Source organism: Artibeus jamaicensis, unplaced genomic scaffold (assembly GCF_021234435.1).
Source record: "Artibeus jamaicensis isolate MK-2021 breed Jamaican fruit bat unplaced genomic scaffold, CSHL_Jam_final contig_456, whole genome shotgun sequence".
In the NCBI taxonomy this organism is placed as follows: domain Eukaryota; kingdom Metazoa; phylum Chordata; class Mammalia; order Chiroptera; family Phyllostomidae; genus Artibeus; species Artibeus jamaicensis.
Genome location: NW_026521839.1, coordinates 2,278,667 through 2,350,755, shown reverse-complemented (window position 1 = coordinate 2,350,755; position 72,089 = coordinate 2,278,667). Strand labels below are relative to the sequence as shown.

General features: G+C 39.4%; 1 protein-coding gene and 1 long non-coding RNA gene across 3 annotated transcripts; both read right to left on the bottom strand.

Moving 5' to 3' along the window:
- Positions 1 to 3,450: 3,450 nt before the first annotated feature.
- LOC119055815 (uncharacterized) lies at positions 3,451 to 30,949 on the bottom strand. Its single transcript, XR_005083747.2, has 4 exons — positions 30,900 to 30,949; positions 25,307 to 25,385; positions 6,760 to 6,850; positions 3,451 to 3,550 (listed from the first exon to the last, which is right to left on the bottom strand). It is a non-coding gene; the product is annotated as an uncharacterized LOC119055815 (long non-coding RNA).
- A 19,864-nt stretch (positions 30,950 to 50,813) lies between these two features.
- On the bottom strand, positions 50,814 to 64,086 carry YIPF5 (Yip1 domain family member 5). 2 transcript variants are annotated; one of them, XM_037154085.2, is made up of 6 exons: positions 63,977 to 64,086; positions 63,325 to 63,444; positions 56,647 to 56,819; positions 55,459 to 55,604; positions 53,086 to 53,267; positions 50,814 to 51,766 (listed from the first exon to the last, which is right to left on the bottom strand). In XM_037154085.2, the coding sequence occupies exons 2-6, from the start codon at positions 63,432 to 63,434 to the stop codon at positions 51,604 to 51,606; spliced, it is 774 nt and encodes a 257-aa protein (XP_037009980.1). In that variant the 5' UTR covers positions 63,435 to 63,444; positions 63,977 to 64,086; the 3' UTR covers positions 50,814 to 51,603. The 2 variants fall into 2 exon arrangements, with proteins under 2 accessions (XP_037009980.1, XP_037009982.1); XM_037154087.2 differs by lacking the exon at positions 63,977 to 64,086 and adding an exon at positions 63,772 to 63,969.
- Between the last annotated feature and the right edge of the window lie 8,003 nt (positions 64,087 to 72,089).

Sequence of the window (72,089 nt, the reverse complement as noted above, 5' to 3'; positions counted from 1 at the left end):
TACATGTTCACATATGTGTGGGTCTTTTGGTGGGGCAGGGATTCTATTCTATTCTATTGTACTCTTCTATTGTGGTATCAATACCACATTGTATATAATAATTACATAATGGTAATAAACCTTGATTTCTGGTAAAGCAAGTTCCCTTACCTATCTTCTTCTTTAAAAGTATCTTAGTTATTCTTGGTCCCTTGAATTTCTACAAATTTCAAAATATGCTTGTCAAGTTTTCACAAAAAGCTGCTGGTATTTTGATTTGTTGTTATACTAAGTTACTAGAACAATTGGGGAATATTTTCATCTTTATAATATTTAGTCATATAATTCATGAATACATGAATACTGTATAGAGGACTCTGGTCTTCTTTTTAAAATCATTTTGTTATTTGATATATATCAAATATAGATTAAATATATTATTAAATATATATTTGATATATATATATATCATAGCTATTTTAAAGTTCTAGTTTGATCATTTCAACATAGTATCTATTTCTGGGTCTGATTCTACTGTCTTTTTCCCCTTTTGACCATGGATTGCATTTGATTGCTCCCTTATGTGTCTCAAGTTTTTATGTTAAAAGATAGTAGAAACTGAAGTAAATATTAATTTATAGCCAGGCCATGTCACTTCTGAGAAGCTGCCAGTAATAGGGATTGAGGTATCCAACCCATATTTAAACTGGGTCTAGCTTTGTTGTACTTTAATAGATTTAGCTCACCATGGATTCAAATGTTCGAAGAGAGAGATTAGGACTTTCCATCCCATAAAGCCCAGGATCTGGCCCATAGCAGATGCCAAGGTTCTTTATGCTTTACAGCTCAGACACCACGTTTCTGAACCATGGGACACCTTACTTTCCTTTACAGACTGCTTGCCAGTTTGGGGGGGTCACTGGGGAGTTCCCCGCACTCTTAAGTCACAACTTCAGCTTTCTGCACAACTCAAAATTTCTCTCACTGTGTCTGTTCCACTCCTGGTTTTGGAGAACAGCTGTGATGATCTCAGTGAAGCTCAATGCATCTCAACAGGATTTTTGTTAGCTCTCTGTCCCACCCCCAGACTTTAGAAGACACCTTTAGTACACTTGATGATAGCATTTCTTCAACTTTTATCTTTGATTGGCTTTTTTATGCTGTATAGAAATACAATTAATTATACATATTGAGCTTGTATCCAGTAATATTTAATTTTTTATTCTAAAGTTAATTTTTAATTCTAGTAGTTTTATTTTAAATAGATTCTCCTGAGAATCATATACAAGGAAGCTCTCATGGGCCTCAACAGTCAAACCTCAGCATGTCCTGGTGGTTAAGAATGGGACTTCTTGAGCCAGATTCCTGGGTTTAAATTCAAGTTCTGCTTCTTTCTAGCTATGTGACATTGGGCAATTTTTTCCTCCATTTTCTTACCTATACAGTAAGGATAATAGCAGCACCTATCTTATAGGTTTGTTGTATGGATGAAAAGAGTTAACATAGGCACACTACTTACAACTATGCCTGGCACAGAATAAGTGCTCTAGAGATACCAGCTCCCTCTGCCTTGGTCCCTTCCCAGCATCTCCCCAGGGAGTTCCCCACATCGCTCCCTGTGCTTCAGCCTTAACAAAAGGTCACTCCACTGCCCAGAACACACTTCTACCTTTCTTTACCTACCTAACTTCTTCTTCCTTAACTTTCAAGTCATATGCTGCCTTGGAAAATGGAACTTTTACTACCATCACCACCCCAGCACCACAGCAAATGATACAGTCCTCCTGTTGCCGATGAAGAGCAAGCAACAGAAAATACCGCCCTTGGTTACATGCGCACAAAGTGCAGAATTCTTTCTTCATAACATTTAAAGGACCAATTCAATGTACTCCAACATTTGTACTGAATTAAGCTATTAGACTCTATTAGACTGTACATTTGGTTAATTCTAAATACTGTAAGAGAAGGATATTTTTCCATATAAAAAGGATTTTAAATTATTTTATAAAAATTGTATGTGCTGTCATAAAATGCAGCTGGAGTTTGTTTGCATAATATCAGGTTTCTCAAAATTTAGTGCAATAATTAGATACTGCTGTCATGATGAGAGTCTGGAGCTGTGCCAGGCATGTTTTTGCTATACTGTTGCCGTCTCAAACTCTCTCAAACCCTCTCTTTTGGAAGCTCCCCATATTTTCCTTTGGTGCCAGTATAAAAAAACCTATGGAAAAAATAAAATCATCACCCAGACTCAGAGGAAAGAGATCTGCATTGAGATATGTTGAAACAGCCCAGATATTCATCTGTTTGGGAGCCTGAGAAGATGTTTTTCTTGGAGGAAGTGGCTGGTTGACGCCTTCCTCCTCTCCTTAGGTCTCTGGATGTCAGGCTGCAATGCCCTGAGACCCATTTCCTCTCCCTTGTCACCACCAATTTATTTAGGGATGCTAAGAAAATTCCTCAATTTTCTGAACTTTAAATCGGTATCTTTCAGAGATGATCTTATAGATGACAGGTCAGCAAAATTCTGCCATTTTCCTTAACTCAGAAGGGCTAGATACTACATATTTTTGGCTTTACTGGCCAAACAGGCTCCATTGCAATTACCCAACTTTGCTGTTTTAATGTAGAAGTCACCATAACAATTCATCGATGAATGAGCATGGCTACGTTCCTATAAAACTTTGCTTAATGTTTTGGCATTGGTTATTGCCAATAACTGCATATTGGTTATTGGCATTCCCTTTTCCCAGTGAAGCAGCATGTAGAAAGATCAAAATGATTTACTCAAAATTCCACATGTGCAAAGGGACTGAGTATGTGCCACATTGCATCTTTGTTATAAATTTCATCCTGAGACCAAGCCTGCCCCTGCCCCCCCAAAAAAAACAGGTAGCAGGCTGGATTTGGTCTGTGGCTGTAGTTTCTGACCCCTACTATAGATGGCCACCTAATAAATAGGACTACCACTTATTCATTCATTTGTTTCTCATTTGCTCATTTAGAGACTATTTATAGAAGGCTACTATGTGTATCAAGTACCATTCAAAGCATTGGAGACTGAGAAGCAAACCAGACAGGTAAGGAACCTGATCTCTGAAACTTACTTTGTTGATGAAAGACAAACAGTAAATAAGTCAACAAATAACTTTGGATAATCATAGGTGCTTCGAATATATTAAAGCTGAATTGCAATGGGAAATATCTTGAGTCTAAAGGAAAGTATGCACAGTATTTGAGATATGAATCTAAGATGACTTAGCACAGAGGCTGTGTGTCTTACATAACATTATTATTAATCCTCATTACCATCCCTCAAGTTGTATTATTATACCTTTCTTACAGAAGAGGAAAAAGACCTCAGAGGCTCAGAGAAGAAAAATAACTTGCCTATAATTCACAGCTGCTAAAGACAGAGCTGGGATTCAAATCCACATCCACTTGTCTCCAAGGGCCAAGGACTTACAGTTTCTCCCAGGAATTATAATCTGTAGAGTCCCAGGTATTGCTTCTCGGCCTTTTGGCTATGATCGGGTGTGGAGAGTCCCATGTAATGCTCCTTCTTGCATTACTAGAAATTGAGAGAAATCTTCATTCACTTAACATTTCGTTCAAGCATCATTAATTCCCCCCCAAAAACATTAACTGAGCACCTACTATATACCAGGAACAATTAAAGATACAATGCTGAGCCACACAAATAAGATCTCTCACCAGAAAAAGGCTGGTCAGTGTTGACAACAGGCTCTGTGGAGGTGGAGGGACCCCTAATTAGTACCATTTGCCAATTTCTGAGGTGTAAATACTTCCCCCATGGCTGATTTCAAATTGCTAACCTGTTGTGAAATGGCTTGCAAAATTTCTGAAAATCTGACAGTTGATTTTTGTGACCAGCTGTGAGTCTGCTCTGCATACCACTGTGTTGCAGGGTCTCGGTGGGGACAGATCCAAGTAAACAGGACATTTTAATACAGGGCAAGAAGTACTGTTACAGTGGAAATAGAATGCTTTTGCTGCTAGGGTAATGCAAACAACGGGCTTACCCCAGACATGAAAATAGAAAAAGAAAAAAGCAACTGCTGTGATATACTTGACATTAAAGATGTAAATATTTGGAAACAACATTTATATTGTTTTTCTCTCTTTTTTAAGATATATATTTTGATAGATTAAAATCTTCCCCTTTTGTATAAATATATGACATCCTGTTGATGCTCCAAATGGTCCTTGGACCAAACAATTCAGACCGTTATTATAATTCTCAGCTTTACTTGGTTGAAGGAGGCCTGCTGTAACTAATGGTTCAGGGTTCTAGTCTCATTCTTGCTGCTGTTCCTGTGCCCACAGGTAACTAACTTGATTTTCAGTGCAACCTCTCCAGTTACAAGTCGAATTTAGATGAAGTCTCTTTTCTATCTCCCACCCAGTGAGGACTCTCAGACAATAGGCACATTCTGTCAGGCATATTGCAGGCTACTCCCACTTTTAAAGCCTTACGACCATTTACATAATGCCCAGTTTAGAACTGAGAAGTAGCTGGGCCCAAATAAGTCTAAAATACTTATAAAATCCACAGCACTTTAAATCCAGGATGGGACAGAAACACCAATGCTGTGAGGAGGGCCTTTTGAAAATGTCATCAGCTCTGAAACAGCCAGCAAACTAAGACAAATTCTGGCACTCATAGGACCTGAACCCTTTTCCAGTTACATCTGCAGGCACCTGTTCAGCTCTAACGCCCATCCTCTTTGTAAATGAGCCAGCGACTGGGACCTGTTCACACATTAGCTAGAAATATTATTTGGGAAACAGTTGCAAGAACATCGATGACCAACATGTGTGTGGTCATCCACACACCCAGAAGTTGTCATTGCCTTTCTGGTGTTGCTGTCGGCCAGGATCCACATGAACATGCTGAAGGGTACATCTCCCAGGCTCTCTTTCCACGGCCCTCCCAATTCAGTTTGCCCTGCTCTCAAGTGAACTGTGTGGACAGGCAGCTCAGCCTGCTCCCGCACAAAGCACAGAGATTCCAAGTCTTGCCTCACTTCGTTTTTAAGCAAGGCTTACATCCCAGGGACTGAAGATGTGATTAATAAAAGTACTACAGCTGCAACCTAGAAATCTGTTTTCATGGTTGTTCCAAACATATGCACGGGGTTCATTTGGAATTCGTTCCTGACTTTTTAGTTCAAAAGCAGCACCTAGTGGGCTTCAGAACATATGGATGGTAAACCCTGATGAAGGCCTTTTCTGTATCTACAAAGCACAAATCAGACAGACCTCAAGAGTCAGATTTTCCACTCAGGCTGTCTTCTTGATGTGGTTAACCATCACATGGCCAAACACATCCCTCTCTGTGTTCTTTATAAACCAAACCTTACTCCACATCAAAAAGCTACCCAGTATTTGGGTCTATGTGACACATTGTAATTTTCCATCGGTAATTGCACATTCAATTAGATTGACTGACAAGCAATAGAGGTCAAAAATGTTGTCAGAGAAACCACAGGGGATGCTGGGGACTGTGGCAAAGTAGGAAGTTGAGGCCTTGTGAACAGGTAGCTTCTACTCTGTTCCACCAGCTGGTTGTGAGGTGGCAACATAAGCCCAGCACTAAGTTTTCAGAGGATACTTGCAGTCTTGATTTTGATGTAAGTGAATTCTCTCCATATTTAGTGATTAACAATTAATTTATTTTTTATTTAAACCCATGGATCAAACACACCTATGGGTTTAAACCCAGAATATAGACCACAATCCCATAACCTTAGGAATGGATGAAACTACTTCCTATAACAACCTCTAATTTTAGAGATTTTGCAACACCTGAAAACTATTCTCAAACTTAATCTCTCACCACTACCACACCCCCTTCTTTTTAAATATATTACTTAATCGTAATACACATTCATTAAAGTGCATATAGCATAAGTGCAAAGTCCATAGGTTCACAAACTAATCATTTATGTATAACTAGCATTTAATTCCATAAATAGGACATTATTTGCATTCCAGAAGCCCCTTCCAGTCACTACTTGCCCCCACAATATTAATCACTATTGTGTAAACTTTCGTTTCCTCATTTTCTAAATAAAGTCAAGTGAATACTGCCTGTGCATGAATCAGTTACAATAATGCAAACTGTGGGTTGTTAAAAGGCAGTATATATAACTGCTGTGCTAGGAACCTTGGTCTGATATTTTAGACAATTTATCAGCAGACTTTAACATAACAGCCTTGGCCAAGTTTTCCATTCACTTTGTCCATACAAACAAAGCCAAGGTTTTGAATTCATAGCCTTTATGTTACCTAATCCAGGTCATTTGAGCCAAATGCTTCCCTAACACATGTGGATAAAATCCAAGTCCATGTGCAGTTTCCTAGTCTCTCTGAATTGAGAACCAAGATGCTATCACATTTTTTTTCATGAAATTAACTATGTGTGTAAAATACAAGACTTTGCTTCAATGCATGTATTTATCTTACCAAGTTTATGACAGACCATCAACAATCCCCGCTGTGCTCTGGCTTCTCAATATGTTTCTCTTTTATCCTTCAGCAGTCATCCTACAATTCAAATTTTTTGGTTCTCACATCCTTTGTTTTGAAAGCAACCTGAATCTGGCATCAATTTATTTTTTAGTGAGAAATAAATAATCTGTGAAGTATGTTATGGCACATTTGGCACAAGATGCTAAAACAAAAAGACAGGGGTTTGTGGTGGGGGGGTGTCAAAACACATGCCAGCCATTGGCAAAGCAGTCCTGGTGAATTTACCATCGACTGCAATCCCTTCCTCACTGATTCAGCTGCTGCCGATCTGCTTTGGTTTCGCTACAATCCCCAGCGGCTCCTCTTCCACACCAGGCTGCAGAGCAGAGAAATAATCACATTACCCTCCCGCCACAGGGCCCCGCTGCAATCTGTATGGATCTCTGCGGTGACCATTTCAAAAGAGGTCCTTTAAAACCCCACTTCATTAATAATCTTAGAAACAGAATTCAAGCAACATTGAGATGCTTTTTCACCTATCAAGTGTAAAATTTCTTACAGCAATTTTCACTGCTTTAATATAAGGCCCATGCTTGAGCAGAAGGAGGAAATGGAAATTCTTATACAATGCTGGGGGCAGCATGAACTGATACAAGCATTCTGGAAGAGAACACAGAATACCACGTCTGGAGGCAGAATATTCATCTCCATGTCTTTTGCTCTTGACGTGACAAAAGGGGCTTTGCAATGGAATTAAGGCTACTAATCAATGGACTTGACAACAGGGAGATCACCCTGTATTACCAGATAGGGCCAGCATAATTAGTTACATGAACCCTTAGGATCAGAAGAACAGGAGGCACTGAGATGCGGCATCAGGCAGCAGCGTGAGGACCTGACCCCATAGCTGGTTCTGGGATACAAACGGCTCCATGCGAGTTCTGAAAAGCGGACTCTAGGGACTAGGAGGGGCCACAGATGACAGCCATCAAAGGAGACAGGGGCTGGTGCTACAGCTCCTGTTTCCTTGGTGCCTGCTGTGGGTTTCCAACCCTTCAAGGGGAATTACCGGGGAGCCTGGACACAGAGTCTCCCCTCAGTCTGCAGACGGGAGCCCACCCTGCCAACACCCCGATTCTGGTCTTCTGAGACTCAAAGCAGAGAAACCAGTTAAGCCCATTGGTTTTCTCTTTTCCTCCAGAACTGTGAAATAATGAGTGCTGTCTCAATTCACTAATTTGCTTTAATTTGTTATGGCACTTTATTAATGTTCTCCAGAGAAACAGAACCAATAACCTATGGATATAGATACAGGGTCTGGCACAAATAACACCCCTTTTTATTGCAAAATCAAAAGCACGTAATTCTGTAACATAACAATATCACACCTGAGCACACCATATGACATTTTAGATGAAATGTTCAAATTAAACTATAAATTATTACACTCATATTATTACCCTACCAATCACACCCAAGCAGGTGTTAGTTGTGTGGTGCCCTGTATATTTAAGGGGAGATTACAGCAGTCGGTTCTGTAGCCATGAAGGCTGAGCAGAGGCACCGCGTGCGGCATGCGGGCTGGAGGCCGGGGAAAGCGCTGGCATAATTCTGGCCGCGTCGCAGCCCGGAGCCCCGAGGGACCTCTGGGGTAACTTCCCGGGATGAAGGCCCGAGAGTCCGGGGCAGGAGAAGACGGTCGTCCCAGCTCAAGGAGAGAGAAGTTCAAGTTCAAGTGACATAGGGGAAGCCTGAGCTCCCCTGCTCCTCAGACACAAGGAATTTTCAGGGGCGCCAAAGCGGATACGAGGATCTGGGGCACAAGGTCACCATGCACCCCACCTCCAATACAGCGACGCGCACCGGAGGGAACCCGACACCTGGCGCTTCTCCTGGAGGAGTGAAGGGTTGGAAGCCCCCAACAGGCGCTCTGACGTTAAGGCCTGGTACCTGACAGACCAGCCTCCAGACTATCCAGCTTCAAAAACCCACTGGCTCGTCCAGAAGACACAAGCAGCCATGACGAGCAGAGGCGGGCCCCCTAGCTAGGGTGCACCTGCGCTAGGAAGCACCTGCTCGGCCCGGCGCAGAGGAAACGAGTGAAAGGAGCTGGGACTGTATGTGAATGATACTCGTTTGCTCACCTTAAAGCGTTTTTTATATATACTGGGTCTGGCTGAAGTAACGCCTGCATGAGTGTGGTTGGTAGAGTAATATTACAGGTATAATGATATATAGTTTTAATTTGAGCATTTCACCTAAAATGTCATATCGTGTGCTTGCGTGTGATATTATGTTACAGAATTACATGGCTATGATTTTGTAGTATAAAGGGCATTATATGTGCCGGATCCTGTGTATAAAACACTAGGCTTTTCTTCTGCTTTTCCGGTGTGTGTTTTCTCCTGCAGGCAGCATCTACACAGTGCTCTTCTGTCTCCTTCCAGGTGGCAGGTGGTGCCATCGTCACGCTCCAGCTAGCAGGTACCATCTTCTCTTTCTTGCTTTTCGCCATTCTTATCCTTTTTCCTCTCTCTAGATGCTTTTTCCTTTATGCAGCAAATCCTCACATAACGTCATTGGTTCAATGTTATCTCATTATTACACCGATGAGATGTGTAGACACCTAACTCTTGTTTCTGTCAAGTAGCCTGTGGTAAAAGTGGTGTTGTTGTGTATTATTTCACTTCAAGTTGCAGATCCAATAGACAGCATTGAGTGAGGACTCACTGGTTGTATTGAAGTATATGTAACACCATGTTGATAGGATGTTCTATCTGGGTTCCGGGTGGGACCCTAAAGCCAAGAATAAAACCCCAGTGTTAGGTGCTCCACATCCAAAGGCCAGGTGTTCCACAGGATTGGCACAGGAGATCACTGAAAAACAGCCATTCCCCCTCTCCAGGGTGTAAAGCAATCAGTGAACTTGAAACAATCCAGGGGCCGTGGTGCTCTGGGCTGCTTCTCTTGACCATTTGTGGAAGGAGAGAGAGGTGCTATGTCCTATAATCAGTGAAAGAGTGGGGCTTCAGAGGGACCAAACAAACATTTTGCCACCTTCTCCTGAGTTCAGAGGACACATGGGTTGGGGAGTGATACATTTAGTGACTTATTTATTCATTCACTTAACCAATATTTACTGAGCCAACTAACACATACCATGCATTGTGCTGGGTGCAGAATTTTAGGCCTCTTCTTTTTTTTTTTTAACCCTAAAGTAACCTATTGTATTAAAATAACAGAACTAAAATGCAAGTTGAGTGAACATTTATTGTTTGCTTTCCCCCAAATCTATTTCTGCTTATTCTGACTAAAGCCACTGATTTGAGTCTGAGAATTTCCCCTCTTCCCCCACAGGTGCTTTGCTCCTCCTTCAGCTCAAGTGTGAAATAAATGGCCTTAGCCAATCAGTGCCTCTTATTCCCATGATCACAGTTATGGATTAAGGAATGAGCATATGAACCCAACAGACAAATGAGATGCAATGAAATTTGGGCTGTGAATCCCTTAGTAGATACAGGTTCTCATTTTCACCAGATGTGAACTTGAGAATAAGCAGGAGCTGGAGCAGTTGCAGCCATTTTGCTACTGTGAAAAACTTGGGAATTTAGTATAATGGAGAAGGCCTGGAGACATTGCTTGAGTTCAAGATGAAGCCATAATTGAAGCTAGATTAACCCTTGTATTACTTACATGTACGAGTTAATAATTGTCTTTTTGCTTAAGTCACTTTGAGTTGTGGGGCATCACTTGCAACAACAACAAAAAGTCCTCATGTTGACAAGATGCTATATTATTTTCTGTTTTCTACTCTAAAATGTTGAAAGCTTGAATTTAAGTTCTAAAAACAGAATTTGAAACTCAAAGAGGAAAAATAATATGATAATCTACTAAATTAAAAACTATACATATATTTGCTTTCAAATACGATAAAAATGAGTTTGTATCTTCAAATATGCCTAAACTAGAATTTAAATCAAAACACCCTTAGGACATGGAAAGTGTGATAAACCAATTAAGAATGAGGAGAATGCTTTCCATTCTTTCCTAAGCTCCTCTGGTTAACCCTCCTATTAGATTCCAGTTACATGGCCAATCTGGAAGTAGGGTCTGGAGAGAAAATGCTTGAAGGACAAGGGAAGATAAAAAAGTCAGCAATCATTCTAACACCAAGACATCTGTCACATGCCTCTGATCCCATAAAGGATCTTTGACTTTAGCTACCAATTTCCTTTTTTGAATTCTCTTCCGAGTCTGCCTACAGTAACACATTGGAACACATCTCGTCATATACTTAACATCTGGAATGAGGGAAGGTTTCCCAAAGGACTCTTGGCTGCCTTATGACCCCCTGGAGGAAATTCCCTGAGAGTTAGGATGACAGCGTGTTAAATAGCAGTCACTCATCTGTGAGATGGTTCCGCATCTCACCACATCCGAAAATAAAAGAGCAAGGGCCCCTGATTTTTGCAGGCTAAGCTTGGGGTTACATTACTTGATGCCAAAACATCCACATTAAGATAAAAATATTCAGTCAGCCATCCAAGTATTCTCAAGGATCCAGATGTTTGGCATCTCATAAGCACAGCCTTCAATGGCACTAACTGAATAATATAAAAATTCCCATCCCCCTTGGTCATTAAGCATTTATTATCATTTACTTATGTGCCAGCCACATAGGTTAGATTGATTCATACCATTGGTCCTGTCCCTCATGGAGTTCAGTGTTTAGGGGCATTCAAATTATACAGCAAACTACAAGAGAATGTGATGAATGATGTATTAAATTAGGAAACTTTCATTGCAAGAAAGTATTGAGTGCAACTAAAAGCAGGACTTCTACTAGCTAATTCTGTGCTTTCGTGAATATTAGGAAAAGATGCCTCATTCTCTAGGCAAACACAATTCACATCCAAACATGTAGAATAGTGAGCAAAGAGTAGTAGCAGGGCACCCTTTCCCCTCAAACACCCTAAAGAAACAAATGTTAAAGACCACGTGTTACATTTTCTGGTATATGTATCTGATTTATGTGAAATGTTAAGAATAAGCAAATTCACAGAGGTCAAAAGAAGATTAGTAGCCACCCCAGGGGCTGGGTTAGATGTAAGGAGTCAGGAAAGAGGAATGACCACTACTGGATATGGGGGTTCGTTTTGGGGTGGCTGGACTATGGCGATGGTTGCACACTCTGTAAATATGCTAGAAACCACTGTACTGAACACTGTAAATAAGTACATTGTATGGTATATGAACTAAATTTCAATACATTTTTTAAAAGATGAGCTATGTGTGCCTGTCTGTGACTAGTATTACCATCTAGGGATGGTCATGCTAATACCATACAGATTCTTCACTAGACATGGAAACAAAACATGCATTTTAATGTTAGTATATACTCTATCATATATATGCAATATATTGATTGGGTTGGTCCAAAAGTCCAGGAAGCTCAGAGAGTCCCAAAGAAGTTGGACCCAAGGAGGAACACACCAAGGCACATCATCATTACATTAGCCAAGATTAAAATGAAGGAGAGAATCCTAGAAGCAGCAAGAGATAAGGGGACAGTCACCTACAAAGGAGTTCCCAGCAGACTGTCAGCTGATTTCTCAAAAGAGATCTTACAGGCAACAAGGGGCTGGAAAGAAGTATTCCAAGTCATGAAATCCAAAGACCTACAACCAAGTTTGCTCTATCCAGCAAAGTTTTCATTTAGAATGGAGGGGCAGATAAAGTGCTTCTCAGATAAGACCAAATTCAAGGAGTTCATCATCACCAAGCCCTTATTATATGAAATGTTAAAGGGACTTACCTAAGAAAAGAAGATAAAAAATATGAACAGTCAAAGGACAGCAAACTCACAGCTATCAACAACCACACCTAAAACAAAAGCAAACTAAGCAAACAACAATAGGAACAGAACCACAGAAATGGAGATCACACAGAGGGTTAGCAACAGGGAAGTGGGAGGAAGACAGAGGGGGAAAAGGTACAGAAAATAAGTACCATAGATGGTAGGTAGAAAAAAGCCCTGGCTGGTATAGCTCATTGGATTGAGCATGGGCTGTAAACCAAAGAATCACCAGTTCAATTCCCAGTCAGGGCACATGCCTGGGTTGTGGGCCAGATCCCCAGTGGGGGCCATGTGAGAGGCAAAATTGATGTTTCTCTCTCTCTTCCTCCCTCCCTTCCCCTCTGTATAAATAAATAAATAAATAAAATCTTTAAAAAATAGACAGGGGGAGGGCAAGAACAGTACGGGAAATGTAGAAGCTAACGAACTTATGACACATGGACATGAACTATGGGGGGGAATGTGGGTGGGAGAGGATGTGCAGGGTGGAGGGGAATGAGGGGAGAATGGGACAACTGTAATAGCATAATCAATAAAATGTATTTTAAAAATGTAGCCCTGGCTGGTGTAGCTCAGTGGATTGAGTGCAGGCCTGTGAACCAGAAGATCGTGGTTCGATTCCCAGTCAGGGCACATGCCTGGGTTGCAGGCCAGTTCCCTGCAGGCCAGTTCCCAGCAGGGGATGCACTAGAGGCAACCATACATTGATGTTTCTTTCCCCTTCTCCTTCCCCTCTAAAGATAAGTAAATAAAATCTTTTTAAAAATGTATTAAAAAATGTAAAATAAAAGTCCATTTAGTTTTGTCTGTAAAATAAAAGACACAGTTTTCATTCTTACCATTAACTATTGCTTCAGGTATTTGGAGTATGTCGGCTTTCTCCTGCTGTTGGCTTCCACTGGGTGGAGGCCAGGGGCACTCCTGAACATCTTCCGATGCATAAGACAGCCCCACAGCAAAGAATTATTTAGCCAAAATATCCGTAGTACTAAGAAACTGCACAAACCACTTTTGACATGTTTGATCAGTCCTTAACAAATCTTTGTTTGTGATCAGTTATATTTTTGCCTTCTGGAAATATTAAAGCATAATACACAGAAAATGTTGCCTATCTTTTTCCATCTTCAGTATTAAAATGGCTGCACAAAAACTCACCATTTTGATAAGTTTTTAAAATATACACTGATATGACAGCTCTCACAATAAAATCTGACAAAATTGTTCCGAATGAAGTTAAAGACAACTAAGCACCACTAGAGCCATCGTATACAAAAGAAATAAATGAATGACCAGCCCAATATTTGATCTAACTATTCTTCCCTTAAAGGGGAGAGATTTTCTAAGTGTGTTCACTCTGCTTCTGTTTAATTTTGTATTTATGAGTTAGGATGAAAGTTTGACTCATGCCTAAGACTTTATAAAACTCATTATATAAAATGAAAGAAAAACACAAGCATATTCTATTTATTTTTAAAGCTACTGCTGCCATAACAATTTTATGTTGCCTTGTAAGAGGGATTCTTTTTGCCTTCATTCTATATTTAGAGTATTAGTTACCATAACGATGAGATATAATTCATCATATAGAAGCCCAACCCAAGGGGCATTCTGTATCAGGAATCTCTACATTATGTTACAATTATGAAAGGCTGTCCCATAGATCATTAGGTCCAGTGTGCTCTCTGTCTAGGACAGATTGCCATGAAACTTCCAAGTAGATGAGCTATAAGCTTATTTTAGCAAAATAAAATTAAAAAATAAGGCTTGAGGACCCCCAATCTGGTTATTTCACTTCAAAATTTAGTTCAGAATTTTGCAACCAAGGTGGAAATGGCCTAACTTGCAGCATTCTCTGCGCCCCACAAGCATAAATAACTGTCTCATTGATTTTTTTTCTTAGTGTATCAGTGGCCCTTCTTAACCCAGCCTCTGGCTGGACCTGATTCCTCAGTCTGAAAACATGTTAGCAATGTGTGTCCTCAGTCACAAAAAGGAGACTCTCCTCTATGACATTGCTTCCCTCTTTGTGATTCATACCAGTCATATTGAGCTTGTTGGCTGAGGCAAGCAGTGTAATACTTATAAAACCCAGACCCTCTTTCCAGAAAAGTGCACATAATACATGAAATTTAATCCAAATTTGGGGTTTTCCTCTGAAGCCCATTCAAATTCCTGTAAAGATTCTTAGATCACAGACTAATATATATTTTCTCTTTCCATTTCTTTTACTCATTCATTCATCCAGATAAACACATAGCTTATGATATGCCAAAAACTGTCCTAACTCATTGGTAGCCATGAGAACAGCTGCACCCAGGAGACTTCATGGGGTCCTCAGTTTCTGAAAGGGTGAGTGTCTGCTCTCTGTGCTGCAGTGGGAGAGAGTCTTCTTGTTCCACTGAAAGTTGAGTTCCTGTGTTTGATGCAGTTCCATAACATTGTTTTCTTCCAGCCCATGCAAGTCTATGAGAGCCTTTTCCACAGCAACACAGGGTTTTGGAGAAAACACAAGATTTCAGGTTTGAATTCAGTAGCTATATAGACCTGGGCAAGTCACTTAATCTTTCTAACTGTTCATTTTCTCCTCTGGGAGTTAGAACTAATAGCAACTGCCTCACATTACCTTTCTGGGAGTGTGAGTAAAAAGAAAAACAAAGGAAAGAAAGGGGGAAGAGAGAGAGGAAAGAGAGAGAAAGAAAGAAAGAAAGAAAGAAAGAAAGAAAGAAAGAAAGAAAGAAAGAAAGAAAGAAAGAAAGAAAGAGGAAGGAAGGAAGAAAGGAAGGGAGGGAGGGAAGGAAAAGAGAAAGAAGAAGGGAGGGAGGAAGGGAGGGAGAAATAAATGGAGGTGACAGCAAAACAAGTGATTGTTAGTATTATCATGTTGTTTTTAATGCTAGTGCTGAAAATTAGACACATATCCTCACTTTTGGCTTTACAGGGTGACAGAGAGGTGCAAGAGACCCCTGCTAGTGAGTTCCAGTGTTCTCCTCTATTTTGCATTCAAATGGTAGTTGTTGGAACAGAACAAGTAGCACATTCCAGAACTGTGAAACCTCTCATGAGGTGATTGTCTGCCTCTTACTTACAGCTATAACGCACTAAATCAGAGCGAATTACATGCACACACAGATACTCACTCCAGAGACACACAGCTCCTTGTAGACATTTTTTAAGATAGAAGAATATTTAAATTGTTTTTCTTGGGAGTTTCTTGAAGAAAAACCTTTACCCAATGGTATTAGAATTCTTTTGGTGCCAAGTAACAGACACAGACTCTACTTGCCTATACTCCCAGGTGATGATTTTATATTTAAGATACAGCTGTGAAGATAGAGCCTTATATTCAAGATACACAGAGCCTTGGGCTGTGTGGATCCCTGGAGCTGGCCTGTGTTGCCTGGCAGTACAAAAGGCTGAAGCTACCAGTCAGAACCCTCAGTGCTCCCCCACTGCTTCTCTGTGTGATGTGCTCACAGGGCTTCTGACTCTTTCTCATCAGATCAGCTGCCTCTGAGCCTCTGTCTGGTGGCAGACAGAACGTGGCTGCATTCAACTCCCAACTTGACATGTCTGCACTCAGCACCCCAGATGGACCTAGTCTGGCTCTGTCCCAATTCCATGTCCCCAGAGAAGGGGGTCTGATCAGCCTGAGTTGTGTCATGGTTCTGTTGGGATTGGAGAGAACCCCCCAAACCCCTGAACATTCTCTTTCCAATCCAGATTTTAAAGCACTTGAGAAAATAATGGAGAGAAGGAGAAGTAACCTATGAATTTATGACTGGTAAGGGTGACTAAAATATGTAGAGTGGGCTTCCAAATGGAGCAGGTAACTTTATCCAAGTGAAAAGGAGCAAGAAAAAAGAAATGTTCCCAATGGGCAGAAAGCACCCAGAAGCAGCAGGAGGTAGTGACTGAGCAAGCAAGTGAAAATTGGGGCTTCCTCCTAAACTCATCATTCCAGTGACTGGCTCCTCCTCCTGGGGAGAAATGAATGAAGGAGGCTGAAAATGTAACAGAGGCAGAGTCCCTACAACCTGGATGAAAGTGTCAGGCCTGGGGAAGAAGTGTTTCCCTCTTCTACAGTGTCATTGAATCAAAGGTGTCTTTGTTCAGGGGCTGGAGTCATAGGGAAAGGCATTGCTCTCAGAAGCCTCTTTAGATAGGGGACCAATGACAGGAATGATTGTGAGTAGAGTGTGTACCTCAAAAGACATATGAGAGGGGATAATTATCTTCTGGAGGGTAGGCCCCTTGTAGCACAGGCTTCCCTGCTAGGTGATTGTATCAGTCTATCAGGTGGCATTGTTGTGAGAGGCTGTGTTCAGCTCAGTGAATTTTCTTTGAAAACTCAGTGTGTTTGCCCATTTCATGATGCTGATTTATGAGTGCATCTGGCCACACCAAGTTGAGTATTCAGCAGTTTTGGACCAAAATCAGCATGACCCCATGCCCCACCCTTTCTATTTGCCCAATCTCTCCCAGATTGATTTTTTTGTTGTTTGTTTTGCAGGATGAAAGTCCTCAAAGGGAAAAGTTTGGCTGATGTGAAAGAGATGAAACAAAAAATGTCAGAAACACTAAAAGGCATCAGAATCGACAAGTTCAAAAACTGTTTTGAGCAATAGAAAAAAATGTCTTGATAGGTGCTATTGCATCAAATGGAGAGTACTTTGATGGTGACTGAAGTTTAAACATGTAAGAATAAATACACACATTTTTATAAATAAATTTCTGGGGTTTTGCTGGGGGGTCATCCCTTGTATATACTATGCCTGATACTGATATGTGTCAACTACAACTGAAAAATGAATTAAAAATATCTACTATAGCCATTCTTTCTTTGAAGTAAATGGAGAATCAATCCCTCAAGGGCTATGATTGGGCCTTGGCTCGCTGCAGTCAGAAAAACAAGGCAGGAGGGAAACTGAGACCTAAATAATACAGTAATTCTCTCCTGGAGGAAGATGAAGCTGTAAACTATAAGGGTTGGGCAATATCAACAGCCATGCTCTGCTAGGTGGAAAAGCCTATTGCTCTTAGAAAAGCAAGCACTACTCTTCTAAGAATGTGGGATGGAGACTCTTCTAGCTCTTCTCAGTGTGGCAGGAGGCGTTTGCTGCACCCTTCAAACACTCTGGACGTTCCACTCTTCAACCCTGTGAGGCAGAGCTTCTTGCTTTGTTTTACTTTAGCCTAATGTGCATTAGAAAAGACCTATGAGATCATGACTTTACTCTGTCATCCTGACTAGCAAACAGGCCTATGTCTTCCTGTCTTTGCAGGTGTTGCAGGATATCAGGGTCTCCTAGCAAAGCCCCAACAAGCAGTACACTCACAGGAAAGCATACAGTGAGAGGAGAAACAGGCCCATCTCCGTGTATACAAATTATACGTTCTGTGGGCAGAACATAATATAGTTTTGTGTAGCAAGTGGCAGCCATCATTCCTATGTCTAAACAGGAACTGCATAAAGGGGAGCTTGCCAGCCTGTTGTCATCTTTTTTCCAATTGAAGGGCAATAATAAAATAATGCTTCACTCAACATTCCTCTTCTTAACACACATATCCTTTCAATTTGCTTTTTCAAGGAATACGGTAGATTCATTGAGAAATGCAGTAGATTTATTGTTAACTCTGGCTCTCACTCATTAGGGGGGAACTAGGAATGCTGTCTTCCTGTGACTGGACAGAATCTCTCATTTTCTTTTTCATGTGTTCTTTTAGTGAGTGACAACCTTAAGACTAGCTTTAACATGCTTCCTGGTAGGAATTTACCATTGTTATAGCTTTGGATTAGAACAACTCAGGGCACTTGTATGGCTTTGTTGGGCCACTGCAAAACCTGAACAGTGGAGGCATCTGTCTCGGTTGGAATTGGAATCACATACACTCAAATGCCTTCTGTCCAGTTCCCATGTTGGCTCTCTGTTTAAATCTTTTGCCACCTATAGGCTTTTCCATATAGCAGAAGCATGACTGTTGATGTTACCCAACCTTTATGGTTTACAGCTTCATCTACCTCCAGGAGGGAACGACTTTATTATCTAGGACTCAGGTCCAAAATTCCCAGAGAAATATTTCGATTGGTCAACTTGAGTCACATGTCTCCGCTGAACCAATCAACTGTGACAGGTGGAATAACTTGAACAATTTGTAGGGGTGTGGTCTCGAAAGGATGGGCAGACGAAACAATGGATTTAGCCAATGTATACACATACTCCTTGTTCCCACATGCTTTTGCTGTGGTCCCTGTCACCTCTACCCTCCATACATTAGAGGTAAAACACTGATAAAGTGAAATCAGCAAAGTCAGGCCCTGCATGTCTGCTATGATGTACATCAAAGGCCTCTGCGTGAAGCATCCCACTCCTGAGCTGCTTTCTTCTATGTGATCAGAACTATTAGATAATATCAGATTCACAACATCTGGGGAGCTCCAGCTGGTTCTTTCTTCTCTTCCCCCTTCCCTAAACCTCTGGAGGAAAGAGATGCAAGGGAATGAAGAAAAGTTAATTCTCTGCTGGAGTCATGGCCAGAGAAGAGCTATATTTTATTTTCATTATTTAACCATTTTAGAGTGTATGATTTCTAATTTATTGGTTTTTAGTACCCTTGCAGTATTGTGCAACCATCATCACCGCTAATTTGGAACACTTCTCACCCTGAAAAAAAAAACCATGCCCAAGAAGCACCACTCTCTGTTTCCCTGTCTCCACAAAGCAAACTGCCAGTTTGTTTCCTGTCTCTGTGAATTTACCTATTGGAGACTATTCATGTAGTTGAAATCATATAATATGTAGCCCTTTGTGTCTTGCTTTTTTTTACTTAGCATAATGTTTTCAAGGTTCACCATGCTGTTCCATATAGTTTTGTATTTTAGTTGGGTTATAAGAACTAAGCCTTTCGATGTAAATAAAAAGTAACAGCATTGATTTTCATGTAATCTTTGATAAGGAATTTTTAAAATTTCTTTTATAGCACTTGTTTCTATCGAAGAACAATATTATGCATCTTTTTAATAAAATGCAGGGCAATGCTAATCTTAAGCAAACTAAAAGTATATTTTCCACCATAGTGTGATAAAGGATTGGAGAGATAAACAGCTAAAATAGACAATGGAGAAAGAAAGATAATTAGAATAGAAATTCAAGTTAACCATCCATTATTGCAGCTGAAGCTAAGACTAGTTGTCATTTGAGCTTCCTGGGAAAGGAATTTCACATTCAGAACTTCCTGGGAATGAGAAAAGGAAGTCAGTGGATGCACAGCTCTGCCATCTGATGAACTCAAGGATTACATGTTGCTGGGCTTTAACTCAAGTGAGAGTGCAACACGTGGATACCCCTACAAGGAGTGTGGAATCATTGCATGGGAAATATCCTCAAAAGTCACCAAAAACCATGTTCTTTCCTCAGCTGCCTTAGGTATAATTGGCCTTGACCCATCTATCTTTTCTAAAGCCTACATAAGCTCTTCCATAGGTTGAGAGATTTTTGTGATTTCTTACTTTGACAGGCTACTATCTCAACCTCAAATCATACCCCATGCCTTCTTGGGTCGTCACTCTCCCTGTCTAGAGCTCACTGAACCTGTAATAAGCAAGTGTGTGTCATTCAGTTGTGTTGTGTGTGTTTACAATGTGAATGGGACTGTGCTATGACCAGGGAAGCTGAGAAAGTGATACTGAGATTAGTAAAGATGCAGTTCCTGCTCAGTGAGAAATAGGAACATCTAAACAAAGTGCAACAATGCACTGTAGTACGGGGTCACAGTGTGTGCAGGGATAGGAGTCATGAATACATGTCAGTCTGGCAGCACTGTGGATGAGTGTCGTCCCTTCATACACAACGAGTCAGAGAGAAAAGGGAAAAGCCAAAGGCACGCTACCTAGTTTACTTAAGACCACTTTTTTCTTTCTCCCCCTGGCCTACAGCTGACTGTGTTCTTCCTTTCTCTCCAGTCACTGGCTTTATAGCCCAGCTTTGTGGAAATACCCCATGTGCATCACTGTATTTAGTATAGACAGCCCTTTATTTTTAGTTACTAAGGTACTCACCTTTCCTTTAACATTCCTGTTGCAACTCTGCCATCCCCCCTCCACCTCATTTGCAGGACACTCAAAATAGAGCCTGACCTATTTTAGACCCTCAGATCATTGTTTGTTAAATGAATATATCAGCACATAATGAAGTAGATAAAAAGGTAATCAAAATCAAGGATTTCTGGAGTGTGAAATCCTTGGATTCTATACCTGTTTCTACAGCTTGTTAGCTGTGTGAGCTTGGCAAGTTGTTTACCTTTTCTGAGCTTCCAGACCCTCATCTGTAAAATCAGGATAAAAATCTACTTACCACATAAGGCTATGCTAGCATTCATTAAGATTATGCATGACAATTGCCTGGTTTATAGTAAATACTTAGCATTGGCTGCAACCACAAATATTATTGCAACTATTGTTGAACTTCTTTGGGCTCTATGGGCCATTAGAGCCATCTCAGTGGTAAGATTCCTCAAATTTGTGTGTAATTATTTGGTCACTATAGAATTTAATGTTTTCAGTTAGGCCAGGTGCTGAAAGACAAATACCATATGATCTCACCTTTAACAGGAAGCTAAACAACAAAACAAACAAGCAAGCAGAAAAAAAAAACAAACCAAAGACACTGAAATAGAGAACAAGGGGATAGTGACCAGAGGGGAGAAGGAAGGGAAGTTAAGGGGAAAATGGGGGAGGGATTTGGAGGAACAAATAGGAAGGACACAGGGACGAGAACTAAGGGGGGGTGGAAATGGGAGGGAGGTGGGGAGCAAGGGGCGGGGGAGGCTGGGAAGGGAAAAATAGACAAAAAACTGTACTTGAAAAATAACTAAATAAAATTAATTAAAAAAAGAATTTAATGTTTTCTCCTTAATTAAACTTCTATTTATATATTTCTGGAATAACAGAGTTCTAGCATGTTCTCTCTAGTTATTATGCAGATAAAATACACAAATTAAATTTAGATTTATTCACTGATCATGTATTGAACATCTACTATGTGGTAAGCACTATTCAGTTAGCACAGGCACAATAGTGAACAATACAGACAAGAATTCCTGCCTTCTTTGATCTTATATCTCAATACTTATAATAGCTGAGAATTATAAAGGACTTATTCTGTACCAGGAATTTCCCAGAGCACTTTACAGATATTGCCCTATTTAATTACTTAAATTGCTCTACAGGGAGGTAGTATTATTGTCCCTGTTTTTACTAGTAAGGAAACTGAAGGGATTTCTCAGGGAGACTGGGCACTGTGTCTGCAGTCTTGCTGTGATGCAATGTGGCAGAGCTGAACCGGGCAGCTGGGTTCCGGAGCCCTGCTTTGATGCCATTATTCTATACACTTTCAAGTACTGAGATTTGCTGTAAAGGCAAATGGGGGAGGGGGAAATAGGACCGACTGTTGCTCAACTCATGTTGATCATCATCAATTTGATACCCAAGGGTAAACTAGGATAGAAAATTGAAAAAAATTTTAAACCCTTACAGTCAACACAGCTGGAGTGTACTTGCATTTAAAAAGTCAAAAGCCACACACATTTAGGTTCTTTCTTAGTGCCTCTGAAATACAGTTAAAATAAAGTTCCAGTAATGTTATTTTTAAATATATTTTGTTGATTTGCTATTATAGTTGTCCCATTCCCTCCCCCCCTTTTATTCCCCTCTGCCCTGCATATCCCCTCCTATCCACATTCCCCACCTTTAGTTCATTTCATGTCCATGGGTCATACATGTAAGTTCTTTGGCTTCTACATTTCCTATACTATTCTTAACGTCCCCCTATTTTCTACCTATTATTTGTGCTACTTTTCTCTCTATCTTTTCCCCCTCTCTTTCCCTCCCACTCCCCTGTTGCTAACCCTCCATGTGATCTCCATTTCTGTGTTTCCATTCCTGTTCCAGTTGTTTGCTTTTGTTTTTGTTTTAGGTGTGGTTAATAACCATGAGTTTGCTGTCATTTTACTGTTCATATTTTGCACCTTCTTTTTCTTAGATAAATTCCCTTTTAAAATTTCATATAATAAGGGCTTGGTGATGATGAACTCCTTTAACTTGACCTTATCTGAGAAGCACTTTATCTGCCCTTCCATTCTAAATGAGAGCTTTGCTGGATAGAGCAATCTTGGATGTAGGCCCTTTTCAAGACTTGGAATACTTCTTTCCAGCCTCTTCTCGCCTGCAAGGTGTCTTCTGAGAAATCTGCTGACAGTCTGATGGTAAATCCTTTGTAGGTAACTGTCTCCTTATCTCTTGCAGCTTCTAGGATTCTCTCCTTATTTTTATTCTTGAGTAATGCAATTATGAAGTGCCGTGGTGTGTTCCCCCTTGGGTCCACCTTCTTTGGGACTCTCTGAGCTTCCTGGACTTCCTGGAAGTCTATTTCCTTTGCCAGCTTGGGGAAGTTCTCCTTTATTATTTGTTCAAATAAGTTTTTAATTTGTTGCTCTTCCTCTTCCTCTTCTGGTACCTCTATAATTCAGATGTTGGAACGTTTAAAGATGTCCTGGATGTTCCTAACCCTCTCCTCATTTTTTTGAATTCCTGTTTCTTCATTCTTTTATGGTCGAATGTTTCTTTCTTCCTTCTGGTCCAATCCATTGATTAGATTTCCAGTTTCCTTCCCATCATTATCAGTTCTCTGTACATTTTTCTTTATTTCACTTAGCATAGTCTTCATTTTTTCATCTAATTTGAGACCAAATTCAACCAGTCCTGTGAGCATTCTGATTACTAGTGTTTTGAACTGTGCATCTGATAGGTTGGCTATCTCTTCACTGCTTAGTTGTATTTTTTCTGGGGCTTTGATCTGTTCTTTCATTTGGGCCATTTTTTTTTTTTTTTGGTCTCAATGTGCCTGCTACATATAAGGGGCAGAGCCTTAGGTGTTCACCTGGGTGGAGTAACCCACATCGCTGGGTTGTGACTCTGTATGTGGGGAAAGGGTCTGAGGGGGAACCATAGTGCTTGCTCTGCTCTCTGCCAGTTTTCAGTCACTTCCCCTGCTACCCACAAACAAACTGGGCCTTTCTGGTGCTGATTCCAAGGTGGATGGGCCTGTGTATATTCTTGGACCCCGCAGGTCTCTCCAGTGAACTCTCCTGTGAGTCTGGGAGTTTCTGCTGCTGCTGCTGCTGCTGCTGCTGCCTCAGCCCCACAGGTGTTTTCAATTGGTGGTTTGAGGCTTTATTTCCCTGTGCTGGGACCCTGGGTTGCGCGGTCTGTCTCGCTCCCTAGCTGTTCCTCCCAATTTACTCACATGTGAATGTGAGACCGCCCACTCTGCCAGCCACCTCCTTGCTAGTCTGCCAGCTGCTGCCTCGCACACCTCGCTGTACAACCTGCTGCCTCACTGGGCCTGCCAGCCGTCACCCTTCCACGAGTCCTCTCCACCCGGCTGCCCGTCTCTGCCCCTCCTACCTGTCTGGATGGATGTGTGTTCTTTAACTTCTTGGTTGTTGGACTTCCACATAGTTCAATTTTTCTGTCATTTCTGGGGTTTTTGTTTTTGTTTTTAAATTGTTGTTGTCCTTTTGGTTGTGCGAGGAGGCACAGTGTGTCTACCTATGCCTCCATCTTGGCTGGCAAGTTCCAGTTATGTTATTTTTTTAAAGGGTAGAAAACCTCTCCAGAAAGCATTAAGTACTGCATGAGTGAGAGGGGTGGGGGGCCATTAAGGGAGCTGCCCCGAGATCAGTTCGCCTCTCAGAAAAGCTCTTCGACACACAGTTGTCATCTCCAGACTTCATCTCTGTGGGGTTTACATCATCTGTCTTGTTTTTGTTATTTCACTTTAATTTTTTATATTCATTGAATTTATTCAATTCTATAACAGATCATCTGTACTCTGTATTGCACGTTCACCGCCCAAGTCCTACCTCCTTCCATCACCAGTTATGCCAACAGCCCTCTTCTACCTGCCCCATCCCCTTCCCTCCATTAATCGCCAAACTGCTCTCTCTGTCTGAGGTTTTTGTTTATTAATTTTTTGGTTGGTTGGTTTTTATTATTTGTTTATTTGTTTGTTTTTGCTTAGTACCTTTTTCCACCCAGCCCTGCAACCCTCCTACCCTCTGACAGCTGTCTGTCTGCTCTCTATCTATGAGTCCATTTCTATTTTGTTTGTTAGTTTATTTTGTTCATAGATTCCACATATGAGTGAAATCATATGCTAGTTTTCCTTCTCTGAGTGGCTTATTTCACTGAGCATAATATTCTCCAGGTACACCCATTCTGTTGCAAAGGGTAAGATCTTCTTCTTTTATGGCCAAGTAATATTCCATTTTGTAAATGCCCCATGGCTTTTTTATCCACTCACCTGCTGGTGAGCACCTGGGCCACTCCTGAATTTTGGCTATTGTAAATAATGGGACATTTGCCTCCCTAACACTGAACACAGTGCTCAGCATAAGGAAGGCATACAATGTTTACCAGAAATGAGCTACTATTATGGGCTTCAAAAGAAATAAAAAGAATGTTTCTTTTCATTGGCCCCTTAAAACTGTCTGCCTGTCCAATGCACAGGGGAATGAAGGAGCTTATAGCCATTCTGTGTTACTCAAGAACTCAGTGACTATTAAACATTCCTCAGCTAGTGAACTGTGGGAAAAACGAGAAGTGAATATGTTAAAGAAAGAACAGTATGTGTTCAGGCTCTAGAATATGCAAACTTCTACTCACTAGAACAGGTAACCTGGTTTGGACTTGTAACTTAATTGGGACAAAACTCTGGGGTGGAAAAATATCCCTTCCGTGTGCAGATGATTCCATCCGTGATCCAGTTAAACATTCATTAGTTCAGTAGAACCTTGCCAAACTGCCACATTATCTCTTCTTTTTGACAATTAATATTTGATCCAACAACTGAGAAATGGGGAAACAAACATAGACTGTGGACTCATTTCGATAAAGTGAGTATTAAATCAAACACAGACCTGTGAGTTCACCAAGGTTCTGAAGAACTTGCCTCAGGTTTCTGTTTCCTTCGGTGGATAAATCTCTAGACTGTGAACTCTGTCAGGACAGGAAAGAACCATGTACTGTTAGCATGAAGAAACTTGGGTTCTAACTCTAATTTTGCTCTTGTACTAGACCTTGGGCAAGGTGCAGTATCTGCTCAGATTTTAGTTTTCTCCTCTAAAAATTAGGGGTTTGGATTAGGCTGTCATAAGGTCATTCATTCTACATCTAATAAACTACTTTTAATTCATTCATCTATTTGATTAATATTTATTATCTACTGTGTGCTAGGCACTGTTCTGGATCTTTGTAGGTAATAATTAGTGAGGTAGATAAAGATTTGGTTCTATCAGAACTTTTAGTCTTATGAAGGAAGTAAGCACTCAACAAATAATCCTGCATATCTTAAATAATTATTTAAGTGTGGTTGCATTAAGTGCGATGAAGGAAGGCAGGGTGGCATGAGCATACATGACTAGAAGGCCTTAGAACAGTCCCAGGGGTCAGGGATGCTTTCCTGAGGATGTGACATTTGATAGCTGGTGTCTGAAGGATGAGTAGGAGTGGCCCCAGGGGAAGAACAGAGGAAAGACCTGTCCAAGCAGAAGAAAGGAGCCAGGTGCTTAAGGAGCTATAAGTAACTAGCCAGGAGCTCAGCAGTCACATGACTGAGGCTGGAGAGGCCAGCTGTGGCCCATCATGCAGACCACTGCAGGCCATGGAGAGATTAGCCTTCAGTAGGAAAGGGGAGCCATTCATGAGAGTGATATGGAGGTAAAGGATCCACAGTAACTTCCTACTCTGTCCTTACCCCCAAATTGTGATAAGCCCCAATGGTCAATGTCTTAACTTAGATCCTTCTGGATTAATTATTACAAAAACAATATTGCCATCCAAATCATCTCTAAACTTCTTGACTAAATCCGCTCATGGACCTCTCACACTTGCAAAAGCTTTTTTTTTTCTTGCACATTATTGCGGTGTATTAGCAAAGAACATGCTGCCAGAACCTTTTGCAAACCCTCACTAATGGGGTTACCACCCAAATGCTCTCAGGAAATGTCACCTTTTGTAAGAACTGCTGTAGACAAGCCTTTGAAAGAAGTCAGCATCTAGCCTGCTATTTGAACTCCATAAAACTCACTTTCCCCACTTCTTTTCTTTGTAAAGGATTTAATAGCTTCTATTTAGAAGTTGAGGTGAATTTAAGTCATGTACTTCCTCTTTCAGGAACCCTGGAATTCTAGATTTAACTTCTATTGTATACTGAAAGGCTTTGTACTCGAAAACTGTCAGAATCCGATCAGAAGGTGGGCAAGAAGTTGTGGAAGGTGAAGCTGAGAACCTTTTCGAGTGCACCTGTGCATACCTTAGTGACCTGTCACATTAACCATGACAGATACAGGAGGCACTTGGAAACTGACCACAGTGATAATTCCCTAACAAATATTCTGGTTTCTTTATTCTACCCTAAACAAAAATATGATGTATCTTTCCATATTAAAAAAATGCAACCCTTTCACAGTATACTGTAGAATACTATGTATTGTCTGTGTTCTTAATGTCTAACCATAAACAAGTCAACCCAATTTGGGGGGCCTGAACTTTTCTCCAGGACTGATTTGGGGTTCACAATCAATATATTAATGTGTCGTTATTTGTCACTCACTGTTACTTTAGTCATGTGATTGGTAGCCAACTGAACAGCTCACAGAAGACAGTGGAAGAAAATGGGTAATATAAATTCTGGGCCCTGTGTTTCATAGAAGAACCAGAGAGTTATAAAACTGGGTTACTCACTGAGAATTAAGGGAAAAACCCAGTGTATCTGGTGACCTCATTTACCACGAAGGTGAGCCAGTTAGCAATTAGTCAGGAAGTTCTGCTGAACATTGTGGTGGGAGAGGCTGCATATTCAGATACTGCAAATCCTGCCGTCTGGGGCCGTGCAGTACTCGTCTCTGAGAGGTGTCGGCATAAGGAAACATGGCATCGTACAGTGTTGAAGAACATAGGTTTGGGGTTCCAGCTTGACTACTGCATTGCTGCATGGCCCTGGGGAGTTACTTACCCGTCTAAGCTTAAATTTCCTTAACTTTAAAATAGGGCTAAAAACACCTAGGACTTGGTGAGCAGTGTCAGGACTTGTGTGAGATGAATGAGGCTCTCACCTGGGGCAAAGTGGAAGGCGACATCGCAAAGCTCACAATAGAGATGAGTAATATCTTAATGTGATATTCTCTTTCAGAACAATCAAATTGAGTGCCAAAAATGCACAATGAACAAAATAACAAGCCTTTTCCCCCCTCATGACTGAATACTCTGAACTTTTTATCTTTGAGGTTTTAGCAGAAGGTTGTAGAGTCACATGCTTGGCCTTTTCTCTATGCCGCTGTTTTGGCAGCCATTTCAGACTTTTAACGTCTTTTGCCATTTAGAGAGTCTTAAGAATGTTCAGAATCCTCCAGTCTTGACATTGACACACAATCTACTTACTGCAGTTTGTTTGTTTCATTTCTCCCACTAGAACTTAATCTCTGTGGAGGCCTGGATTTTCTTTAGAAGGTTTTAGGTTGAAATAACTTTGGACTCACAGAACAGTCCCAAAGCCTTGATGGAGATGTCCCGAGTTTTCCATTCATGTCCTTTTTCTGTTTCAGGACCCACTTTGTGTTTACTCTTCTTGGCTCTTCATCTCCCCCAATTTGTGACAGTTTCTCTGTCTCGGTTTTCGTGACCTCGGTGTGTCTGAAAGCTACTGGTCAGATACTTTGATGTTCCTCAAGTTAGGTTTGTCTGATGTTTTCTCAGAATTAGATTGAAATTATGAATTTTGGGGAAGATTCCCAGAGGGGAGGAAAGCACTTTTTAAATTTTATTTTGATCACTGCTGTTTCCTCATTATCTAGAATAGTACCTGGCATACAATGACAATAATTTGTCAGTTATTTGAGACTGAATTTATTTGCATCTACCTGATGATGTGGCTGAATAAGGTGTAAATACATGCATTTGTACTTATAGCCATACAAGGTTTTTCTGAAGAATATACTTGTAAAATGTTGATGGCTTCTAAAGAAAATTAACAGCCCTGAGAAATCCACTTATCTCCCAATGCAAAGTGGGGAATATTGTTTTATATGAACTCTAGGTTACTGACTGTAAAAAACACCCACAAAAAGAAACCCAACCAACCCAACAAGCAAACCAAAAATAAAAATAGGAGCCCCAGAATGTAAGGAAGCCAGCTTTCAGTATAAATGGACAACATTTGAAAAATGCTCACCAGTTTTTCTCTCAAATCCAATACTCTTATTCTTAACCAAGAATTTGTAGAAAGCAAGCAGTTAGTTCCTGTTTACTCCCTGAATCACTAGCACCCAGCGTCTTACTTGCCCCAGTGGTTCTTTGTACACACTGGCTGAAACTCGGTCTACACCATCAAACACACCTGGAAGGAGAGGCCGACTGGCCCTCGGGCAGCCCCTCCAAGTGATGTGGAAATGACTTCGCAAACTAATTTTGACTCAGACAAGAATGCACTGTGGTTCTAACTACAGTTGGGCAAATTTCTTGAGCTCTTTGAGTTCTATTTGCTTTACGTATAAACACGGAAAAGGCCTTTTAACCTTTGTGTCCACAATTAAAGAAAGCACCCACTTTTAAAAGGGCCGCACAGGAGAGAAAGTGAAAAGAACTGGGAAGCAGTGACTTGATCTGGTGACTGGAGCAAGCCCATCGGACTGCCAGAGCCCCGCGTGTACCTTGGCTGTGTCCACTGAAATTCTACTCTCTGTTTAAACGACGTTTCCCATACCATACTACCTGGGCCTAACCTGTTCATCGAAGCTCAAAACTGTATACTCCCTATGTTGACATGTTATTTCAATACTAGTGATATTATGGGCATATTGTCTTATCTGAAATGATAAATTCACAGCTTCTAGCAATGTGCTCAATACACACCTTATTTGTTTAGCTATGCATTATGGTTATTTCAGTCAGTCCTACATAGACTGTAAGCTAGTTGAGAGCAATAACCCATTTTTGTCTTTGCATCTGAATTACTTTTTTATCAAGAGTTGAATCATATCCCTTCTAAATTCACAGGTTGATGTCCTAACCCCCTAACACCCAGTACTTCAGAACTCGACTATATTTGGAGATAGAGTCTTTAAGACAGAAACTGTGAGGTCATGAGCACGGGCCCTGATCCAGTATGATGGGTATCCTTACACAAGGAAGAAAACTGGACACAGGTGTGGAGAAAAGGCCCCATGAAGATTCGGGGGAAGAAGGCTCTCTGCACACTGAGCATAGTGGCCTCAGAAGAAACCAGTCCTCAGATTTCTAGCCTCCAGACTGTGAGAAAAATAAACAAATAAAATAAAGTCCTGTTGTTCAGGCCACAGTCCATGGGCAGAGCAGTCATAGAGGAGCTCTAGAGTAACTTTGTTACAGCAGCCCTAGGAAACTAATACACTGCTGGATACTCGTTCTGAAATAGCTACATAAATCTGCTTCAAGCAGGACATCCCTGCCCCTGGGCTAGAGATCACCCCTATTTATTGCAACAACAGCTTGTAGTACTCTCTATTATATCACTCATCTATCACACTGCATTGAGATTATTGCTTTATTATTTATTATAACATATCTATTATTTATTACATCTGGTATTATGGACAGAAAACCTGATTCAAGCTAAGTGGACATCCACTGACACTTCAGAAGGAGGTAGAGTGTTGGGGATGTTTTGACTGGAGGATTCAGATGGCATCCCCAGGGTCCAGTCTCTTTCTGTCTCTTAACTCTGCTTCCAGACATTAACTTCACTCTGAGCCCTCAGGTGACGGCAAGACGGCTGCCAACAGGTTCAGGCTTACATACTCCCAGGTTCAAGACCAGCATAATAGAAGAAAATACTATGTCAGTAGTGCCAGCAAAAATTCCTTAGGTTATATTTTGTGGAATCAGTCCACACATGTATCCCTGAACCAGTAAGTATAAGCAGGGTATAAAACTCAGGCCAGGGTGGAGACACATGTCCCAGCAGGAAGGCAGACACCTGGTACCCGTGGACTGAGGGAGGGAGGGGACGTGCTCCCCAGGAAAAACTGCGATCCAGGAGAAGAGAGGATGGGTGTGAGGTGAACAACTTGTTTGTTGCTCCTCTGTGACTGCTCTGCCCTCAAGGACTAGGTACCCCAGTCTCTCTCCATCTTCTGGACCCAGCATGGTTCCCTGATGATGAGGCAGCAACAAGTTGAATGAATGAATGAAATACATGTGGAGCTATCAAGAAAGCATGAGGAGATTTCTATTCCTGCTGGAACCAGGGCAGAGTCCCTCTGGTCTGTCTCCACAGTGAGAAAGCAGCCTGCAGCCAGAGCCTGAGGCCAGCCTCGGGGAGGAAATGGCCCTCTTTTCTTTCCCAACAGGAAACACAGAGCAGCCTTAGTGAGACTGTGTGTATGGACTGCATGATCACATTCTATCTGGACACAACAAAGGGGCTGAAAATTAAAATGGGAATAAATGGGGAAGGAGTGAGGACAGCAATCCTACCTCAAATGTTTCTGTTCTTCACTTCCGCCAGCAAGTGGGAATTGCATCAGATAGGTTACAGAACCACCTAGTGGTCAAAGAGCACCCAGGCTGGCAGTACAGACTCCAAACCAATCACGCGCCAGGAGCCTAACCGCTGCCCTCCTGGGCGTGGGGAATGGTCTACCCTGGTCACTCGAGGGTCTCGGTGCCTTCCCTGGCTTCTCCCTTTGCTCCTATATTTGGGAATGCCACTGAAGGCAGACATTTGAGTTAAAATGAGTCAGCAACATTGTTGTGAGGGGTGCCGAAAAAGGAGGGATTTGGAAATGACAAGGGAGACTGAAAATTTTAGTGAAAATGTCGTCAGTACATGTTTCTATTCATGTCTGGTAATCTGTGGGGATGGAGAGCATATGAGGGACTTTGAAATTCTATTTTATGTATTTTTGTACTATTCCAATTGATTTACAATATGTACATGCTGCTCCTGTGAATAAAAAAGTGGACATATTTTGAACCTAAAGAAATGGAAGCTGCTTCAGCAGGGAGGTTTCCCTGGTGTCCTGAGCGCAGTCTATGCTCAATCTGCACTAACCTATTTGCAGAAGTCCCATACATACTGTCCAGATGTGCACCTGGCATTGCGGGCACAGGCAGTGCTTTGGCACGGCGCTTCGGTTCTACCTTGTTCGAGTGGGAAGTTTATCCATGGACCTCATTAGCCTGGACACTCCAATCTTCGCCAGAGAGTCCTGTTTCTGATAGTGTAAGACTCAAAGCCCCTGACCTTCACCCCCAAGGGAGTTGGTCCATGGCACTGTTTGGAGACAATAAGGCTGGAAGATGATGGTGTGATGGTATTTCATTTTGTTGGTGCACATTATACAGGGTGGAGCTAAGAGGAGGCCCCCCAAAAGGGATTTGGAATGGGGTCCAGAACTCGAGGTATCTAGGAAATATTGGAGAGGCATATAAGATGTCTCTTCCCCCTCACCTCTTCCCCCCCACAGGTGTGAGTTGGGGGAAGTGACACATGGAGCAGGAACATGCAGGGTTGTTTTGTACAGCCACAGCCTTGCAGCTAATCTATGGCCTAGTCATTTAATATATCTATAGCCTTTGGTGGGTCACTTAGATATGTTAAATAGCTATGGTCAGGCTTGGAGCTAGGGGGATGGAAGTTACTCCCCCAGCAAGATGTAACTGGGGAGCAGGTTCTTCATGTTATAGCACCTGCATGGGAGCTTGGAGAAGATTGGCTCCATGACATGGGGCCATACCTGCCCATACTCACGATGGCAGCCCAGTAAACTTGCAATAATACAGGAATGCTGTCAGGTGTAACTGAATGTAGGAGGAGTCGGAAGTGGGGGTACAGAGGAAGATTGGCAAGGGGATTCAAACCCAGACACAACAGCCAGTAGGAGGTAGTATCATGCAGCTTTGCCAGAGTGGGGACCCCTGCAGCCAAGTAGGAGAGAGCCACGTGCTTTAGGCATACCCCTTCACAGCTTTGGTGAAGAAAGGATAATACCATGCGGCTTCACCAGAGTGAGGACCCCCTCTTGGCTTGGCCAGGAAAAGAGATCCATGTGGTTTGGCCAGAATGCAGACCCCCGTAGCTCTGGTGAAGGAAAGAAGAGACTTTTCCTGGAAAGTGGGTACAAGGAACTCTTGCCAGTAGACCATGAGAAGGTGCTACATGGCTTTGGATTAATTAGGGATCCTGCCTGGACAGCAGCAATACAGCAGATAGTGGCAGGAACCTGGATCTCAGATTTATGCTTCATTTTCTGAGTTATGGTATCCTGAATTAGGGCAGGGGAAGAGGGAAGTGCTGTGGGCATCTGTGGGTATCTTAACGGACTTTGATATTTTAATGAAGATGTTAGTTCACAACTTTAAGTCTGTATAGCATTAAATAAACATTCCCTTTCCTTGTCACAAATCTCTGGCATTGAGAGATGTCTTTCCAATGGCAACGGACAATTGAGCCCACTATGGGGTCCGGACGGTATTAGTATACCATCATTGAGGGGGACCTCTCTGTTGTTCTGTAAAAGACACACAGCCCAGATTCAAAATGCAACTGAGTGGCCTGTGATGCCCCACCTAACAAGTCCTCAAGGTTTTAGAACATCATGCATATAACTGAGCTATGACAGTTAGATGCATGATGTTTGGGAAAACAGTAACAAAGTTGTCTTTGGGAAAGTTAATTTGTGGCCCAATGTATTGGAAAGGCAGAGACGTGGGCTTCTGAGACACTAGTTAGGAGAACATTTTAATAATTCAGGGGAAATTTTTGTCAACATTAAATCTTCAGTGTGCCTATTACAGTACCTGACAAGGTGTTGATGATTAATGAGCATTGGTGGTATGAATGTTCATTTAAACCTGGCTGTTTAGTTACAGGATTGTAGAGGAAGGAAGCACAGGAGAGACCTAACAGGATACAGAAGGCACATCTCATAAAGAGATGTAAGGAGATGGGCAGAGAATCAAGTGATGACTGCAGTCTTTATCATTAGTGGAATGGCCATGAGACAGAGATGGAGATAGAGATAGAGATGGAATGGAGATGGGGAAGGGAACGGGGTGGGGTGGGATGGAGATGAGGATGGGGATGGGATGGAGATGGGGATGGGATGGGGATGGGGATGGAGATGGGGATGGGATGATGGGATGGGGATGGGGATGGGATGGGGATGGGATGGAGATGGGATGGAGATGGGGATGGGATGGGGATGGGGATGGGATGGGATGGGGATGGGATGGAGATGGGATGGAGATGGGGATGGGATGGGGATGGGATGGGATGGGGATGGGATGGGGATGGGGATGGGATGGGGATGGAGATGGGGATGGGGATGGGGATGGGATGGGATGGGATGGAGATGGGGATGGAGATGGGATGGGATGGAGATGGGGATGGGATGGGGATGGGATGGAGATGGGATGGAGATGGAGATGGGATGGAGATGGGGATGGGATGGGATGGGATGGGATGGAGATGGGGATGGGATGCAGATGGGGATGGAGATGGGAATGGAGATGGGGATGGGATGGGATGGGGATGGGCTGGAGATGGGGATGGAGATGGGGATGGAGATGGGATGGAGATGGGGATGGGATAGGATGGGATGGAGATGGGGATGGGGATGGGATGGGGATGGGCTGGAGTTGGGGATGGGATGGGAATGGAGATGGGGATGGAGATGGGGATAGAGATGGGATGGCGATGGGGATGGGATGGGGATGGGGATGGGGATGGGAATGGAGATGGGGATGGGGATGGGATGGGGATGGGCTGGAGATGGGGATGGAGATGGGAATGGAGATGGGGATGGAGATGGGGATGGAGATGGGATGGAGATGGGGATGGGATGGGGATGGGATGGAGATGGGGATGGAGATGGCAATGGAGATGGGGATGGGATGGGATGGAGATGGGATGGAGATGGGGATGGGATGGGATGGAGATGGGGATGGAGATGGGATGGAGATGGGGATGGAGATGGGATGGAGATGGGGATGGGATGGGGATGGAGATAGGGATGGAGATGGGGATGGGTTGGGGATGGAGATGGGGATGGAGATGGGATGGAGATGGGATGGAGATGGGGATGGAGATGGGGATGGAGATGGGGATGGGATGGGATGGGATGGAGATGGGGATGGGATGCAGATGGGGATGGAGATGGGAATGGAGATGGGGATGGGATGGGGATGGGATGGATATGGGGATGGGATGGGGATGGGATGGAGATGGGGATGGGATGGGGATGGAGATAGAGAGGGAGACAGAGACAGGACAGGCATGGAGACAGAGAGGGAAATGGGGATGGAAATAGTGAGGGAGAGAGATGGAGAGAGAAACTGGTTGACAGAGAGAGAGAGAGAGAGAATTGTGGATTGTGGAGACAGCCTATCAGAGCAGAGAGAGAGAAGCTAAGTTCCACTCATTGTGCATATGCTGAGTTTGAATCAACTATGAAGCCCCTTACAGAGATGTCCAGCAGGCAATTGACGACAGGGATTTGAGATGGGTGAGAGGTTAGAGTGGGACATAGATTTATTTGGAGGCAGGAGCTGAATCTGTGAGAACCAATTAACTGTCTTAGAGGGCAGGATATAAACACAGAAAACCAAGCGCTCAGATTCAAGTTCTGAGAAATGTTCAGTATTTCAAAAAGTTTCAGGCACAGTGGAAAAACTTGTAGGTGCTAAGCTTCTCCAGTTGCCAGCAGACACCCTGTTTTCTAAAGGCCGGTGAAACTACTTGACACTTTAAATGTGGACTATAGAGTTGTTCAAAGTCAGATATAAGGTGGAAAATCCTTCTGAGAAGCTCAGAGGAATGAAATATTCCAATTTCCCAATTGTTCTGTTTTAAAGTTCTCTCAAAAGCAACAAAAGTCCAGGTACTTCAATGGAAAAGTTTGCAGCTGAGGTTTGCTCTCATTTTAGCCTGTGTGCATGTACTTCCCACTTCTATTTTTTCCCTTGGTCTCCGCTTTGTAAAGAGGTTGTTTAAACATGTGCATCAAATTCTCACAAAGCAACCCCGTCATTGAGGGGACATAAAAAGGGAAGTACAGCGCATTTGTAACACCTTTGCTGGGAGTCAGTGGGAGGGGACACCAAAGGATGCTGTCCAGATCAGTGCCACCCCTGAGCCCTGGGAACAGTTAGTTGACAAACTATGAAGGGCCATAATGGGATACCCAGAGTGGCTTGGGCCACCTTTCTGAGGATGAAAGGACTATCCTTTTGGCAGCAACCATTAGTTACTTCTTTGCTTCCCAGTGGCCCTTTTCTTGTACATTTACAAAAATGGTACTTTTCTGGATGGAATCAGACATCTAGAAACCAGAGACAGAGTGGGGAGAGCAGCTCAGCACAACGGTGGCCTTAGGTGATTTCCAAATAGGTTGGTGGAGGACATGTTGGAATAAGCATATACGGCTTTTACTGATGGCCTAGGAGACAGTTTCTCTCATGAGGACCGTGTGTGTGTGAGCATGCACATGTGTGCACATGTGTTAGCATCAATTTGGATGGGTGAATGGAAACATATGGTTATTCCATGGTGCTCCAAGTATGATGGAAACAATGCCTTTTTTTTTTTTTTTTTACTAAGCAGGTATCACATGGAAGCAGGATGCAGGTGTTTCCTTTCTGAAGGAAAGGCCCAATGACACTGACATCTACTATCAACAATGAAGACAGATTGGCAGAAAAGCCCAGTGATCCTCAAATCACATTCTGTAAGGCTTATAACACTGTAAAATCAGCTCATTAAACTCCTAAAAAGGAGAGAAATTAAAAAGCAATCATTTTAATTATCATGTTTGCGTCAAGTTTAGCCAACTCTTACAATAATATAACTTGGCTTGTTCTACTGTAATTATCCAGTAAGTGTGCAAAGAAAAACAAATTAGAACTATTTATAGCTCTGAAGCTAAGTGGAAATGAGATATTTCCCAAGTACTATTATAATAAATACAGGCTAGTTGACATTCCTTAAAATTATGCTTTAGGACTTTTAACCATTTACATTATTCTTCAACTAACCTCCATGAATTAGCCTTCTTGAAACAAAGAAAATTCCAATAGTGGAACTCATCAAACTTATTTTGAGATGTGCGGCGTCTCAAGTCAAGTAACCAGGTACTTCTTTTATTTGAGCCAAATTGGATGAATCTCATTAAGAAAATGTTAACTAATATGCAAAGGATAAGGGCATTTAAAAAGAAGTATTTGCAATGAGGTATGAACATTATGTTACTTTATGAGTCAGTCACAGAATGAAAGCCATGGTCCAGATTCACATTTAACTGGCGTAGATGCTCCCCGGTCCAACTAATAATGAATTATATGTAAACAAAAGGAAATATATGCCTGGCATACAAGAGGGAAAATCTGTATTAGCAATAACTGTGGTTTTTTTAAACAAGTAAATCTCTTGCTCAGCAAAAACAAAATTGTATGCAATGCAACTAGTACCAATACATGCACAATACATGCAGATTAGGTCCTAAGTAATTACATTCACAACAGCCAGAAAAAGTGTGTCCAAGTCCTCTGATAAGGGCTCTGCACCACCACTCCTGAGATTCTCACTGACCATAACAATACATAGCACCTACTTGTATTGCCTGCTTTCAATTTACACGGATAAGCCCTTAGCATTTCTTTGCTCAATTGTTCCCATACCCACATGCAGTCGTCATCCCTGTTCTGCAGACATGAAAACTGAGGCTGAGAAAGGACATTGCCACAAGATTCCACTGGGGAAGCTGGCGGTCGAACTCTAGTTGGTCAGATGACAAAGCCTGGACTCAACCACTATGTTCTGTCCTGACAGGTAGGAATTTTAAGTATGGAGGGTTTGAGCAGGACTTGGGAACACAGCTGAACTAGCCTGCCCATTGCATTCGAGGGAACCAGGCCAGATCTCTGCTTCAGCAGGAGTGGCTTGGACTCTGGTTCCCCCCCAGCCACAGGTTAACACAACGGGATCATGGGTGCAGAGCCCAGTTTGTTGTCTAGAAAACAGTGCCCTGTGTGTGTGGAGCCCTTTGGACTTTGTAAGCTGCTTCACCTAAATGGTCTCTTTTGATCCTTGAGTTCAGTGATGTGGGCAGAGAAACCATTTTTATCATCATTTTACAAGGAATTTAAAATTTGAAAAATAACTAAATAAAATTAATAAAAAAAGAAAACACAAATGATGGTAAGTATGTTGGCATATGTAAATTAACATTAACTATATGTAAAAGTGATGATCTGAGGTTTCTTACAATGAAACTGAAGTAAAAAATAACAATACATTAAAAAAAGTTCTGAAGGGAAAAAAAAAACAAAACAAAACTTAACTTGATTCAAAGCCATGTGATGAGTTTGGGGCAGAGCCACAGGTGGAATCTGGTTTTGCCCTTCTGCCTAGCACCTTCCATTTCAGCTTGGCCCTTCCACGTGAGGAAACATATACATGATACATGCATAGCTGCATATACAATGTAAGCGTGGTGCCTGGAGGAATGCTGCAGGAGCCACTGGGCAATGTGATTAATGCCTGGTGGGGACTGAGCTTCATGTTCTCACATAGCTGGAATTTACAACTACAGGTAGACATCTCTAGTTTGTTTCAGAGCTGAACAAAAATTCACTAATCCAAACCTCAAAGAGATAACTCAGCTTCTGATTTATTGCCTGTAAAAAGCCCTTTAGGAGCCCTAGCCTGATGGCTCAGTTGGCTGAAGCATCATTCCGTACATCAAAAAAAGGTTGTGGGTTTGATTCCCAGTCAAGTCACATACCTAGGTCGCAAGTTCAATCCCTTGTCAGGACAGGTACAGGAGGCAACCGATCAATGTTTGTCTCTCACATTGATATTTTTTCTTTCTCTCTCTCCCTCAGATTAATGAACAAAAACCAAACACATCTTTGACTGAGGATTAAACAGCCTTTAACATAAACAGCCTTTTGGAAGAAGAGGCAAATTTTAATTCATTTACTACTTCAATGCTCTATGCATGATTTATTTTTTCTAGTTTTCCCTTAGGACAGAAAATGAATTATAAGGCAGCATGGGTTCTTTTCAAATGTTACCACATTTTCAAGTTTGAAGAACCTCTCTCTAGGTCAAATCATGGCTATACTCATTATTGGCTGTGTAACAACTGGGCAAGTACTTTGAGTCTTTAAAATAATCTACACAGTGACAATAATAACACCTACCTGACCGGACTGTTGCAACCTTTAAATGAGACATGCATGTGAGACCTTTGACAGTGCCTGGCACATGGCACGTGACCAGTACAGTTTAGTTGCTGATGTCACTCTGCAAAAGTATTTTTACACGTGTATTTGAAGCCACGCACACAAATAGTGATGGTGGTTTTGTCAAATTGTTTTATCTAAAAGTAGAAGTTAATCAGATTTATCCCTAATCAAACGCAACATTTAACTGAGAATTAATATCATTGATTAGTTTGCATCTTTTTTAATGAAGGAGGTAAGGTGCCAGAGCTATGATGGCACCATGTCCCCAGAGGTGAGTTTCTTGGGCTTTCTCTTCACTTGCTCAAGTTCGCTTTGCGTGTTAGAACTCCAGGAGCTGGAGGGCCTGGGCTCCTCGAAGGCACAGGCAGGTGTGTTCACCTGGATCCTCTCCCAGAAGCTACTGCACAGTAGCCACTCAGTGAACACTTGCTGAACACTGATTTGATGCCAGAAAACTAAAAACCACTCCTCTACTCAAAACACTCGTATGGCTTCAGGTTCCCACTCCATTTGGTCCATAGGGCACCCTTACTGTCTGGGGTCTAAGTCTACCCGCTGCTTTACTCTATTCTGAGCAGCTCTTATACAACAAAAGACAGGGATATAAAGACCGAGAAAAATAGGGACCGAATCAAGGACAGAGCAAATAGGTGAGAAAAAATGAATTAACAAATTTTATGTTTTACCTTTCACCACATATCCTTCAGTATTGTGTCTTTTTAAATGTACTCCTTTATAACTTTTATAATTTAAAAACATTTAAATCTTTGTGTATTAAAATGTTTCAGTTAAAATGGTAAGATTACTTGGGACCTGATTTGCTGATTGCAACTACTGCCCATGATTTGGTGGAGGTCTCTGGGAGTCTTGAAGTAACAGAGCAGAAGGGACAGGCATGGCTTTGAACTTAGCCCTACCACAATCTGCATAAGCTTGTCGACCACTCCCTTTGAGCTTCCATTTCTTCATCTTTAAAAGAAGATCAATTATTAATTCCCTTTTGAAAATTGTACCAAGGTCAAGAGTACAAGCTCTGGCATTAGGCTCTGATGATGGCTACATTTGCTAGAAGGGTAACGTTGTGTGAACTTCATTTTCCTTATAAACAAAATGTAGGCATTAACAATACCTACCTCATCAGGTTTTTAGGAGGAATAAATTAAATTAGATAATCAGGAAAAATTCCATTCTACATGTTAGTAGACCTGAATTATCAAAAAGTATACATAATTATTATTGTACTTTTAAGTTTATTAATAAAATATTTGTCAAAGTTTGTTTTCCCCCTTGATATTTATGTAGCTATATTATGCTATATTATTTATATTACTTATATTATATATTTTGTACATAATATCCTTGATTTTCCTTCTTGACCTGCAAAGCCTAACATTTTATTATCTGACCCTTCACAGAAAAAGTTTACTAACCTCTAGTTAAGAAGATAGGAATTCATACTATCTCAAGGTACTGCTTCCTCTAACACATATAATATATTCTCTACTAATGAAGCCAACTCCATGTAAGTGAGAACAGAGAGAATGAGGCTAGAGGAGGGAGGAAAAGGTAGATACATTTTAAGATTCTTTTTTTCTTAAAAAGAAAAAGTGAAAGTTTTTCCCATTCCATTGTTCTTAGGCCTAACCCAGAAAAATGCCTTATGATTAGTCAACAGCACCTTACCTGGACAGGTTAAACAGAAGGTGTGCAAGTGGTGGTGCGTATAGCAAAGAAGGTACTTCACACGTCAGGCAGACAACCAGTATCTAAATGTGAAAAGAAAAACTTTTCACAAAATCCTTAGAGGAAAATATGGAGACTGCTCTTATGGCTTTGGGATAAGAGACAAAAACCACAAAGGAAAAAAATGTAGCGCTTATCCCTGCACAGGTCCCTGGGAAAACCCATGCATGCAAGTACACAAGAAGACAGGCAGAAGGCTGCTAATGGAACATTGTTCATAAAAGCAAGCAACTGACCGCCCTGGCTGGTGTAGCTCAGTGGATTGAGCACAGGTCTGTGAACCAGAGGATCACAGTTCAATTCCCAGTCAGGGCACTTGCCTGGGTTGCAAGCCAGTTCCCTGAGGCCAGTTCCCAGCAGGGGATGCACTAGAGGCAACCATACATTGGTGTTTCTCTCCCTCTCTCCTTCCCCTCTAAAGATAAATAAATAAATAAATAAATATTTTAAAAGACTAGGAAAAAAAAGCAAGCAACTGAAAGCAAAATTAATGTCCATCAGCAGGAAAACCAATCAACACTGCAACATACTAGTGGAACACTACATACTAATGAACAGAACTTCATGAAGTATTCACACGGCTGAATTTCACCAACTTTTGAGTGACAAGAGCAGGTTTCAGAAGAATAATTATTCTTCGGAAGAACATAAAAATAAAAAACATGTTAAATAATACTATATTGTTTAAGGCTAGACACACATGTGGTAAAATATAAAAAATGGTGACGATGGTAAATCTAAAATTCAGAGTAATAGTAACATCTGGTGAGAAGACGGGCTGTGATTAGGACGGACACGGTGTTTCAGCTGTGCTCAATGTCTTTTCACTTTGACTAAGAGGCAGGGTTCATGGTATTTATTATCAGTTAAAAAATATCACTGCACATATTACGCACTATAAAGATCAAACTAAAGAACACAAAAATCTACCTTTCCTTCACAGACATTGCTTTCTGAAAGCCATGCTGGTTTTCCCTGCACACCCCATGTTGCTGAGATGGACATAATTGCTTTCCTTAAGAGCAGCACGGCTTTCATAGGCTTTTTCTTGTTTTTTTATATTTTATTTATTTATCTTGAGAGGGGAAGGGAAGGAGAGAGGGAGAGAAACATCAATGTATGGTTGCCTTTCGTGTGTCCCCTGCTGGGAACTGGCCTGCAGGGAACTGGCCTGCAACCCAGGCATGTGCCCTGACTGGGAATCGAACCACAATTATCTGGTTCGCAGGCTCGCGCTCAATCCACTGAGCTACACCAGCCAGGGCCCACTACTAGGCTTTTTCTGAAAGGACATGTTATACTCAGGAGGCCAGTGTTTACATAGAGGGAAGTCCTTGGTACCTTAGAGTGAGTTAGACTATTTTTATATCATTGAGCGGGGCATGGATGGGCCAGAAAGAAGGAATTACTCTCATGGTAAAGTAAAAAGTCTGGCCTATGGTGATGTGCCAGCTTAATAACAATCTTCAATGCAATTAGAGTAGAATGTAAAATATTTAAAAGCCAAAATTATATTACGAGTTACTGGGGCAAAATTAGATTTTCTTTCTAAGGTATAGTCAAAACCTCTTCAAATCAACTCAAGAGGTCTTCAAACAAGAATTGAGTCATTACTTTGCTTGCTCGATAAAATATTTGTGCCAGATGATAAATGCATATGTGTGTATGTATGTGCCTTTTTAATAAAGAAGATATTCTATTCTATATATACTTTCATATAGTCTGATAAAATTAGAATACAGATAGGGAACACTTCACCTTATCAATATATTCTTCTGTAAATATGACTGAGATTTTATTATGTTATATATAAATTTATAACATTATACAGGGTGGGACAGAAGAAGGTTTACAGAGTGAGTGCATGAACCAGTTTGTTCTTGTATTATTATTTATTAATTATTGTATTATCTCTCATATGAACAACTGTAAACATATTTTCCCCTGCCCTTTATATAACATATATATATATATATATAGGTCCACGTTTATTTATTTATTTTTAATGATTTTATTTATTTACTTTTAGAGAGAGGGGAAGGGAGGGAGAAAGAGAGGAAGAAAAACATCAATGTGTGGTTGCCTCTTGCGTGCCCCCTGACCTGGTCCACAACCCAAGCATGTGCCCTGGCTGGGAATCAGACCAGTGACCCTTCGGTTTGCAGGCCCACGCTCAGTCCACTGAGCCACCCCTGCCAGGGCTCCATGTTATAGTTAAAAGTTACATATATACTTCAGAATTGAAATGATTTAGAGAAGCTAATACAACTTCATATTAAAGAAAGAAAACTAAAACTGACTTAAGGTCTCATTCAGGTATTAGCAGGGCAAGTGTTAAGATACGTATCTTTCACTCTCAGTTCTCAGTTCAAAAGTGAGAAATAAACATTCTCATCTACACAGAAAGAAGTAAATGTGAGGTCACTGTTGTGCACTTGTCATCAGATGCATGAGTCATGCATGTCCCTATTCGGGCTGTACAATTAAAGAAAGATGTGAAGAATTTGGAAGGAATTAGAAGAGTCCAAGGGTGATCAGAAAAAAGAAAGTTGTGAAAAAAAAATTAAAGCAGAGAATATTCCCCTTCTAAGGAGGATGCCTAAAGCAGGACTTTGTTCACAGTAGGCACTTAATGGCTTTAAACTGTGTTCAGTGGGACAGAAGCCATACTCTGTGCATTAGTGATATTGTTCCTCTTTAACATGCTGATAAACTGCCTACTTTTTATAGCTCTTTAACTGTTTCAATTCATAGGCTCTGCTCTGAATCATAGTACTGTCATTGCCAGTGGGGAAGAATGTACTTTTGGAGCAGCACCAGGGGCAGGAACACACTCAGCCTAGGGGGGCAGAGGAAGCGAAGCCCAAGCTCGGTCGAGAGTGGACGCTCTTCCAGATCTTGGCTAGGGACCACAGGTTCCCTGCTCTCGTCTTAGAGGGTGTGACCTGATCCCATCTCTAATAAAGAGAGAACAAGAAGACCCAAGCTCTAATTGCAGCATGAGCAATTTAAATTAGTGGTTAAGAAAAATTTCCCGACCTTAGGGCTTAAGCAGGTTTCTGAGAGGTTTTTGCAAACATGTTAATATCAGCAAGAAGTGCCTCATGATATGTGGCTATTTTAAAACTGCTGTAGAATTGTTTTTTACAAAATTGATTTAAAGCCATTAACATACATTTCTGCTTGCTCTTTGCTTTTAGTACTTACTGCTTTTAAAATCATGTAAATAGCCTTTATTTTGATACGCTAAAATTTCTGTATCAATGTTTATACAACATAGTATCAGTATTAAAAGACATTCCCTAGCAAGTCTTAGCACAACCTCTCCAGCCTTCCCTCTGCTGACCCTCTGAAGGCCCCGGATTCCCCTCGATCGTCTTCAACTCAGTCTTGACTTTCATGCTCCTAACTCAGCTCCCATTCTGCCTCTAGCTGGGTCCTAGTTCCATAGTTTCTTCATAAATGATTCTCTCTTATTTTTGTGATATGAATAAAAACAGAATATCAGTGTGACTCATGTCAAATATTAAACTCTATCTTGGGTTCAAAGCAGCCCATCAAAGCCAGCCATGTTTAAGCACCATTCACCTCACTGCAGATGCAGATTAATCTCTTATGAAACTACAGACATGACTGAATCTTTTCACAGAAAAAGCCAAAACCATGTTACTCCACCAGGAAGACTGACCTAGACCAGGGTCAGAATAAAATGTGGTCAGAGAGATGGTAAAAACTGAGCCTGTATTTTAAGCATGGCCTTGTGACAGGCACTGGCATTTGATGAAGCTTATCTGATTCAATATGCCTGCTCACAAAGTAATTAAAATATACCACATTTAAGTGGTAAGAAACACGTTCTTTAAAAAGGCATTAAAAAAGCAAGCCTACTTACAGGCAATAGAACTTTATAAACAGGATACCAAAATAAATGCCTTCAAAACAAACTACCTCATAATAACAACATACAAAAAAAGCAAGAAAGCATTTTAAATCATTTTATTAAAAAATTCAACTCTTAAAGCTCAATACAATTTTATATAACAAAACTTATTTCTGTAGATGTCTGAATTAGAGATGTTGATTTCAGTCTTCTTTATAACTGCTAACTGTGGTAGAATTTCTCTTGAGAATTTAAACAGGAACCAGTTGGGTGACATCTGAACAGAGCCACGGTCAGGTATTACACATTTGATCTTGTCTTCGGTAACGAGCATGGATAGAACTGAAGCACACGGAAAAGATGTAAGGGGGCTTTAGTCCCGACAGGACTAAATGGACACACAGACCCACTCAAGGAGAAACTAAAAATGGGCCCACTTCAGAAAAGTGTTTTAAAAGCTGTGCAGAAAGTGACCTAAAAATTACCCTGTTCAATGATTCTTGTACATGCACAAGAAAAAGAAAGGCAGCTCACTTGGAATGAAGTGAGCCCTTCTAAAGTACAAGTAATTTGACATGTGGGCATGACATAATCTGCTTGGTGATGCTCATGTTCCACTGCTGAAGGGTAAAAATGCTGCTATCACCGAGGACCGCAGAGCAGTGCCTCACACAAACACGGGTATGACCTACTTGTTCCCACAAATCACACTAAACAGAACTATGAGGGAGTCAGTTTATTGAAATTTTCAGAATTAAATTCTGAGTTTAAATGATAGTCAGCCTGAGCACTATTAAAAGCAAACATGACACTCATAATGAACAATACCAGGAACAATGCAGCACTATCTGTAACTTTTTTGAAAAGTTATGAAGATCCTACTTGTCCAATAATAGGGAACTGTAGGAATAAACTAGACTCTGCTCATAGAATATCCAGCTTTAAAAAGAAGTAAATTTCAGTGTTCAACATGTGCAATGTTGAACCAAAGAGAGATTGTTAGGTTTTAAAAAAAAAGATGACTCTGAGAACATTGTGCTAAGTGAAAGAAGCTAGAAACAAAGACCATCTTTTATGCTTGTTCTTAGGAGTTGCCCAGAACAAGCGAATCCAGACACAGCAAACAATTAGTAGTTGCTACAGTACATGGGAAGTAGGGAATTGAGGTACAGAGATTTTTGCAGGGGTGATGGAAATATTCTGAAATTAGATGGTGATAGTTGTATGAATTGTGAATACACAAACCACTGTACAGTTTAAAACTGTTAAAATGGTGAGTTTCGTGTTATCTGATTTTTAATAAAATCTGTTTTGAGATGCGTGTATGTATTCACTGTGCATACAAGCCACTGAGGGAAAGGAGGAGGGGAGCGGGTGCTATGTGTGTGGTCTGATGAAATGCACAGCAATCCATCCAAAGGCAGTTATGTAGGGCATGAAGCCAGGTTGGGGGGGGGGGTCCTTCACTTTCTTGGTATTGTAGGTTTTTCTCTGGGTGAAAGTACAACACTGTTTTTTACTCTATTCAAATCTCTCAAACTCTAAAAAATGCACATGCTCGAGCAGTTTCCTCTATCTCCCATCCCCCCATGCTTTAAAAATAATCATTGACAATTTATATATCATAAAACCTACCCAATTATAGCGTACACTTCAGTGATTTTCGAGGTGAACCATCACGACTCAGAGTTCCCTCCTGCTCATGTGTAGTCACATCCACCTCCAAGCAACTGCACATTTGCTGTCTATAGATTTATCTTTTTTGGTAATTCATATAAATGGAATATGTGATCTTTCATACCTGTTTTTTTTTTACTATGTATGTTTTTAGGGTTATCATGTTGAGAGCCATTCCTTTCTACTGTCATATATAGGTGTTACTTTCTATCATAATGGTGTGAAATCAGTCCTGGCTGGTGTGGCTCAGTGGACTGAGCAAGGTCTTGCAAACCAAAGGGTTGCAGGTTTGATTCCCAGTTAGTCAGGGCACAGGCCTGGGTTACAGGCCAGGCTCCCAGTAGGGGGCGCATGAAAGGCAACCACACATTGATGTTTCTCTCCCTCTCTTTCTCCCTTCCCCACTCTGAAAACAAGTAAAATCTTTAAAAAAAAGGTGTGAAATCAGAAAAAGGAATACCTTTCCATTCTGAAAATTAAAGCACAGAAAATAATAGGGCTCTTAGGACTACTGAGTGCCTACAGAGAAGACTCTACCAAGTCCAGAATATTATCAAGGATCACAAAACTGAAAACTGTAAGGAAATGTGTCACTAAGTTTTACAAGACATTCATTTAAACTATATTTTCCTAGGAAAAAAAATGAAATAACCCTATTGCTTTCTCTACTTTTAGGAGAATCAGTTAAGCCAAGTAGGTATAAATTTAGACCCATATATTAAATGTTTGGATTGAGTATTTCATTTGTTCCCTCATTTAAAAAATTCTTTTTGTGCAGCAAGAGTTGAAAAGCTATTTAAAACAACTTAATGAATAATTAATCACCTTGCCAGCTATCAGCAGGTTTAGTGGTAGTTTCAGAAATAAACCAAATTTTTATATGCAAGGTAAGCCTAATTAGTTAAGCTCACAAAAAATGTAATATCTGATTTTTAGAACCTAATGTGCCGAAGAAGTATTCATGCTTTTAAATTAGAAGAACAAGTCTGTATTTAATTAGTCCTCATTTGAGTATGTCATCATTTTAATTCATTTGCACAAACACAGGACATTATGCTCCATCAGCAGATAATGTTCCTCATTAACTACAGTAGGAACTTTGTGAACAAGGGTAGAATACTCTCATCTGTGATGCAAAAAACAGAACTGTACACTGCCACGCTTATTCTTCAGGCTTTCTGGTTATCATTCTGAGCTACATTCATTAATAAAATAAAAAACTTTTGACTAAGTACCCTGCCAATCCCTAGAAATCAGTAATTTAATATTTAATGTTTCATTTTACCTATTGACCTGTTATAAAATGGACATTTAATTATTAATGAATGAAGTAAATTACTGAAATTCAAGTAATAGTAATGTACCAAATATCAAACTTTACTAATTTGGGTGGTAGCAGCAGTCAAATTGATTAAAAATCAATTCTGTGTTTGTTGGTGGTGTAAGTAACAGCCTAGATTATGCAGAGCATGATGAGGGAGGGGTTTATTAGGGTGTTTGAAGGTAAACATTATGTACTTTAACAAGCTAATGGCAGATCCCTTATCTATTCATTTGAACATATGCACCAATTTCACCTTAGGGAATTTCCAATAAACCTTAATATCTTGTTGTCCTTCTTCCCCTAAGTCCTAAATAAATCCTAAAGAGAAAAAAAAAACATTAAATACTACAACTTCTTTGAAAAGGTACTTATGTTTTTATCTGATTCTAAATGTTTCATTCACATTCATGTTGAAACAAGCCTATCATTAGATACCCCCCTCAAAAAAATGCTTGAAGAATAATTTAAGCTTTCATTTCCACGTAAAAAATTGAGATCACTTGGAATTTGACATGAAATGACAAAACGAATCAGTGATACTTTGTGAGGGTACATTTAACTGGGGGCATAATGTGCATGGGAAGCTTGCTCTAGCTAGAGTTTAAAAGGCACCAGGCTATTCTTTGGTAAGTGTTCTTCAAGCCTGATTCAAAACATGCAAGGTTTTTTGGGAAACTTTTGGCATTACCTTATAAAAAGCTAAACACTTTATGATAAATATATATTTTTCTCTCACACGGAAGTTAAGCAAATTGTTTAAGTCATTACATTAGATCTGCTCTATTTGAGAACAGGCAAAGTCTATAAATGTGGCCATGATTTCCCAGAATTCCCCATTACTGGGTCAGAGTATCTGACCGGATGACCCTAATTTATAGTTTTTGTTTTGCCTGAAGTTTTAACTTCTTCCATTTATATGGGGAAAAGTATATAATTTCAGAAAGGACAGGGTCCTTTTTTTGTGTGGGTAATGAGTACTACAAATGTAACTGCGTAATTTTAACTTCGGAAACACAAAATCTTATTTCACTTTGCAGTATATTTGAGTCAAGCTATGACAATTAAGGTTAAAAATACGTACTTGCAAAATGTCAAATAGAGTATCAAAAATCTATCAAAAATTACATCATAAAGATACATTTGCATGTAATCAGAGAATTTTCACATTTTTAAAAGTAAACTTGATGGGTCCAACTTTTTTGGGACTCTCTGAGCTTCCTGGATTTCCTGGAAGTGTAGACACACCAAGGCACATCATCATTACATTAGCCAAGTTTAAAATGAAGAAGAGAATCCTAGAAGCAGCAAGAGATAAGGGGACAGTCACCTACAAAGGAGTTCCCATCAGATTGTCAGCAGATTTCTCAAAAAAGACCTTACAGGCAAGAAGGGGCTGGAAAGAGGTATTCCAAGTCATGAAATCTAAAGACCTACAACCAAGATTGCTCTATCCAGCAAAACTTTCATTTACAATGGAAGGACAGATAAAGTGCTTCTCAGATAAGATCAAATTCAAGGAGTTCATCATCACCAAGCCCTTATTATATGAAATGTTAAAGGGACTTACCTAAGAAAAATAAGTTAAAAAAAATGAACAGTGAAAGGACAGCAAACTCACAGTTACTAACAACCACACCTAAAACAAAAGCAAACTAAAAGGACAGCTAGATCAGGAGTAGAACCATAGAAATGAAGATCATGTGGAGGGTTAGCAACAGGGGAGTGGGAGGAGGAGAAGGGGGGAGAAGGTACAGAAAACAAGTAGCATAGACAGTAGATAGAAAACAGATGGGGGGGCAAGAATAGTATGGGAAATATAGAATCTAAAGAACTTGAGACACATGGTCATAAACTAAAGGGGGGGGAATGGTGGGGACGGGGGGGTAGGGAGGAGAGGAATGAAGGGGGGGAATAGAACAACTGTAATGGCATAATCAATTAAAAAAATAAATTAAAAAAAGTAAACTTGACAACACAGTTTAATGTAAAATTAAAAATATAAAATTCTCTTTGATTAGATGGCCAGTATCAGGAAAGTTAACATTTTAGGATTTAGAGAATTTTGCATTATGTGTTTAACTATACCTGCAGAAAGAATGCTTATTTCTACAAGCCTAGCTGTACAGCTCTCGAAAACACCCCTTGGTGCCACTGCATGTAGACCACAGGTAAGATCAACTACATGCCCTGGCATAAATGCAGGTATGCAACAGATAACAAGGAGCTGCACTTGCTCTATGACAACTGCTGGGTGGGCTTTTAGCTATGCTGAGAGTGTCTCTGGTATTTAAAGGCACATACATGTTTCTGGTATAAAATGCACCCTAAAAGTAAGCTAGATGCTCTTATCTGTTATTAACTGGAAAAACAAAAATCTATTCCAACGCTAGAGAAAAACATTTCTAAGACATAGTGTATTGGTTCTTAAAGTATGTATAAAAAATAGCTACATACGCTGTATTTTTATTTTAAAAATTTTATAAGGGAAATTTTGGTTATACATGACACTTATGTAACCAATCAAACTCTAAACTAAACTCTTACATCAAAAGCAACACTACTTTATAGATGTTTTGAAAGAATAACAAGTTAAATATAAAATAATGTTGCACCTAATAATTTTGGAGTTAAATAAAAACAACCAAGCCCCCAAATCTCTACAACCTTGATTTAACTAAAAATTATTTTGTTGCGGGTGGGAGACAAAAAAAGAGAGATCCATTTGGGGAATCTTGGCTGAAAATTCATGGTGTTGTAACTAATCAACAGCGGGAGAATTTAATTTTCAAAGCATCATCTACCCTGTTCATTAGTCAGAACAAGACAGTATTAACAGAAGGCAGTCATTATATTTATGAACTTAATTTAAAAAGGAAAGAAGATACTATTCCAGAATTACAATAAAAATATTCTAAAACAATTTTATACATTTGAAAACCCAGCCAAAAACTATTAGTGAGTGTATTCCTCCAGGAGATTAAGTTTAATGAAGAAAAAATACTTATATAACTCCAGAAATTAGAAATGATCTTCTTGTAAGAAATGTTTTATTGTCTTAACCTCCCTTTATGAATAAAAACCAGCTCTAAAAAAGAACCACGACTATGTAAGCCTGGCATTTCTTTTTATTTAGTCTGAAAATCTCTTTAAAAAGGCAACATTTTCCTCCCCATCTGGCACCTTTCTCAAAACTGTAACTGAATTTTGTCAGAGGCAGTTTCTTCAGAAAAAGCCAATGATCAATAATATATAAGACATAGTATTTTCTTAGAGATTATCAGACAAAAGAACATGACAATATTAACCAAATAAGTTTTAATACAAAGAAATACTGCTCTAACTCCAAGTAAACAGCTTTTTGTGAAATCTTTTTTTTCTGATCATATAGATGATATAAGTCACTAGATGACTTATATTCTTAAAGCTTAGAATAAATTGGGAATACATATCAGACCCCATTTAAAGAAAATGGGGCACCAAGAAGAGTGGCTCCACAAAAGTGAACTCGACAACACAGTTAAAACTGGAAAAATTTTAATTAGCATCAAATGCACTTTACATTGGTAACTGCAATACTGAAACTGACATTTAAATTTTTTTTTCGAAAATGGTCAGCAATTTTCTTTCTCCTGGGAAACAACAGAGATCCAACTATGAGCATTAATATGACACATCTGGGATACTGTGGTTTCATTAATGCTAATATCTAAACAGGTGTTCACATTTCATGCCTACGATAAGGCAGACTGTGAACTTCTATATCACTGAATTTTAGCAAAAATGCCATAAGATAATTTAAAGGAATGTCAAATTTTTGAAGTGCAAACTCATAAACTCTACCCTGGGTCCACTTTTTTGCTTGATGTGCATCTGACGAGAATATGGGCAATTTTTCTTTCCTAATTCCTTGGAAAAATATTTCTGCAATAAGCTTTGTATCTTCTTTACTAGGAATTGTTTTAAAGATTATCAACTCTGTGGTAAATTCCCCACAGTTGATAAAAATTTATTAAAAACATTGTAATATAATTTAAGGAGAAAAGTTGTTTTTCAAAGGCTATAGGAAAGAAATAGCGCTTCTTATTTGTATAAGCACAAACACTTAAAGTTAACCATACTGCAGGTAAATCCAATACAGTATTCAAAAGTTCTATAAAAATGAACAAAGCCACATGTTTACTTCCATTGCTCCAATAGTCAAATGCTGGATCTGCACAAGACTTGCATGGTAGCAGTTTGCTGGTCCAATTTAAGAGTCCTTTTGGTGTGTTTGGCCCAATGATGTCCACATCCCAGATAAATTCAGTTCAAAAAACAGAAATTAGGGCAAAGATTCCATATAACAAAGCACAAGGATATGCTACCAGAAGTTGCTGTCCTTCCATGGCTAATGCAGAAATGAAAATCTTGGAAGCAGAAAAACTACACCATCCAATAATTCCAGCAGTGAGAATAATTCCTACCATTCCTCTGTAACAGACAAGGAAAAACAAGGAGAGAGTGAAAAAAAAACAACAGATGAAATTAGTTATGTAAGAATATACTATAATGAGCAATTCTTTAAAAAAAAAATTAAATCCACATGTATACATTTGTAGAAAAAAAATCAAGATTATTTCCCCTCAAATGTTCAAATGTATTTCACAGTGAATTCAATAATGCTGAATTAACCTTGGGACAAAAAGCTCAATTATGACTACATTTTGTTCCTTTCAGCACAGGGTTTCTCAACCTTGGCATTACTGTCATTGGGCTGGATGTGCTTTTGTTGTAGGGCTATTCTGTGCATTGTTAAGGATGTTCAGAAGCAAACATGGCCTCCAGTCATAAAAGACCAGGAGCATCCTGCACCCCCCACAGTAGTGACAACCATAAAATCTCCAGGTACTGCCAAATGCCCCCTGGAAGCAAAATTGCCTCTGGCTGGAAAACACTATTTTAGTAGAAAATATTATCTGTAGAATTCAAATATAAATATATCAATCTCAACAAATGAGAAGAGTGAATCGGTTTCTATACTGAAAAACTGAAGCATCTATATCCAAAGCAGGAACATTGCAAAGCCATCACCTTGCAACATTTCTGGTATCAGACAGTTGTGTATACTCTGTTCTTAAAGCTCCGTTTTAACAGTCGAAAGCTCAGTCGACTGTTTAAAGCTCAGTCACTGGTTGTGTCCACAACTAGCCACAAGGAGGAGCCCGACCTGTGGAGAACATCTGCGTAATGGCCATCAGGAGGGCATTTTACACTGTACCTTTTATTTAACCTTATCTAAATTATCTTAAAATTACACATATTTAAAGCTGCTTACAAGTACATCTGAGAATACGACAGGCCAGTAATAGCCTTGTGCCAAAGAATATTTCATTTTCAGTTAAAAAGCTGCCAAATAGAGTTTATATTTATTACTCATTCACTGAGCACATTCCCAACATCTTTAAGAAATCAGTCTCAAACATACCAGAGAAAGTAAATATAATTTTTAACAACTTAGTCTTTTCCACTCTAAAACTGCATTAGCAATCAACACTATTTAATTTACAGATACCAGTAAGTGAGTACAAAACAGTGAAGTTCTTTATCACAGGTAAAAGCAGAGGAGGTACAATAGATTTAAAAATTTATTCTCAGTTCCACTATTCCTCAATGAAAAGCACACCCCATCCCTTAGCCACAGGGGCACTATCTAGTGTTTGCTGCATCAGTCATTATCTCAAACTTACGGGGAGGTAAATCCTATCACACAGAATTGGTCACCAACACCCAAAATGAAGATCGGCACTTACTGCAAAGAAAATATCACTGCAAAGCTGGAAAGTAGGATCATGGGAAGAAGGCAATATCCAAGAACACTTGCCACACAACCAAATGAAACGCCTGTCATACTCATTAAGTTCAGTAAACAAAACATTCCTAGACATCCAATTGCACTGATCCCATATACATAGCCAAACTGGATTTTGCCAGCCTATGGATAAAGAAAACATTACGGATTAAAAGACAAAAAACATGTTATTTTTGGCCTTAATTCACCTAAAATGGTAGAAATTAAATAGAAGACATTTAATTTATGAGCATCAAAATCTACACAGGTATTTATTTATAGAAGAACAAACAGGTAAAGAATAAAGAGGAGTAAAACACTGAAAAGACTGGCTTTTATATTTTTCTTAAGAAGTTTTAAGTATCCACCTCCCAATACACAGGTATTTGGTTTTTCATTTCCTAGTTAGTATTTGGGCTTGGCGTGGAATTCAACAAATAGATACAAAATTATGGTACAATTACCTAAAGTAGTATATTTCTAAAAAGACATCTGGCTGATTTTAAGCAAATAAATTACAGAAACGAGATGGAATGTCTTTCATAATGTTTGGACAATAGCTAATATCACTTGAAAACACCTAATTCCACCAAAACTTTTCCAAAGCAATTTATTCTCATTGGCAGATGAACCCATAATCTTTTCAATAGTAGAAATAATTTCATCACTCATTTTTTTATGTGTTAGAGAAGATAGGATATGAAAGCCAGGATAAGCAGGAAGCCAGAGTTCTGTAGGAAGGCAAGGAGAAAAGAAAACTTGAGTAACAACTAGGCAAGAGGAATGTAATGGAAAATACGTTTGCTTTCTTTATTTTTTCCAAATTATTAATGGATTTATAGTCATTGGACCAAAAACAAAGAGAAACAAAAACTTAGCACAGTAAACGTTAGGTAAATTGGAGTTACAAGTACCATTAGTCAAGCTATGTGGACAAACATCGTATCATTGTATTCAGGTCACATTATAATGAAATCAGTTTTCAGAAGTCTTCATAAAGTTCCTAGATTTTTTTTTAGGTTCTTTTTTTTTAAATTAATTTTATTCAGTTATTTTTCAAGTACAGTTTTTTGTCTATTTCAAGTTCCTAGATTTTTGACGTAGAAAATTCAATTGCAAGAATGCCTCTATGAATTATGTTAAATGGAAAAATCCTTGGGATCTCATTAGACTAAATATTTATTTGTGAATACTTGATTGAGCATGTAGAAGTTCAAAAGGGCTCAGCTCAGTTCACTGAATTCACTCATACACTGATAGTCAACTTTCATACTTGCACAGTGTTTTAAAATTTTCAAGGTGTTCTCACACAACCTGGTTCGCTTAAAAAGAGTAGTGTTAGGTGGAAAGCACACAATTATCTATCAGAGCTCGAGGACAAAGTAGGAGTTCTGAGTTCATGCCCAGCTTCTGAGTAAAAACCACGTCTATTCACTAAATCATTTATTAGAGATATTAGATAAAATAAACACTAACAATTATCTTCACAACTTTGCATTCTCAAGATGTTTTAACACTCTTAGGGAAGGGGAGGTAGGAACTAGAACCCCTTGTTCTTTAATGTTTCCATTAAAAATAAAAATAATATATAGAAAAATAACCCCTAGCACTACTAGAAAACACTATCCAAGGTCTAGAGATTAAAAAAACAATAAAGAGCAACAGGTTAAAAAATGTTATCAATCACTGAAAATTAAGAAGGGATTCTGATGAAGGAACAAAGCCACACGTTATTTATTTATTATTTGTTTTTTCCCTAATAATCGCACCACTTATTAGAACAAGAAATGACTTCTCAATATACTATATTTATTATGAATGGAAATGTGATGAATAGGTATAATTTCAAGCAACTCAACACTATTCAAAACATATGAAAGACCTAATATATAAGCAGTCTCAAAAATGGCTCTTGGTAGAACATTAAAAGAATGGTTTGCAACAACATGGATAGAACTGGAAAGCATTATGCTGAGTGAAATAGGCCGGGCATTGAAGGACAAATACCATATGATCTCACCTTTGACAGGAAGCTAAACAACAAAACAAGCAAGCAAACAGAATAAAAACAAAGACACTGAAATAGAGAACAAGTGGGCAGCGACCAGAGGGGAGAGGGAAGGGAATTTAAGGGGAAAAATGGGGAGGGATTTTGAGGAACAAGTATGAAAGACACAGGGATGAGGACTAGGGGGGGAATTGGGAGGGAGGGGGGAGACCGGGCGGGGGAGGCTGGGATGGGAGAAATAGACAAAAAAAACTGTACTTGAAAAATAATTAAATAAAAAAAGAATGGTCTTTAATCTCACACTGGGAGCTGAAATTAAAATCTTACCAGTAACAATGTGGCTCCAAAGGCAAGGCAAAAAACCATGGGTCCTGCCAGATCAGTCTCATTCATGATGCTGCCGTCTGCTACTTTTAATGGATGTAACACTGTTAGTGTTTTTTGCCAAATGTGGTCAAAATTGATACCTAATTCTAAAAGAAAATAAGGAAGTCAATTAGCATTTGTGATATACCCTTAGTTTACCAGAATCTCTGTTAGAACAGCAGACAAAACGAAACACCCAGCACCAAGAGGGTCTAGCTATACCAGATATAATTATTTGGATGAGTTTTCAATATGAGTCTTCACTGATTGGTTATTTCACAAGTATCCAACTTTAAGTTTTGTGTTGGAAAAGGGAGTAAATATGATGAAACAAACACTCTCAGCTATGAATGCATAGCAAAGAATATATGGCTGGGGTTAACAGAAAGTGTCTTTTACTTGCAACTTCAAGAATATTAAAGGCCCCATGAAACTGTATACAAAACTATGTCTGCCTGTGTTTGTGTGCATTTTTCTGACAAGTGTCTTTGCAGCTTTTATTATACTGTCAAAAGGCATTAAATCCTCCTGCTCCAAAGAAAATGTCCAGCACTACTGCTTTATTGGTTTTGGAACACAATTTGAAGACCACCACATTCTTCAGTAATGTTACTAGTTCTGCCAGCTTATTTCTATGCAGAATAATCAGTATCATGCTATTTCCTTTAATTTTTTCCATGGACAACATTTAACCAATATAAAGTAAAAGGTGATGCTAGTTTACTGACATACTTTATTATCACTTTGTAAAGATCTATTAAAAATCTGGTCCCTTCTGACTCAATGAGGTTTCATATATAATCTGTTTAAAATGCATCACTTAGTAGAAAACTTTTTTCTAAAACATTATTCTTTTAAAGGAAAGGACAACTTCTCTAAACTAAGATTTATTTTCACTAACCAGCTGGATACTATAGAGCAGGTGTCCCCAACTTCTACACCACGGACCAGTACTGGTTCGGGCCTGTTAGAAACTGGGCCTCACAGCAGAGGTGAACTTGAATGTAATGTGCTTGAATTATCCCAAAACCACCCCTTCCCACAACCCTGGTCCATGGAAAAACTGTCTTCCAAGAAACCAGTCACTGGTCCCCAAAAGGTTGGGGATGGCTGCTATACAGTACTACCAAGTGTTGCAACCAATCTGACCTTCTAATAAAGGTGGTTCATCCTCAAAGCTGTTTCCATAGATTGGCTGCGGTGCGGCTGGAGCATACGTCTGAGTTGGCTGCAAAATCTGGCCAGTGTATGGCTGTTGTGGCTGCATCATGTCTGGAGGGACAAACCGGCCTTGTTGCGAGTAATCATAGCCAGCATACTGTCTGAGGATCAAAGTAAGATACACTTCTCAAAATTATGTTGCTCCCAACAGCTGATATCCCTGACGGCTTGGGAATCTTAGACATTCAATTCCTAGGATATCCACCTCGCTAGTTTCTATAAATGAAGCTTGAAACAATTGCTAAGATCAAGCTGATTATCGACAATAAGCCGACTGTGTTTTATAGAGAAACAGACTGATGATGCCGACACTCACTTGTGCAGCACTTGTGCATTTTAAAAACTATCTGTTTAAACATTAGAAGGTCAACAAGTTAAAACTTAAAAATCTTGTCTGTTTTATTATAAAGACAGTTGTGAAATAAAACTTATGTGTAAGACTATGAATGAAAATTTCAGATGACAGACTCTGTACTACATGTTAAGTAATTTTCCTTTGCAATTTGTAACTCCATTATATGAAAAATCATTCTTCTTTAGTCTTTTTTAAAAAATACAAATTTAACTTGATTACAGTGAAGTAGAATCAGATGGCTGCTTTCATGTCTTTTCCCCCCATTTTTCAGATCAGTTTAAGTTTTAGAGAATAGTTGAGGAGGTGGCACAGAGGGTTCCCATATTCTCCACATTCAGCTTATCTTATTATTAAGATCTTACCTGAGTACATATACTGCGTCTGGCACGAATAATGCCCCTTTTTTCATTACAAATTCTTTTATTACAAAATCACAAGTGTGTACCTCTGAACATAACAATATCACACTCAAGCACACCATATGACATTTTAGGTGAAATGTTCAAATTAAAACTATAAAATATTACACGCCTAATATTACCCTACCAACCACACTCAAGCAGGCCTTACTTCTGTCAGACCCTGTAGTTTAAATTTTTCACCACTTATCCCCACCATGCCCTCTTCTACCTCCACCCACTTGCCTTCCCTCCTGCAATCACCGCATTGTTGTCTATTATTTTTTGCAAGTTGGTAAATCTTTTTAAGAACAACCATCAATTTTAAAACACATAGTGAAAAAAACCAAGCTGTTTCTTTGTGAAAGCTTTCTGCATACATAACAAAACATTATTAGTACATTTGCATTTGAATTGTGCTTGTAATTTTTCATGGTACTTAAATACCTATTGCTCTGTTATGTGCTATAGAGCAAATCCTGCATTTTAGGGGGAGAGACCTTACCATGGCCATTTTAGTGATGAAAACAATACAGAAAAGAAGGATGTTGAAGAAATATCTTTAAGCAACAGTTTTAAAATGATCTGGAAAAAAAATGACTTACCTATCAATGGGACCAATCGAATTACACATAAGAAATACAGAAGTAAAATTATTATTTAAAAATTCAGACATTTTAAAAATGAGAGCTGAGAAGTCTTAGAAATGCTTTAGTCTAATTACCTTTAAAATTTTCATAGTTCCCTTTTGATAATGTAAAAGCTAATGAACTCCATTAATATTATTTGAGATTTTAAAATTAAATCTATTTTTTAAATTAATTGAACATCTTGATTAAAAGCAAATCAAAACAGTAAGAAATTTTCAACTACACAGCCCTTTGGAAATTCCAGTGGACTTTTCAAGACTCACCACACTAATCCAATCCATGCGGGGGGGAAAAAAGATACTATTTATTTTTATGGTTTTATAAAAATACAGACTTCACTGCAGCATTATTTTAACAGTAAAAGATAAAACAAAACAATTAAATAGATATCAGTAAATATGCAGTGATTTGGGCAGAGATTACTATGCACTTGTAAAAGAAACAATGCTGGTGCACATGTACTTATAAGAAAAAATAATCAAGAGTGTTCATTAGGAAGGAAAAAACAATGTTCAGGACAGTACACACCATATGCATTCATTGTGACTGTACTTTTTAGAATATAGCTACATCCATATGTGTGCACATGTGTTTTTTACATACACAGATAATTATATACGTAAAGGGGCCTGGAAACATGGCAATAGAAGCCTTAAATGCACTGTTGTGTTTAATGTGAATTATCTCATATTATGCTCACTATAACTCTAGGAAGTTGATTTTTTTCATTATAAAGATGTGGAAACTGGTATTTGGATTAAAATAATTTGGCCATTTGCTACCAGGATTCAAAACTAGACTTTCAGACTCTAACCCTACACAACTGTGATAAAAATCCCTCCCAAATCCCACCTTAAAGAGACAGCTGTGATAATTTACCTGTATGTGTATTTCCCCAGTCACCTTGGTATACAAATGCTGATTTGTACAGAAATATGCTGACTTCTATTTACTTACACACATATACACACACCCCACAGGGACAGCTGGTTGAACTAAGACAAGAATTCACATTTTCTGATTTAGTATAATATGTTGTTGTGTTCGACTTTGTTAGGATGTGGCATAAATCCACATCTTAGTTTATGAAATAGCCAGAAAAGCTCCTTATGAAGGTTTCTACAATTTGTGTAAACAGATTGTATTATATTCACTCTCACATACAAAATAGAGAAATACGAATATATATGCAATAGAACGGTACAGACTAGTGGTTTTCAAACTCTTTGATGTTAAAACCCCCTTTATACCCTTAAAATTTACTACTAAGAACTCCAAATATTTTTATGTGGGGTTATATCTATTGATATTTATTACATCAGAAATTAAAACTGAGAAATGTTTAATGTATTTATAATTAACTCATTTAAAGTAACAGTAAATCCATTACATGTTAGCATAAACGTTTTATATGAAAAAATGCTTTAAATAATTACTGAGTAAAGTGGAATTGTATTTTATTTTTGGCAATCCCCTTACGTCTGGTTTAATAGAAGACGGCTAAAAATTCTAGTATCTGCTTCTGTGTTTAATCTGTTGTGACATATTTTTTTAGTTGAAGTATCTTAAGAAAATGTAGTGTTGAGACTTGCAGTTGAAAAAGATTTTTAAGAACCCTTTGATATTATCAAGAATATTCCTTCTGATACATTAAAACTCAAAACAAAGTGGTAGATTTTAAAATTTAAGATGCAATGTAGAAATGGAAACAACATTAATGAATTCTGTACACTGCTGCATTAAAATACTACATCAGTCTATCCTGCACTTCAAAAGGATTCTTTATTCAAATATGATCTGGAAACACGCATGGGCCATTTTGAAATATCAGGTTGAGTTATGCAAATGTTCCAAATACTGACATTTAGTATAAAATATACAGAGTGGGGTAAAAGTAGGTTTACAGTTGTTTGTATGGAAAACAATACAATAATTAATAAATAAAAATACCTCAGTGAACTCTACTGTTTTGCATACTCACAACTGTAAACCTGTTTTTGCCCCACCCTGTACATAATAAATACATAAAAATCACATTTATATTGTCACCACTGATCTCATAAGAAAAATGGTTAATTACTGGGAAGCTGACAAGTTCATGGTGATGAATACAAGTTTTCCAAAACCTTCGTTTTTGCCAGAAAATGCCAATTTCGTCATTGGCCATATATACTGTCAATGGTTTTCCTTGAAGTAACAGGCTTACCTCATTCATTTTTTGAGAAAATATCTAATACTCAAGTCTGAATAACCATAATTTGTGGGTCAGCTCCTGCCAATAAAAATGGTTTCCATGAAAAAGCGGTTGATTTAGCTTGAGTCTCAAACTGTGCAGGGGCTTTTCATAGAGATAATCGCTGTACTTCAGGATGAAGTAGAAGTGCTTTATGACTGATTCCCATTTTATTACAGAGAATATTTTAAAGATATGTGTACTGAAGGGTCAGGATATAACACTAATTCTTACTGCTTCATAAAGAGTATCCTTAAATAAAGCTGATTCCCCTACTCCCTACAACTGTGCGGCAATACAGAATACAATGATTACTAGAATAATGTGATGTCATTGCCTTAATTCATATTTGGGTTCAACACACCGGAAAAGGTATATAGTATCTTAATATTGTTATAAAAATAGTTTTGACCTTAAAGATTCTCTGAAAGGTCTCAAGGACCCGGTTGGATCTGTAGTCCATACTTCAGAACATTGACACAATCCATAAATTTCATGTATGGAAGAGGAATCCTGTAAGCAGTGACGGCTTCAAAGATTCACCATCATTCCTTTTTCAAGATTCAAAGTGAGAGTGACAATACTATAGAATTTTATTATTTTCCTCTTCTGGCAGGACCTGGTCAGAGAATTTCCTGACTCACATGTTCTAGCTTTGATCTAAAACACAGTATGGTAGACATGATCTTTGTAGACTAAATCAACACTTTTGTAGCAAGAAAAGCAGCAGACAGTAAATCTGCTTTGGCACTCATAATCAACAGCAATGCCTGTTAACATACTGAGCTGGCTACTTGAGTTCTTAAAAATTCCTAGTCTGTTAATAGAGGTATTACCAGTTAAGTCAGAGATGAAAAAAATACTACCCCTCAATACTTACAAAAATAAGTATGGTATTACTACATGTCTCACAGGCACATCTAGAATACTATGTGGGTCCTGTCCAAATGCGATAATCATAAAACTCAACAGGTTAAGATCGAACAGGTTTTATTATTTTTGTTTTTGTTGTTTTATATGAATATATGAATGATAGTTATAAAGTATCCATAGAGAAAACTATGCAAAATGTTAAAGCTGACTTCATAGGGAAAATGTAAAACTATGGACTAATAATAAGTCACATTAAACTTCACAACAATCCAAGTCATATGCTATTTCAAACTTACATTTTCATCAAAAGATAAACGTTATCACCTGATCTTTGTTACCAAGTTAGCAAAATAAACAAAACAGTAGTCAGCAGCATCTAAACAGCTGCTTGGAAAACTGAAATGAGGTGATAAGTTACACCTTTAAGTGATGCAAACATGAACAGGATAGGAAAGAAAGGCAGAGACAGATAAACCTAGGAAGCTACACACTAAATAGAACAATTCTGCTGAGTCCAAATATCAATACCTATAATTCGGTTACAACAGGCTTGCACACAGGTGTTCCCAAGTTCTGTGGCTGTGGTCTGGCTAATCATACATTCGCTTGCCCTTTCATACACAGACCAAGCACGAAAATACACATTTAGGTAAATAAATGTATAAAAATGTCTCAACATGATTTTTTAAACTTTGCCCAATTGACTGAACAAAAGAGATAAATCCTCAATGACATATAATTGAGAATTTAATAGGAAAAAAAGTGATTCATACTTTTTTATACACTCACTCCCATTATGAGTTCACTGTGTTCAGTTTTTTGGGGGGAAGGAATAAGCCTTAAAATACATCAAAATTAAGATTCAAGAAATCTATAGGTTGTAAGATGTATAAGACAGACAATGGGGCTACATGTGATTTTTTGCTTGTTTTTTAATATTCTTGAGCACATCTACTGAGATGTATTAACTCAAACACATTCTAGTACTCCATGTTTCCCTCAGCCTGACTGGCTGCACCACCTCCCCCTGCCCTCATTCTGGGACAACATTCATGAGTTTTCTAACTCAGAGCCGACTGATGAACATCAGAGGACTCCTGAACTGCCTGAAGTCATATGCATGTGTATGTGGGGATGTGAGTGGTACATGTACATATTTTTCAGAAATAGGCCCATGTTTTCATCAGATTCTTAGAAGAGTCCTAGACCACCTAAAAAAGGTTAAGCAACTCTGGTATAGGAAACTCATTCATTGGTTGGGAGTGTCCCAACCTAATTATCTTTAGGTCCTAAAAAAATAAAGATATGACATCCTAGAGGAGACTGGTAGAAAACCTTCAGTTAGTGTTCTTTTGCCACAAATACCAGGGATTATTTAAAAAGTGATTTTTTAAAAATTTAATTATTGTTCAAGTACAGTTTTCTGTCTTTTGCTACCATCACAATCCACTTCCCCACTGCTCCCCATAAAAAAGTGAGTTTTAAAACATAGTTCAGGGATGAAAGGCTTTGAGTCCCCTGCTTTAATCTGCAACTGGCAACTTGTGTGTACTAACAAGCTTTTGGTATAAGTAATAATAAAAATGACTATCAATTGCTAGATGAAAATCACTTCATGAAGCACCTGATGATTCATAATAGGAAGTTCACACTGTTAAACAGTGCCACCAGCACTTTCAATTAATGCTGATAAAGTCTGAAACTCTGACTATTTAAGCTACTAAAAAAGCCATCAAAAGATTTTAATTTTTAAGTGGTCCTGTGGACTAAATAGCCTATCTTCTAGGTACCTGAACACTTATCCACATCTCAAATGATGTAGAAATACTGTAATTTAAAAAGTCCTTCAACAATCTCGTTTTTCACCTACATTACACCAGAAGATTTTGCAGCAGCTGCCAAACTCTAAGTAGGGAGACTCCTTCAAACCCAGTACAGCGGTACAGTTCTCTCCCCAAGAAGAAAGGTTATGAAAAACTCCCATTTCTGATCAGCAGGGCCACGTTCACACATTCAATTTTAGGCAGAACCAAGCATTCGGGGCATACGCTTTCACCACAATCTTGAGCAAAAAAATTGCCAAAGCTGAAAAGTTACTTGCTATAGGGTCCTCCACTTCCTCCATAATCATAGGACTGCTGTGATTGGTCTTCGATGCTGTAACTGGTCTGGTAGAAATCCGTGTTTAAGTTATCAAAGCCTGACATTGCAAATGACCTGCAAAGAGAAATGGAAAAGGCTGTTATATTCAAGATCCTACTGAAGTCGTTCCTGATACTTTGCTTAAGCAAACAGTCCCAGAAGGCAGCAAATACAATACTACTTCTGAAATTTTGGGAAACAGCATGTGAGGGTGGATCGCGGGGGGCGAGATACGAGGGTGTTACGGAAATGTTTAGTATTAAGTCAAGGTCTGGGAAGGCACCTCCACTTAAGGAACTGATAAGCCTGGGTTAGGGGTGGGGTCATGGGAGGAGTGCCTCCCCTGGGTCTAAAATAACAAGGATTTCAGCTCAGGGCTAGGATTTACAACTGACATCGCACCTGCCTCCTGGCAAAATAAGGCCAAGAAAGTGAAGACAGCTGGAAGGCCGCGCCTTTGGTGCAGAGGCCGCGCGTCACAGCAAGAGCTTGAAGAGAAGTGAACGTCTGAGGACAGGACCCGGAGCCGCGCCGAAAGGCGGCGACCAGCCGCGCTGCACGGGGTACACAGAAGCACATCAATGTGCTATGGGCCTGGGACACTCACCCAACAGAGAGGCTACGGCAGCACCTGCCCCAGCGCCAGATAATCCCGAGAGCTCAGTTTAAGACCCAGAGGAGGCACCGTTGCTACGTGTCACAGGCCAAGGAACTGCTTCCGGGTCACGCCTTATTTGCGCAGGCGTGCTGACCAATTTTGCTGTCCTTGATTACACAGCGTTGGGGCGTGGAATCTGAAACGGCGCGTGTGCACTCTCGACCAATGGGAGAAGGAGAATACTGCCACCAGGTTAGTGGTGGAGATAGACAGGCGGAGGCGCGGCAATTGTAACTATTTGGGAGGAGGGAGAATTCCTCAGTACTTGGGTTTGTTGAAGTCGTTTAACCCTTTAAACGGAGCGAATAGAGCCTCAGCCTTCCTGGACTTACCGTACTGTGATTCGGGCACTGTGCTAATGAGTGCCCTTACACACTAATGAGATACTTACTCCATTATGTTTATTTCATAGGTTAGGCTGTTAAAAGTTCCTTAAATAACATTGAGTGCAGCGTTACAGGACAACTCTGCTAGATGCTGGGGATACCAGGGCTAATAGTGAGTACAAGCTAGGTGGTACTGCTCCCGGGGTGTTGGTGAGGAAGGGTGTAATCAAACACAAATAAATACATGTGAAATTGTTCCCAACAGTCTCATGTGCTTCACAGTTCTCTGAAAAGCTGTTAATAGTCATCTGGGAATACGAATCTGAAAAACCACTGTGAGAAGGTGATGATGAAAAGTGACTAGGACTTAATTAGAGAAAAGGGAAGGAAAACAGAGGGGAAGAGAAGAGAATGAATATTTCAGCCAGAGACAACAGTCTGAGCAAAGCCTGCGATTAGGGAAAACGTGGTAAATCAGAATTTCTCAACCTCTGCATTATTAACGTTTTGGTCCCAATGATTCCTTGTTGCAGAGGGTTGCCCTGTGCACTGCGGGATGTTGAGCAGCAGTCCTGATCTGTACCTACTAGATGCCAATCACATCACCCCCACCCCAAATTTGCTCACTTTGTCACAACTGAAAGTGTTTCCAACCATTGTGATAGGGAACTTAAGAGCTGGAAAATTTTAGTTTAAGTAATAGCTAATAAGCTTAGTAATCAATGCATGTAAAAGGGTTTGTTCCACAAACTGAAGGTATGAACCACGACTCCGTGAGACCATAAGCAGTTTCACTTTTGTTCCTCAGGAAGACTGCAAGCAATTCAAGATGATATCTGAGCCATTGTATTCCAGGGTGAGGTGACCATGGCCCAGGACACAGCTAAAGACCACCACCTGGGGCACAGCTTAAAACCACTGCACCCAGGACAAGAAGGCTGAAGTCTTTTTTTAAATCCAATTAATTTTCCCCTGAATTTCAAAACCCCCTACCACACCTTGTTTATTCCCTGCTATAAAAACCTTGGCCTGGAAAGAAAAGACAAGATGGCCTGTTAGGGTATGAACCCACCATCATCTTAGATCGCCAGCCATCTGAATAAAGTGCCCATAAAGATTCAATCTCTGTCTCTGCTTATTGGGTTTGGTAGTGACAGGCAGCCTGAACTACAGTGTCTTTTCTGGTTTCAATTGCAAAGTGTCCCTTGGGCAATAGTCTGGAAATCACTGGTCTAAATGAAGCCAGGGTGATTGAGGCAGCAAGTGAAGGAAGCCACACAGGAGCTGAGGCTGGAGGTACAGGCAAGGGCTAGAATATGGATCTTGTTAGATTTTGCTGTTGAGTCTAAAAAGAAGAGGGAAACCATTGAAAGCTATGAACTGAATGGCATAACTAGACTGTTTTACTCTGGCTGCTATGTTAAACACTCTCAGAAAACGTGGAGGAATCTGACAATCTTAACTCAAATGCCATGGTATTAACCAAAGAGCAGAACTGCCTTCAGGATTTATAGTACTAAATTTATACTGAGAGCCATTGCATTGTCTGTTGGGACCAAATCCTGACAAAAGAAGCCACACCATTGCCCTGGGACCAGTTTCCAAAGGAATAATAAAATTTTATTGGTTAAAATGAATCAGAAGTAAAAATAAAACAAAAAACATATCCCCTCTAAACAAAATAGCAACAGCAAAAGGACATAAAACAACAAAGATTGTACTCTAGAGATGAACAGGCAGCTACCCTTTGAGGTTTTTCTATTTCATCAGGGAACCTCAACCAACTATTTACTCCCATTCATAAATCATTTTAGAATCTATTGATGTAGGTGCCACTTGCACAACTTGAGGTAGTCTGGCTGCACACCCCGATTTGCTGGCGATAGCCCCACTGTCCCATTTTATGCATGATTTTTCAGCATACTTGTTAATATTGTCTTCTTTTCACTCTCAAAAATATCCCCACTTGATAAATTATGTGATTGTATTCTCTCTAGTCCACAGTACCTAGAGAGCTGAGTTTCTAGTTATCAACAATATGCAATAATCTATCACTTAGTCTACTTATGATTGTGATTTTATTGTTGGGAAAAAGTCTAGTGTTTTTTGTTTCTTTGGATGTTTCTCTTTTTTCCATATCCAAAGGGTGATTACTCACAAATTTGAACAAATTACAAGAACATGACTATTAAAGTGAGATAAGTCAGACAGAGATAGATACCATATGATTTCACTTATATGCATAATCCAAAGAACAAAATAATGAACAAACAAAATAGAAACAGACTCATAGATACAGAGAACATACTGATGGTTGCCAGAGGGGAAGGGGGTTGGACAGTTCAGTGAAAAAGGTAAAGGGATTAAGAACTACAAATTGGTAGTTCCAGAATAGTAATGGGAATGTAAAGTACACCACAGGGAACATAGTCAATAATATTATAATAATGTATGGTGCCAGGTGGATACTTGAAATAGGGAAATTACTTTGTAACCTATATGGTTGTCTAACCACTATGCTTTACACCTGAAAATAATATAATACTCAATGTCAACTGCAATTGAAAAATGACACCTTTTAAAGAGTATGGGCGTCAGTAATTACCAGCTTAGGAATGACCTGTTGCATATAGATGTTAATATTATTCAAATTCTGTTTCTGTCTATGAAAGCAATTACCATATTTACTGGATTTTGTTTTCCTCTCCGGCCTTGTCCCAATTGAGAAGCTAAGCAAGAAAACTGAGTTACATGATTAAATCTTCCATATTGTTTGACTTTGAAACATAAGCCAAGGTATCCTGCAGAAACCCCTTGGGGATTTTGAGAACATCAGTCAATTTTACAGCCAGTAAGGTAGGCCTTTCTTTTTTGAAACTTTATTTATTTGTCTGTCTGTCTATCTATCTATCATCTATCTATCTATTTATCTACCTGGTATCTGTCTTACTGGAACCTCACCCCAAGGCAGGTTCCAGTAAGTTACAATAAAGAAAACTGGAGTCCTTGGTAAATGTGCTGTCTTCAGTTAGAGTCATTGATTTGGCTTCATTAGTAGTAGAAAACCTCAACCAGGTCAAGAGATGGTGGATCACAAAGTGGGCTTCTAACAGCTGTCCAGTTCTTCCTTGGAACCTAGTATGTCAGTTACCAAACTTTTAACAAAAAAGAAAAGTAATATCTTTTAATTAGGTTGGCAATCACGCTAGTATGCATATTAACACTTTCACATACTTCAAAACCACAAAAATGCTCTTTTTTTAAGGATGACAGTGAAATTGTACTCAGATATCTTAGCGTTGCCTTCTTTTCCTTCTGTTTTATAGTAAATATGTCATGAAGAATTGTGCCAGAAAATGACAGTTTGAATATGAGTTGTTTCCCCCTACTTTCAGCTATATTCACAAGTATAAAATAAGGTAGGGATTTGGCAGCTTTGAGGGTACCATGACAAATTCAACAATGAAACCTGATAATTATGGTAAAATCCATTGCAGGTGCCCAAGAAGTGTTTTGACTACCCCTTGATTATTGACGATGTAACCCCATGTCCCAAATAAGACATACATTTCCCCCCAAGTTATCCTTTATTTCTCTAAAGAAAAGTTTCCTCATCAAATTCTGCTCTGTTGTTTCAGTTATTTTTACTTTGAACAATAAATTATTGCTTTGGGAAGACAAATTTACCTGCAGCAAAATTGGATGCTTTTGGATGAATTGGTTTTTAAAAGGCAAAAAGAAAATAATAATAATAACCCCAATTTAATAATTATTCTTGGGACTTTGACTTCAATCTTACAAGTGCCTCATGCTCTTGCAAAAAAACTTTTTTGATAATTTTTAAAGCAATACTGTAAGCATTTTCATTTTACAGATTACCAATATCCTCCTAAATAATGAAGACATTTATAATATTAGGTGAATGGCTATTGTGGTTTGGAATAAGAATTTCAATAACAGTACTAGAAAGTTTTATATCTCAAATAACTTAGAATAGGAGAATGTGTATAAAACAGCATCAGAGGACTGGGCACTAGTGATGGCAGAGCACCTTGTGCCAAAGATGCAGGTGATGCATTGAAATACGGAACAACTGACACCGATGTATACTTACTGTGTGCCAGGCACTGCTCTAAGCACTTGGCACCTTTTAACTCAATTACTTTTCTTAACAACCCAGTAAGGTAGGTACTATATATTTGACACATAATGAAACTGAGAACCGAGTGGTCGAATTACTTGTCAAACATCTTTAGGCTACGAAACAGTAACCTGAGGTTTGAACCCAGACAGTCTGGCTCCCAAGTTCTTGTGGTAAACCACTAGACAATATTATTGTTGTGTTATATAATATAAATATGGAAAAATGCAGTATTTCTAATGAATATACTACTTTACCTAACATTGTGATTATATTTTTATTATATGTAATAGATACTATACTGTAATGAATATACAACTATTTAACATGTGTTATATATTACATATATAGTTTATATATGTATACACAATAAAATTGCAGTTAGTTGATAATTGTATCTGTGTCCTCAAATGTGTACATATTCAAGTTGATGACAATTTTTTATATTCTCATTAGGCACATAAAAAATCACCTAATGTTCAGGTTTACCTTATGTTATGTAATTTAATTAATAAGGTGTAGTGGTTAACAGTGCATGTTTCAGAGCCACTGCCTGGATCTACATCCTTCCCCTTATTAGCTTTGGATCTTCAGTAAGTACTTACAGTCTTTATGCCTCACTTTTCTCCTGAATAAGAGCAAGATAATGACAGTATTCAGCTCACATGGTTGCCAAGAGTAGTGTATGAGATAATGCATGTCGATCTCAATGCCTAGGTAGAAAGAGTTCAATAAATACAGTTATTATCAGTGCTGAATCAATGTGGGTACAGAAAAAATAGGATTTTGTCAGCAACCAAGTGGACTTTTTAAAAACTGTAATGATTGAAATTGAACAAACTATGTATTTATGAGATCAGTTACATACATTCACTCTGATGCTTCCCTGCAGATTCTGTATTATTGTATTATTTGCCTTTTGACATGGTAGAGTGTACTAAAAATATGTTTTCTTCATCTTCTGTCCCAGATTTTCCAAATTGGGCTTGTCTGCATTGTAAATTTTAGTCTCACAAGTGTCTGTTGATGTCAGACACTGTGGGTTCAGAACCACTTGTAGGTTGCAGCTGCCGTAACTGAAAACTGTGAGCAGTACTAGCCATCTTTGACTTTTCTTGGTGTGTTTTATGTTATTTCAAGCACTAAATAAAATGTTCATCTTTTTGTTTCAGCTCCCTTTCTCTCCTCTCTTTCCCCAACACATGGAATTTAATTTACCAGAAGACTGTGCATAAGATAAATTACATTGTGGAAAATATGTTTATTTGTGAAGAAAGAAAATGGCAGTCTAGTTGTATAAAACAGTTTCTATAGAAATTTTAATATACAATATTTTTGAAAATCATAGAGGAATCAGGTGTTATTACACTTAGTGAGAGAGTGGCCTAGAAATTACTATAAGTGCACTATATTACACTTCCTTTAGGCAGTTCATCTTTTATATTTTTCAGTTAGATTCTTCACAACCTTCTCAGTTACAGATAATTGAAGATACTACTACTTAGCATTCTAGCTTAACTCTTTCTGTTATAAGAAATGTCATGTTAAACTCTATTTTATTATAAGACAGTATTTCCCAGGCTAGATATTGCTGCTCTGGAAGCTTTAATCCAGATAAATTTAAATATAAATTGAAAACATTCTTGGTTTAGTTTTGTTTTGGAGTACGTATGCCCAAGCTACAAAATTCTGATTTTTCATTTTGATCTGATTTTCAGATTGATGCCTTGATAATAACAGTGTCTCACCTGAGATAAGTCACTAGACATGAGAGAAGTGGCCATGTGGGAGCCAAGCATCCCAGCCTGTAGCCCATACACACCAGCAGCACACCCTTTTGTTAAGTCTTTATTCTTACTTCTTTCACTTTTTTCTAAATGTTGGAAGACACATGTTCCCTGAGCTGAAAGCGGTTACTACTGTGGTTACTGGAGAGAGCAGGTTACTATGTCTTAATCATAATTATTTGCATGTACTTAGATACTTAGACTTTTTGTTATTAAAACTAATTGTAATACTAACTAAACCTTCTTAAATGAGGATAATTTTATTTTAAAACATCACAGGCATGTGAAATGAAACTTATGATTTTCATTAAATTCTGAAATTTTAGATCTGGAAGTCATGACAAACATATTTTTGCCTTCTGATTTTACATTAAGTGGTCAAGATGTTTTTGACTCTTTTATGATCCTAAATTTGCAGAATTTAATGAAAATCACAAATCCCTACTGTCTGAAATAATGACCCCCCCCAGGAAGTACATCTACACATTTCTGGACTCTTGCTAAGATTTTATTTTAGAAAGATTAACATCATTTAAAAGAATATTTGATTTTAGGTTTATAAATATAATTTATTTCCTGGACTTTCTCTAAAAGCCCATCCTGTTAACTCCCAAATTGACTTTGGTACTAACTGTTGTTAACATATAACCCTTCCCACCCCCTGGAAATTAAAGGTCTCAGCCTCACATTAAAATTGGGAGAGGGCACTAGGAGATTAGCCTCAGTCCACTGAGATATCGCTAAAGTGAACAAAAATAGACTTCACAGAACAAATCGGGACAGCAAGTTCCTCAGAAAATGACTGAAACATCTCTTGTTTGACTGTCTTCTCATAATGAGAATTAAAGAAAATTGAAATGGACTGTATGGGAAAACATATTTGCCAATGATACCTCAGACAAAGGTTTAATCTCCAAAATATACAAAGAACTTACATGACTCCACTCTAAGAAGACACCCAACCCAATTAAAAAATGGGAAAAGGGCTTGAACAGACACTTCTCCAAGGAGGACATACAGAATATCCAGAGACACATGAAGAAATGCTCAATATTGCTAGCTATCAGAGAGATGCAAATCAAAACCTTAATGAGATACTACTTTACACCAGTCAGAATGGCTATCATAAACAAAGCAACCAACAACAAATGTTGGAGAGGGTGTGGGGAAAAGGGGACCTTAGTTCACTGTTGGTGGGATTGCAGACTGGTACAACCATTATGGAAACAGTATGGAATTTTCTCAGAAAAATGAAAATTGACCTGCCTTTTGATCCAGCAATTCCACTGCTAGGATTATATCCTAAGAACCCCAAAACATCAATTTAAAAGAACCTATGTACCACAATGTTCATAGCAGCACAATTCACAATAGCCAAGAGCTGGAAGCAACCTAGGTGCCTGTCAGTAAATGAACAGATCAAAATATTGTGGTACATATACACAATGGAATTCTATGCAGCAGAGAGAAAGAAGGAACTACTACCCTTTGCAACGCCATGGATGGAACTGGAAAGCATTATGCTGAGTGAAATAAGCCAGGCAGTGAAAGACAAATACCATATGATCTCACCTTTAACAGTAAGCTAAGCAACAAAACAGACAAGCAAGCAAAATAAAAACAAAGACACTGAAATAGAGAATAGGGGGACAATGAGCAGAGGGGAGAGGGGAGGGAATTTAAGGGGAAAAATGGGAGGGATTTAGAGAAACGAGTGTAAAGGACACATGGACAAAGACTAAGAGGGGTGGAAATGGGAGGGAGGTGGGGGGCATGGGGCAGGGTGGGCTGGGATGGGAGAAATAAAC

What these genes read in the sequence shown, in the direction of transcription:
- YIPF5 (XM_037154085.2), bottom strand. Translation starts at nt 63,434, where the DNA reads ATGTCAGGCTTTGATAACTTAAACACGGATTTCTACCAGACCAGTTAC. An exon ending in TTGGAGCCACATTGTTACTG is followed by an intron (nt 53,268 to 55,458) that starts GTAAGATTTTAA and finishes CTTTATCCATAG; the next exon opens with GCTGGCAAAATCCAGTTTGG. An exon ending in GCAGTGATATTTTCTTTGCA is followed by an intron (nt 51,767 to 53,085) that starts GTAAGTGCCGAT and finishes TGTCTGTTACAG; the next exon opens with AGGAATGGTAGGAATTATTC.